Source organism: Panthera onca, chromosome A3 (assembly GCF_046562875.1).
Source record: "Panthera onca isolate mPanOnc1 chromosome A3, mPanOnc1 haplotype 2, whole genome shotgun sequence".
NCBI lineage: Eukaryota > Metazoa > Chordata > Mammalia > Carnivora > Felidae > Panthera > Panthera onca.
This window is the reverse complement of record NC_138341.1, coordinates 377,121-449,209: the sequence shown is the minus strand read 5'-3', so window position 1 is coordinate 449,209 and position 72,089 is coordinate 377,121.

Below are 72,089 nucleotides of genomic sequence, written 5' to 3'. Positions count from 1 at the left end.
GCAAGTGTTTTGTAAAGAACAAGAAAAGAAATAAGCAGAACACCATTAGAATCAAATTCTTAAAATATCTGATAAGCAGCTTTCACATAAACTCCATCTGGTGAATTTCGGCTGGAGGCTGCATGGACAGGTGCCGTTACATCCAGGAAAAGGCACCGAGGCACACTTGAGAGGAATAAAGGCCTGCTACAGGTATCTGCTTACACAGGTACATGTATTTAAAATACACACACACACGGCTAACGTTCATGCACAACACTGATTCACGCCTCCGCAAACAGCCGAATCGATACCTGCCAAAAATACCAGCTCGTCCTCTAAGACGCACAAGGCAGCAGGGACGCTAATCTATTACGACTTGGTTTTCTTTCGCAGAAGCCAAGATACAGATAATTAACCAGGAATAAAATGCACATATTGATGAAAAAATCATGTGTCCCCGTTAGGCTTAAGCTGACTTTTTAACGTACAATCATGTTCCGATTTAAATTGCATTCTAACGAGCTTCTCTGTGCTTGCTGGTAAAGCAGAGGAACGCAGATACCGAGTTTTCGCTTCTGTGTTCTTAGCCAGAGAGCCCACCCGGCAGCCGGTAACTGTGGTTTCTAATTTCAGATTTTTCTGTAAAGTAAAAGGTAGACATACGGTTGATGATATCTGCCGTCTCTCAGCTGTTTTATGATGATTTCTATGTCATTTTGGTCATAACATTTGTACAAAGGTTACTTAGGTGGCACAAACTATGTGCTTCCAAAGAATAAAGGCACGTTTCCCAAAATGCAAGGGAAACAATGAGAAATTCTTTTCGATGTGTGTTTGCGTTTCAAATCACGGAGGACCTGCATGTCGCTGATGGATTTTTTAAATTTCATGCTTTTATTAAAAGTCTAGTTAGTTAACATATATGGTAAAATTGGTTTCGGGAGTGGGATGTAGTGGTCCATCACTTAAGTACAACACCGAGTGCTCATCCCAACAGGGGCCCCCTTAGTCCCCATCCCCCATCTAGCCCATTCCCCCACCTCCCTCTGTCAACCCTCAGTTTGTTCTCTATAGTTAGGAGTCTCTTACGGTTTGCTTCCCTCTCTTTTTTCCCTTTCTCTTACGTTCGCCTGTTTTGTTTTTTAAAGTCCACATAAGAGTGGAGTCATATGATATCTGTCTTTCCCTGACTGACTTATTTCACTTAGCATAGTGCTCTCTAGTTGCATCCATGTCATTGCGAATGACAAGACGTCATCCTTTTTGATGGCTGAGTAACATTCCATTGTGTATATATACCACATCTTTACCCATTCATCAGTCGACGGACATTTAGACTCTCTCCATACTTTGGCCATAGCACTGCTGTAAACGTCTGCATGCACGTGCCCCTTCCAACTGGCATTTTTGTATCCTGTGGATGAATACCCAATGGCTCGATGCTGGGTCATAGGGTACTTCTACTTTTAAGGACGTTTTTAAAAATGCAGGCACAGGCCTTGTTGTCTCTCAGGATTGACTGTGTGTTGTATGGTCTTGAATATTCCAGGCTGGATTTGCTCACCGTCCTAATGGTCTCAGTGCACTGTGGGTCACATCACTGTTTCTGCTGAGTCACATCACCCAGGCTACTGAGGTTCTGGCTGGCTCTGTCTACTGACACAAGCACTATATTCCTCATCTGCTCTGGCCACTTGTTGGGATTTTCAGAGTAGTGAGTTTCTGTGGGGAGGGCTGGGACGCCCTAACTGGAAAACTGGTACCTAAGAGGGTTTCCAGCTGCCTGCTGCTTCCTGTCTGTTCTTGAACCAGGAAGCTGCTGCTTTGGGGTGGACCCCATGCCGTCCATGCTAACCCTCCCTGCCTTAGTCTGACCTCCCTTCTAAGTCAACACTATGTGACCACCGTGCTGTTATAGAAGTTCAACTTCACTTTAGCCAGGAGCTTCTGGGAGTGTGTGTCAACCTGTGTCTATATCAGCCCCAACATTTATCTAGATTTCCTGGGGCTTTATTCAGTTCTATCCGCTCTCCTGAGTTAGCCATATGAGATGATGTCGTTTTATTCTGTTAGACACACACACGCACGTGGACACACATACACGCACTCTGGGAAGTTATGATGAGTCAGCCAGCATGCACTTCACCAAAAGAAGGCATGTACCGTACCTGTCTGTGGATATCTGCTATGATCCCTATGTGCCTCTGGTTCCTTACAAAGACAGTGTGTGTAAGGTGGCATATAATCTCCTCACCTTAGCAAGGATCTTTCAAAAGGTATACAAATGGTCCATGAGCAGTAGGAGTGAGGTACATGAAAATAGGAGATAAAATAAATCAGTGAGAAAGTTATGAAATTAGGAAAAGAGAAGAGTTTTATGTAGCTAGCACCCTATTAACATAAACATACATTTTCTCTTCCATATTCAGGGAATTTTTTTGCCACTCTGAAGAGAACAGAGAATAAGTTAATACTCTTATGTTACTTACTTAGAACAAAACCAATAGCAAATGTGAAAAAGTTTTAACATGTTTTCTTCTCATTTTCTTTTTCAAAGAACCAAACCGAAGTTGCACTGATGTCAACATGCACCCCCTGCGACACGCCTGACCCCCCACGGATCATCACCGTGCCTTGAGGTTGGAAAGCATCGATCCCACCAAAGTCCTCTCTGCCCAGACCGTACACAGGACAAGAGACAGCGTGTGTGCTCAGGCTGACGTAAAGAGTGACACTCAGACCCCTCTTCAGCCCGCGATGGCCGCGAGTCTAAATCTCTGCACGTCGGTGCACATGACTCCTCTCCAACCTCTGTGCAGTGCTCATGGTGTGGGCCTTGGTGTCTTCACCTGTTTCCTTGCTGGTAGACATAGAGCTCATGCCCACTTTTCCCTTCACAAGCTATGCCTCCAGGCACATCTGTGGCCTGGCCTCTCTGTGTGTTGGGAGAGTCCCCTTGGGGGTGGGATTGTTGGGTCATGGGTTACATACATGCCACACTTTCCCAGACAGACACACTGCTTTCTAACGTCTGTGTGGCCATTGCTCTCCTGCCCCCCAAATAGGAGAGGTCCTGTGCTGGGGCTGTAGACTTGTCAGAGGTCAGGGTCACGTGGGGCTATTGCAGTTCATGCAGTGCCGTTGCCATAGGTCAGGGTTGTGGGGTTGCAGCCGTAGGGCTGCGTCAGGCCTCAGTGGTCTCTGTCATCTTGGATTAGTTTTCCTGTGACTCGCCACGCCATGTGCCTCTGGTTGCCCGTTCTCACGTGTGGCTGGTTGTTTTTCACCCAATTGCCGTCGTGATAAGGAGACTTGTCACCATTTCTCAGATGCCAGGGGTCCCGTTTTCCTGCCACGGGAAAGGGGATATGGAATCTCTGGATTTCTGTTCTCAATTTCTTCTGGACTGTGTCCAGACTATCATATTTAATCAGGATTTTGATACAGGACCACGTATTGACTTATGTATTAAGTTTAAATGAAGTACATTTTATCCAGCCTTTCTGAATGTTAGGAGGACCTTACCTCTAACCCAGTTCACAATTTTGTTTAAAAATAGGAACTTTAAGCCTGGAGTCAGCAGAATTTCCTATAGCTGTCCCAATGGTAGATATTTAGGCTGTGAGCCATCGGTCTCCGTCACAAAAGCAGCCACAGACAACACACATAGGCAAACGAGTCCCGGTCATCCTGTGACTGGACGTGGCCCGTGGCCATTGTGTGCTGCCACGGCCCACGTGTAACCTAACCAAAGCTCGCTGTCATATGACAAGGCTAAGAAATGCCGTGCCACTCTGCCACCTCTACAACTGGAGCAGAGTTAGTGCCGTCCTCTTGGTTATTTAAAAAAGATTTTGGATAGTATTCTCTCAATTTTCTCTCGAGCTTATGTGCAACCAAGCTGATTGACTTCTTCTTCTTCTATAATTCCACTTTCTTCCCGGTGTGCTGTGTGTGTGCGTGTGTGTGCGTGACTCGCCTGTGCCGGCTTCGTCGTGGTCCGAGGGCAGGAGACAGGAGCGTGTCTGCGCCTGCAGGGCTCCGGCTCGGGCTGGGTGGACGCTGTTGGAACTGTTCACGCATCTGTGCGCCACTCACAGCCTCCCAAGGCGGCAAGTTCATGAGCAAACCAGCCTCTTGGCTCCGGTCCAGCTCACCAGGATCGTTAAACCCTGCCTCGCTCTGGCGCATCCTGCCGGGTGGGAGCCGGTGGCCCGCTGAGCCGAAAGACTCGTGCGGATCGTGGCCTGTCCGCGTCGTGGCCCTCCGCACCTTGTGGACCTGTGGCCGAGGCCCTCTTAAGCCTGCATGCATTTTATTAAAAGAAACACACTTGGGAGCTCTGAGAAGCCATTTTTTTTCCCTAAAAGCTGGTTTACAGGGGAGGTATTCGTGACCTTCAGTGAGAGGTTTCCACTTAATTCCTCTTTGGAAAGCAGGACGCTGCTGAAAAGAGAACATGATATAAAACAGTAAAGATTTGGCTTTGAGTCCCAGCTGTGCCACCACATGCCTTGCAGCCTCAGGCAGGGGGCTGACCTTCTCTCAATCCCAGTCCCCAAAAACCTGCCTTCCCTGCCCTCCCCCCCACCGGGGCGCAGGCTCCCACCTGGGGAAGCGTGTGCACACCTCCCGGGGCCATTCACATGGGGGCCTCCGCCCAGGCCCCGGGAGGCCGCCCTGTGTGCCCTGCGGGCCTGGACCCTGGGAAGGGAGAGATCTGGAAAGCACCTGTCCCTCTCCCACCGGAGCCCTTCCCACCGGAACTGGCACAAAGGCCCGCCTTTTCCCACTTTTCCGGCATTCAGCCCAGGCCTCGCTGTCTCCAGGCCGCCTCGGTCCTGAGGCTCCGCACCAGCTCAGGGCCGTGCCCCGGCGCCCCGCACGCCCTCCTGCATCAGACCTTCCTCCTCACCGCCCTCCTGGCCTGTGATGCTGCCCCCAGGGCCCTGGTCACCCACTGTCACAGCTGCACCTCTCCTTGCGGCCTCAATTTTGATCAAGATACCCTTTTTCCTAAAGCAAGAATATGAGCCCGATAATTTAAGATGATTTTTTTGTTAAGAAATACTTAATAAAGAAGTTGATTATGCTTACAAAATACTGCAATTATGTTGAAATTTCCTCACCCAACATCCCTTCTCCACAGAAATTGGCCCCAACCAACCTTCCCAGTCCCCGCAAGAGGAGGTGTTTCCTTCAGGTGCTCCTGGTGACTGTCGTGTAGATTTTCCAAAAGAAACACAAAACTCTTTGGAAACTGGAAGCTTGTGCATCTGTTCCCAGCCCACGCCCACGGAACCCAAATACCCGTGCATCCCCTTGATTAAGCAGGCGCCGCAGAGGCAAAACAACTTGAATCGGGATCGTCTGACGCAGGAAGTCCCAGCTCCAGAGGCCCCTGTTTGGAGCCTGGTGACTGAGCGTCTGAGCAGAGGACCCACGCTCGGCGGAGCCCGCACCAGCGTGAGACCCAGCAGGAGCCCCTCCGAGCTCCTTCACGGAAACTCCGCGGGCTGCCCACCTCTCCCAGGCGCTGAGAGCTCGTGGAACCTTCCAGAGCCCAGCAGGGGGAACGCGGAAGCCCTTCCGGCAGTGGCTGCCTCCCGCCCTGGGGGCATTACGCTGTGACAGAGGCGTCCCTGCACTCTTCAACAAGTTGAGCGTGAGGACGCCAGCATGGCTCTTAATGGACACTTAAATCCTGAAAACTAAATTACCGCTGTACCATTTACTTTCTCAACTCCTTGAAAGTTTTTTTAGAATCTATTGACATTTCATATGTAAAGAAAAAATTGTCCGTTTTAGCATTTTTTATTATTTAATTTTGTTTATTTTTCTTCCGAGATTTTATTTCAATTCAAGTTAATTAAGTTGAATTTAGTTAGTAGTACTGGTTTCAGGAGTAGAATTCAGTGATTCATTGCTTACGTACAACACCCAGTGCTCATCCCAACAAGTGCCCTCCTCAGGGCCCGGTACCCATCTAGCCCCTCCCCCCACCCACCTTCCATCAACCCTGTTTGTTCTCTATAATTGAGAGTCTCTTATGGTTTGCTTCCCTCCCTGTTTTTTACTTATTTTATTTTTCTTTCCCTTCCCCTATATTCATCTGTTTTGTTCCTTAGATTCCACATGAGTGAAATCATATGGTATTTGTCTTTCTGTGAACTATTTCTCTTAGCATAAGACACTCTAGCTGCATCCATGTCATTGCAAATGGCAAGATTTCATCCTTTTTGATGGCTGAGTAGTATTCCATTGTGTATCTATCTATCTATCTATCTATCTATCTCAATTTCTTTACCCATTCATCAAAGGACCTCTGTGCTCTTTCCATAATTTGCTACATTTCTATACACGAATAATGTAGCAGCAGAAAGAGATTCCAAAGAATGGATCCCATTTACAATTGCATCAAAAACCGTAAGGCACTTAGGAATAAACCTAACCAAAGAAGTAAAAGATCTATACTGTGAAAACTACAGAGCACTTGTGAAAGAAATTGAAGAAGATGCAAAGATATGGAAAAACACTCCACACTCATGGATTGAAAGAACAAATATTGTTAAAATGTCTATACTACCCAAAGCATATACACATTCAATGCAGTCCTTATCAAAATAACACCAGCATTTTTCACAGAGCTATACCAAATCATTCTAAAATTTGTATGGAACCAGAAAAGACCCTGAATAGCCAAAGTAATGTTGAAAATAAAAAGCAAAGCAGGAGGCATCATAATTCCAGACTCGAAGCTGTACTACAAAGCTGTAATCATCAAGACAGTATGGTACTGGCACAAGAACAGGCACATAGATCAGTGGAACAGAACTGAGAACCCAGAAATGGACCCACAACTGTATGGTCAACTCATCTTCGACAAAGCAGGAAAGAATATCCAATGGAAAAATGACATTCTCTTCAACAAATGGTGTTGGGAAAACTGGATAGCAACATGCAGAAGAATGAAACTGGACCACTTTGTTACACCATACACAAAAATAAATCCAAAATGGATGAAAGACCTAAATGCGACACAGGAAGCCATCAAATCCTGGAGGAGAAAGCAAGCAAAAACTTCTTTGACCTTGGTCACAGCAACTTCTGACTAGACATGTCTCCAGAGGCAAGGGAAACAAAAGCAAAAATGGAGTATTGGGACCTCATCAAGATAAAAAGCTTCTGCACAACAAAAGAAACAATCAACAAAACTAAAAGGCAACCAATGGAATGGGAGTAGATATTTGCAAACAACATATCAGATAAAGGGTTAGTATATAAAATCTATAACCACTTATCAAACTCAACACCCAAAAATAAATAATCCAGTTAAGAAATGGGAAGAGACATGAATAGACATTTTTCCAAAGAAGACATACACATGGCCAGCAGACACATGAAAAGATGCTCAACATCACTCATCATCAGGGAAATACAAATCAAAATCACGATGATATACCACCTCATGCCTGTCAGAATGGCTAAAAAAATTTTTTTAAACCAAGTTTGGAATATGACATGTGGAGTATTCACAGAAGACAGAGGTGCACTGCACCCCAGCAGGGAGCTGTGACCAAGTGGGGAGATGTGTGTGGCTGGACAGCAGGAAACATCCCTCATGTGCATCAGTTCATCATTTTGTACACTTTAAATATGTGCAATTTTTATTTAAAACTATGTAAATACCAGCCAGAGACAGAGATAGCAGATTGCCCCTTACCCTTCTGCTCTGTCTGGCCTCCAGAAGATTAGATGTGACCACCACACTGCAGAGGGCAATCTCTTACTCAGTCCCCTGATGTGAATGCTACCTTCATCTGGAAACACCCCCCACCCCAGGATCTCAGAGTAAAGATGCGACAGACTTTCCCTCTGGCTTGTGGTACTGGGAGAACAAACAGCCATTCTGAAATACGCCCACAGCCCCCTGTCCTCCTCACAGTCCTGGCCTTCTGGGGGACTGCCTCCCCAGAGCCTGGGGAAAGGAAAATACCCAAGTCCAGTTGTCCCTTTGAGGGGAGGGGAGCAAGAAGCACGTGTTAGGGTCAGAACCCAGGACAGTCCGATTGCAGAACTGAGGTTGGTCACCGGATGAGGGAATGCATCTGTGCCCCCACAGCTCGTGGCATCAGCAGGGCCATAGTGTAACACCGGAAAGAGCTGCACGTCTGACACACCAGCCCCCAAACAACAGGGAAACCAAAACAAGGACTCCAGAGGGAATTTTAGCCTCTCACACCACAGCTACAGCAAACAATCAACACAGCCTGACTCCTAGCCAGATAAATATAAAATCTCACAGTACAGGCCTATTTACCTCAGTCACTTGAATCCAGTATATCATGTCTGACTGAATAGAAAATCGTAAGGTGTGTTACAAGGTGTGTGTTGCAAGGTATGTATGAAAACACAAAGCAAGCATTGGAACCAGGCTCAAACATGACACAGATTTCAGAATTATCAGACTATGAATTTAAAACAATTATAATTAATATGCCAATAACTAATGGAAAAGTAATAACATGGAAGAAAATACAGGTAATGTAAGCAGAGAAATGGAACCACTAAGAAAGAATTTTTTAAAAGGCTTGAAATAAAGACACTCTAACAGAAATGAAGAATGTATTTGATGTGCTCATCAGTAGACTGAACATGGCCAATCAAAGAATCAGTGAGCTTGAAGATACGTCAATAGAAGCTTTTTGACTAAAATGCAGAGAAAATAAAGAAAAAATAACAGAATACCCAAGAACTGTCAGACAATTACAAAAGAAAAGAAAGAGAGAAAGAAACAGAAAAAAAAAATATTTGAAGTAACAATGTCTGACTGAGAACTTTCCAAAATTAATGACAGACACCAAACCACAGATCTAGGAAGCTCAAAAATCACCAAATAGGATAAATACTATAAAACGTTCACCAAGTGTATCATATTCAAACCAAAAATAAAGAGAAAATCTTGAAAGCAGCTAGAGGGGAAAAATCTACTTCACTTAGAGAGGACAAAGATAAGAATTACATCAGACTTCTAATCACAAGCCACACTAGCAAGAAGAGAATGGGCTAAGTTTTTTAACGTGTTGCAAGAAAATACTGCCAGCCTAGAATTCTGTATCAAGCAAACCATCCTTCAAAAGTGAAGGAGAAACAAAGACTTCATCAAACAAACAGAAATGGATTTTGATCAGTAGATATGCCCTGTGAAAAGTGTTATAAGGAGTTCTGCAGAGAGAAGAGAAACTATATGAGCCTGAACTTGGATTTACATGAAGAAAGAGAGACCACGTTTGAAGGAATACACAAAAGCATTGCAGGGCAGCAAAGCCACTCTGCATGAGGCTGTGATGATTCATGGGGCTGTGTATTTTTCAAAAGACTTTACAACACAAAGAGTGAGCCCCAACATAAACTATGGACCTTAGTTATAAAAACGTATCAGTAATAACTCAACAGCTGTAACAAGTGTGCCCCATTAATGCGTGTGTTCATAGGGAAGAGTGCTGTAGGGAGCGGGGGTGGGGGCATATGGGAGCTCATTACTCTCAGCTCAGTTTTTCTGTAAACATAAAAGTACTTTGAATATAAAGTCTATTAACTTTTTTAAAAATAGCAACAAATAAGGGGCACTTCAATTGTCCCCCAGGCAAATTTACATCAGCTTTATCCCCAAGCAATTACCATCCCAGACAATACTAATAGGGCTGCATCTTCAGGAGAAATAGTTAATATTCTAGCATGATTTTTCCTATTAATACTCTTCGTACATATGTACGTTCCCGTGTCTTTGTTTGCCTGTAGACATGCATATGTGAGTGTTTGATTCAGGTTCAGGACCTTGGGGAAAAGTCATTTGTGTGATCGCTCAGAATGATCTTTCTGGAGGATAAAGAAAAACAGAGAAGGCTGATTTTTGTTATGACAGCATGAAAACCTTAATTTTTTCCTGTTGAATTACATTTGCATGTCCCTGCTGTAAGGGAGCTAGCCAAGGGGGTCTGGTTAAACATTTGGTAATTATTAGACTTTAGAAACTAAATTACAAATTTGGCCTCGTCACTTGTTGAGATGACAGATGGGGCTCAGATACGTGCGTCCTTGCTCTCCACATTGTGCTACTACTACTCTTTTTAATTTTATAAACTTCAAAAATTATTTTTAAGAGCATAAAGCAGAAATGCATTCACAAAAGGATCCAAGCTGCTTTATCTTCAACTTGGAGTCACGGACAATTAAGGATAAATAATGTCTCTGACAGGAATGAGGGAAATCTGGGCTAGGGTCTTTCCAGACTACAGGTTGAACTCCCAAAATGAAGGACAGAGCTTGAAGCACAATGCACCCTCTGGTCTTGCAAACAGCTGATGGGCATTTTGAGGACACGCCTGGAAGGACCCCACCCATAAGCAGAAGAATTAGCACACAGGCTCTAGTCCAGAGAAATGTCACTGGCTCATGTATCAGAGTTGAGCTTTTCCGATTAAGATGGGAGAAAGGCAGCGGTAGCCTCTGACCTTAGACCTACCCTCCTTTACTGCCATAGATTCAAGCTCTGTTCTCACGGACAATGACTTTCTGCCTGTGATCAGGAATGAGCCAGGCAGATGCAACCATTCTGAATTCTTCCTCCTTCCCTTCTTCCCTCCCTTTCCTCTTCTCTTCCTTCCTTCCCCCTTCCTTCCTCTCTTTCTTTCTTTCTTCTTTCTTTCTTTCTTTCTTTCTTTCTTTCTTTCTTTCCTTGTTTGTTTTGAATGTCTTTTATAATATTTCTCTATTATAACTAGAGATGCCCACAATGAAATGGATGCCTTGTTCTGTGATCTCTTGATCTGGACTGCATAATACTCTCCTAGTTAATGTGTATGATCAAGTCTCCAGTTCAGGGGGCCTGCAGTGGAGACACAGAAGGTGCATTTTGACAGGATCCCAGGTGATCCTCAAACAGGTGGGCGAAGGGTCCTACTTTGAGAAAACCTTCACTGGAAGCACCCAGACACTGTATCAAAGTTCCCAGCCACAGTATGAGGAAGATCATTCACTTCATCCCTTCTGATCATGAGATTCTAGGGCTCAGTGACCCAAACTTTTCTTCAGAAAGATTAATCTGCTATATATGCGCCAAGTAGTCAGGAACCAGAACTTCCGGCACACAGAAAAGCCACGTAGAAGGTTTGGAGCTCTTGCAAGTGCTAAGTATCCTGTCCCTGCCCTGGGTCCATGCCTCTCCACTGCACCTTCTCTGCTTCTGCACCAACCACACCAAAAGCTTCAGTTACTCAACACTACTATTAGGTCTTGTCCAGACCTCCCACAATCGCCAGACTATCACTCAGTACTCTTTGCTGCAATGACCTAGTAAAAGCGTAAAAAACAAAAACAAAAACAAAACACAAAAAACTTAAATAAAATTGACAAAATAAATAGTTAGCAATTATTTTTTCCCTAACCATGGGTCATAGACTAATAAGACAACAAATCATAGGATTGCAGCACTTAGGTTAAAACGCAGTAGGTGGGGAAAATGAACAGTTCGTTCTGGAGTGCGTAGATAGGAATGGTAAATGTATCCTCCTCAGATGGAACATCCATTAGAATTTATAAACATTAAGGAAGACGGAGTAGGATTCTACGCTGTCTGAAGAGAAGTGAAGAGCAGAGCCAGGGTCCCAGGCTGGGCTCCGCAGAGGAGGCGTGACCGGCGGCCTGCGCTTGTCCTCGACGCGCTCTGTTTCCTTTGGAGGCAAGCGCTCATTTCTTGTTATTTTCCATGAAAGTAGCACCGCTGGGAGCAGCCTTTCCTCCCCCACCATCTCTGCCCCCCTGCAAAAACAGGTCTTTCACCAGAGACAAAGACAATGAATTTGACGACACTGAATACTCAGTTACTTTGGGTTGTCCACATACACTTCCATGTTGCCACCATTCCCAGGAAAGCTCACGGAGCTGGCTTGCTTTGCACTTGGACATTTGAGACCATCACTTTGTGTGAGTCCCACAGTCAGCCCAGCCCAGGCTGCCTGTCTGACTGAGCTCATCACAGTTCTTCTGCAAAGACGCTGCCTCTAGGGTTCTGCCTGGTTCCCAGGAGCTCCTGCTGGACAGCTGTGTTGTTTGCACAGTCAGTTTTGTCCCAGGACACTGGCCAGAGTGCATCCTAGACAGCCCCACGAGGCTGAAAATCGGAGGGTTTCTGAGCATCAAGACCTTCAAACCATATTCTGATTCTAAGTCACTGGAAATGGCTCCATTTCCCCGCAAATACAGTGGGTGAACATGGAGGGAGGGTTTGTCACCTCTCAGAGCAAGACTGAGGGTCAACAGCTGCCATATCATCGCCTTGATTCCAGGGAGAATCACAGTAAGCTTGTGACAGCCGACACAGGGCAGTGAGACCAGCATTCAACAAGACCCGCAAAGAACAAAGGAACATATGTGCATAGAACAGAGACGGGAAAATGCTGGAAAAGGTAGGATTTGACCTTCCCGGCCAAAATGAGGTAAGGGCTATGGAAAGCCGCTGGGATCTTTCTGCCACTAAAACAAAAGAAAATACAACTTCTCCCCAACATCTCTCTCCTCCATTTCCCCAGTGACCGAGCTACGCGTGTAGGTGCTTCTCTGAACGGTTAGGGCAGTACTCACTCTGCAAATGTTCACAGAGGACCTGGTAACTGTCAGCCATCGACCAAAGCTGTTAACTTCCAAGATCTGACCTTCGGTTTGAGACAGTGACGGGCCAGAGCCAGGACACCTGGGGATGAGCCGTGAAGGCCCATGGCGCTTCACACTGTTGTAACGACACACTACAGGAGGTCTCGTCCCAGAGCTTTCCAAACTGACTTCTTTTTTGCAAATATACAGTGTGCTTTTCAACCTCTGTAATCAGGAGTTGCAAGGACTCAATTTCAAAAGTTGCTTCAGACTCATTTCTATGTGTTTTCTGGCATAGAAATTGTGGGAAAATGTACAACTATCTTTAGAATGCTGCATAAACCAGCATCATATTATGACAGTGGCCTCTACTACTGATACCTCTTGAGATGACTACACAAGATGATGCTATAGTGTCTGTAAAATTATTCTTGAGTGAAAATTGCCTTATCTTGCTGCTGTCAGATGATCTCCTCTTCTCAAACGGACCACACAAACGTCCTGTCTGAGGAGGGAGGCCTGAGAAGAAATCCCATAGCTCCACGCCCACGTCTGTGTATTTAGAGGACACCCCCTTAGCAAATTCTCCCTGAAAGCGCCTGGAGTCCAATACAAGCAGCTCAGCATCGCACAGAATCCGAGCCCGTTAGCAAGGTGCAAAGTGCCATCACACTTCAAATTAGGTTGACTTGGTTTTCAGTTGGTGATATTTTAAGTCATTTCATGGAATATGGGGCATTTTAAACTGAAAATAAATGGAAAGACCTAGCACTGAGAAAGGTAGCGAGATTAGAATTCTGGCTTCAGCATGAATAGAACAATAATGATAAAATCATGACTCGATTGCAGTGGCATCCTGTGCATTATTGCCATGGATCTCGATGAGAAGTCTACGTGGTGAACCTGTGTGCAAATGTTTAATAAGAGAAACTGACTTAGGAAGTTGAGACTCTCCCAGACTCACTTAGCAGTTCCATAAAGTGTCATCCTGACCAGACTTTTGTCCCTAAAGGTGAGGGTTTTCTCTGCAGGACGGTTGCTTTGGGAACAAAGGAAAACAATACTTCCGAGACTCAGGACAGACACACAGGTGTGAAGGAGGTTGAAAGAGGGAGATTCTCAGGGGAAACCTTAACTCGGATGTCACGGCCACCACGTGATGATGACAGCACCCACGGAGTTCCACAAGAAAGCAAACAGGTGTGGAAGTGTGAAGCTGCAGGCAGTTCCCCATCACACACGGAGTACCGAGCGTGAGGAAAGGGTGGTGGCCCATGTGCTTGTTGGATAAGCCTGCAAGTTTACTTGACGAGTTAGTACACTCGTCACTTGTCAGAGGGCCCTGCCCTTTAGGCAAAACACTGACATTACCGTTGTGTCTCATCACCTGTGCTGAAGTACCCTGAAAATCCAAAATTTTTTTGAATTTTTTTTGAATGTTTATTTATTTCTGATACAGAGAGAGACAGAGCATGGTGGGGGGAGGGGCAGAGAGAGAGGGAGACACAGAATCGGAAGCAGGCTTCAGGCTCTGAGCTGTCAGCACAGAGCCCGACATGGGGCTCGAACTCATGAAATGCGAGATCATGACCTGAGCTGAAGTCAGACGCTTAACTGACTGAACCACCCAGACACCCCACAAAAGTTTATTTATTTAAAAAAAATTTTTAATGTTTACTTATTATTGAGAGACAGAGAGACACAGCGCATGAGTAGAGGAGGGGTAGAGAGAGGGGGAGACACAGAATCCGAAGTAGGCTCCAGGCCCTGAGCTGTCAGCACAGAGCCCGACGTGGGGCTCGAACTCAGAACCAGTGAGATCACGACCTGAGCCGAAGTTGGTCTCTCAACCAACTGAGCCACCCAGGCACCCCCTGAAAATCCAATTTAATGTGCTCCGATGAGAGTGCAGGAAAGAGGGGTGAAGAGGAGGGGGAGAACACAGGAGGAGGAGGAGGGAGGGAGGGAGAGGGACGGGAGAGCCAAGCTGTTTGAGCACACTAGTGATGGGTAGTTCTCTCTTCCATTCCAATCAATCAGGTTTTTTTTCTTTTTCTTTCTTCTTTCATTTATATATGTAGAGAGAGGCACAAGTGAGCGAGGGGCAGAGAGGGAGAAACCCATGAGGGCCAGAGGGAGAGAGAGAGAAGCAGGCCTCGCCTGAAGTGGGGTTCGGTGGGACTCAGACTCATGAACTGAGAGACCAGGACCTGAGCCAAAGTCCAATGTTTAACTGACTGAACCACCCAGGTGCCCAATCAGTTTGTTTTCTGAAGTGAATACGAGGTAGGAAAAAAATGCGGTGAACTTGAAAGGCAAGAATAAAGCATATGAAACAAATTGTGGAGGATTACCAAAAACATTCCAAGAAGTAAGACTCGGCCACCTTGCAGGTCCCATAATTGGTGCCTAACATTGAGGAGAGAGGTACTGCACTGTCTGGGAGGTTGTAACATGAATGTTCTGAACCTCCAAGACTTTGCTATTCAGTGATGTCTGTTATAGACTTCTGTAGGCTGTCAGATGTCTTTCAGATTCTGTTTTTTGTTTAGTGGTTATTTTACTTTAACTAATGCTCGACGCACAAGCCTCATGTCAACCACTGCTCCCAGTTGATGAATCTCGTTCTGCCTTTTTAAGGGAGCAAAGACACCGACCATCGAAGCGGTGTCCACACGGCCCCTCAGGAGGCAGTTCCGTGGCTCACGTGTCAGCCGTGGAACGGAATCCGGAAGCTGCTGTTTCTTGAGCCGCGTTCATTAGCACGTTAGTTATGGTGCAGACAAGCACGGGGATATGTTGTTCACATGTTGGCGACTCAAGAAAACCACATGAGGTTACATGTTCAGTGTGGGCTGCAATGTGCTTGTCATCTAGCAAACATTTCTTAAGCCCTTTGGGAGGAAGCAACTTTGCGCTTTTCTGAAGAAGGACAAACTACTGGCCAATATGGTCTAACATGCTGGTGATACGCAGACATGGAGGCTGAATTCCTTTAAAGCTGATGTGAAAAACAGAATATCATCTGCATCCCAGACCGTGCGTGTGCTAAAATGTTGGGGAAAGACACACAGTAATTGGACAATAATTACTAAAAAGCCAGATCCAAATTATCTGTCATTATAATAAAATACAATTCAGAGAAGTGTCTGAAACCTCCCCAATGTGCAAATGGGTTTTGGAGGTGTGCAGTGTGATCTGAATGTCCTCATTCTCATCAGAACTGTCCCTGAGCTGAGTTCCCTCCTCTTCCGGGGTCCGGGTGGCCCCTGGTCTGGCAGCGGGGGTGGCGGGGGGGGGGGGTGGTCTCGCCAAGCTCCAGAGTTGGGCCATGTTCCCAGGGTCTCCTGTGTGCTGCCCCCGGCTCTTGCTGTTCTGACGTTCTGTCCTGTTATGCCATCAATTTTTCCTCACCGAAGATCTGTTCCAGAAAAACACACGGCACTGAAAGTAACAGTCAAGGTGTTTACATAAATAAATAAATACAACAAGTCCCACCAGGAAGGTTTCCTACTACCAGTTCAGTCACTAGAAGATATAATAAAAGAAAACAAAGCTTGTTTCTCAGCACATTTGCCTCTTTGTCAAACTGGACATTAACAAAGACATCCAAACATCTGGTTTTAACTTTTGTCATTTTTTTCCAACTCATCTTCTGCCGAAAGTATAGTAAACCAAATACTTTGAGAGAAAAAAAATAAGCCTGACCAATGGAAATTATTTGAAAACTAATTAGCTATTTAGAATGTTCTCGCTCCGGACACTTTGATTTCCTTATGGCATTTTGAATACACGTCCAAAGCACAGAGAAAGGATAATAAATTCTGTGATTTTGCTAATGAGGACCGGAGCAAAACAAGGGCGAGCATTTTGCAAGTGCCTGAATAATCAGAGTGGTTATCGAGTATCGAGATGGCCCTGTACCTGTGGTGTTTACTCCTGCAGAAACCTCAGAACAATGAATCACAACAAAGTGAGGAACCATGAGAGGTCAGCCAGACCCTTTTCTGTTTCTCTGAGGACTGTGCCCAACTCCTCCACCAACAACGAACACACACACGTGCATGTGCAGAGACGCACAGGTGCACAGACACCCTGAACACACAGAGATACCCACACACAGACACAAATCCACACTTGTAAACTCCTTTTTGCTCCTCGGGGCTGTGTACCAAGAATACTAGAGTAGAGCTGCAGTGTTTAAGGCCAGGCACAGACAGTAGACTGCAGACCCCTGGTGCCCTGGGGATGAGCACGCCTTCTGGGGTCTCACATGGACAACAGACCCTGAGTCATGACCGATCTGTCGGCTTTATTCCAAATGCAGGAGGGAGAATTTGCATTTTTTGCACACTAGCTATTGCTCCCAAAGGTGACCCGCCCTGCCTACATCTATGTACAAACCTCTGTGACCTCTAGGATTTGGGAAGGGCAAGTGTCAGAATGTTGCTGTGCCAACCGAGTTCAACCAGGAAACAGCGTCTTCACCAGCCTCTGAGGGCAGGGAGGAGGGTCTCCCAAGTACCCGTGGGCTGAGGGAGGGGTGTTCAGTGCAGATGCAAAATGTTCCATGACCTTAGGAACATGGTTGATCATCAGATTAGTTCCTTTTTTTTTTTTTTTTTAAGTTTTTTAATGTTTATTTATTTCCTTGAGAGAGAGACAGAATGAGCAGGGAAGGGTCAGAGAAAGAGGGAGACACAGAATCGGAGGCAGGCTCCAGGCTCTGAGCTGTCAGCACAGAGCCCCACGTGGGGCTCGAACTCATGAACTAGGAGACCATGACCTGAGTCGAAGTCAGAGGCTTAACCGATTGAGCCACCCAGGAGCCCCCAGACTGGTTCCTTCTACAAAGAAGGCCCCAATCCCATCACCAGGAACACTGGGAAAGTCTGGCCAGGGAGCGATGTGTGATGTGTTTGGATTCTTGAAAAATATCTGGAGAGCTGGACTCCTGAGTGGACTCCCTGCCCTTGTTCAGACGCGGGTGCTTGTCATCTATGGCGCATGCCCCATGTTTCATGCACCCTCAACAGATCAGAATCACTTCTTGGCTATTCAGTTTCAGGCTACGGACAAAGGAGGAATGATTTTTGGGGAACAGGGGGCTCTATGAATTTCTCCAGCCCTTTGAGATGCCCTGCCTGGTGAGAGCAGAAATCTCCCAACTCTGGAGCCCAGGAACGGTCTTCTGCAGTAGGGATACACTTCCGGTTTATCGGGCAGACGACTGTGACGTGGTCAGGGTTCACTTCCGCTTGATCAGGCGGGACGGTTATGAGGCGGGCACGGGTCACTGTGGCCCAAGTGGGTTTTTCCAATTTCAGGTTCTGCTCGAGTGAAGCGTGCTGCAAGGTGGCCCGGCAGTCCTGCGTGGCTGTGCCGTGGCAGGTCCCGGGGACGTTCCCGGGGACACTGGGATCGTCTCCTTTCCACGATGTTGAAAGTGTAGTAAGGACGTGTAAGAAGGCGCCGGCCTTGCTTCCACAGACGGTCAGTTCTTGAGTTCGAGCCCCGCTTGGGCCACTGCTCCGCGTTCCCAGGACCTGCAATTAGGACTGAACACGGGGGACGCGTTCGCGAGTGCTGGGGGCACGACTGCTCGCTCGCTCGCGGGGGTCTCCTCGCCAGGGGGCTTCCGCTGTCGCTTTGGAAGGAGGAGGCCGATTCGGGCCGCGGTGACGGGAGCGGAGCGCCCTCGGGAGTGGCCCGCGGCCGCGTCCCCAGCTACGAAGGGAAGTAGTAGCACTGCTGTCAGGGCGAGGGGCCGACGGGAGGGGACACGCAGGTCTTTGTGGGCACAGGACGGGGGCGAGGCCGTAGAGCCGCGGGCCCGTGACGACCCCCCCGCCGCCCGCTTTAAATGCCGCCGTGAGCCTATCAGGCCCACGGGCCCGGCTGCGGCGGGGTGACAAAGCGGCTGCGACCCTGCCACGAGACCCACAGAGGGCACAGAGGGGGCGGTGGCGGCTGGGGAGCGGAGCGCGGGTGCTCGGAGCCTCACCCAAGCGCCGGCCGGCACACGGGGGCCCGGCTCGGGCCGCTAGCGTGGTGCCCGACACCGTGGGGGCGGAGAGGGGTGGAGGAACAGCCTCTGCCCCTGACGCTTCCACCCGCGGAATGCCCCGCTGACAAGGTGTACTTCTGAGCCAGGTGACCCTCACGCTGTCTTCCTGGTTTCTGGGGACGGTCACAAGCGGGGATGTCGGAGTTTTCGTTCTGCAGACGAAGTAGCTCGGGGCAGGGGGTAAGGGAGCCCCCTAACCAGGGGCGGGGCTCTGCCGTCACCTCTGCCGCCCTCGGCCGGGCCCCTCCCGGGCCGCCCTGGCGAACGCGGGGTCGCAGGTAGGGCATGGCCCGATGCTCCGCGAAAGAGCCGCGAGCTCCTGATGACGTGCGGGCTCTGGGACACGCGCCGCTTCTTACCAGTTCCGAGCCTTTGCTTTGTAATGATGAGCCTTTGCTTTTGCCCGTAATATCTCCCCGGGGCTTTGTTCACACGCGTGAACACACGTGTGCAGACATGTGAGCACGCGCCGGCCGGCATGCAGGCACGTTCACACCCACACCCACATGCAGGCCCGCTTACACCCATGCTCACATGCAGGCACACTGACACACTCACACGCGGGCCCACTCACACCCGCGTGCATGCACACTCACACCCATGCACACATGCAGTCCCGCTCACACCCACGTGCACGCACACTCACACACCCACACGCATGCCCACTCACACCACATGCATGCGCACTTACACCCACACACACATGCAGGCCCACTCACGCCCAAATGCAGGCACACTCACACGCACACACACACGCGCTCCCCTCAGTAAACATCCGGCCGTTTTTCTCTTCTCTTGCACCCGTGGTGGTAAAACTAACATGATGATTAGTTATTTAGCAGAAAATGAATATGTAGCCGAGTTATCTACGGCTAGTCTCCACACGTTCACAGTTTGAACAGCTGCCGCTTGTCCCGTAGAAATCTTCTCTGAAACCTGTGCCAACGCACCTGGGTCTCAGGAAGTCTGCTGAGGGGATCAGCCTTGGCCTGACACCTTCTCCGACAGCCCTGCCGGGCGTCCCGATTGTCCTTCTCACGGACGGCATGCCAGCACACTGCAGTTGCGACCCAGTGACCGGGCTCCAGGGAGACAGACCTGGGAGTCTTCCCTACGCAGCTGTCAGGTTGGGCCGAGCCTGGATCCGAGTCCTCAGACGGACAGCAGGCCCCGTGGATCGGAGGGCCTGCCTCACGAAACTGCTTCAAGCCACACGCACGTGGGTGGCACACAGCACAGCTGGGCACCTACTCCCGTGGCCCCTCTGCAAGCAGATGCTTCACCGGGGGGTGGGGTCACCACGGAGTCGAGGGTGACGTACAGAGCCTGGGCCAAGCAAACGAGCTGGCAACCTGTTCATGTCACAGAGCAGCCATCCTGTGGACCCCCTGAGAGACTCTGGGCATTTGGTGCCCAGATGTTTGGCTATTTTTCTATTTCTAAGAACAAAAAAAACAAAAACAGGAGAAAGCATCTCTGAGTAATGTCCAGCCTTGTTAAAGAAACAGATGAGCAGTTTTCTTAGTAAGTCCTCATTAGAAAGCATTTTCAAAGCAGCCACATGCCCACAGCATGGAGCTAAGCACTGAACTGCGTTCTCCAGAGACCAGAGCTGGAGGGAACAGCAGTCCCGAACGCAGGGCCAAGTTCTCATTGAAACCAGGGCCTGAACTCATGAACAACATCGTGGCTTTGAGTGTGAAGCTTCCTGCCAAATCTTTGCTTATTTTGTGTCCTCAGACAAACTTACTGACAACTCAGTTTTTGGACCTCCTTACTTATGAAATGCCAGCTTGGGTGCAGGAAGGAATTGAGGCTCCCTGAGAAAGCACAGTGACCCTCCACCCAAGGAGGGTGGGGGCGCAATGAAAAGATGTAATTACTCTGTGGAAATGTCAAACGTTGTAAAGCAGAATTAGTGATGAGAAGAAGTGAGAAAACCCCCAAACTGCAGTGGAGTAGGTCCTCCCTCATCAAACACATACTCAGACGGGCCACCTTGGGAGTGTCAGTGACCCTGGGTATGCTTGTCACCTTTAGTCATTACCTCTTGTTAAAACTAGGCTCCCCACCCCATCAAAAAGATGCTTATCTGTGCTCTGCTTCCTATTAAAAATCTAAAGTCAACTTACAGAATTGCTGAATAGTTGGCAAATGCTAAAGTTGTGTCTCGGAAACCCTCTGGCCCTGGCCCTGTCCTCCGTCCCCTTTCTGAATGTAAGTCGGGGCCACCTGCCCTGCGGTGCTGCCTCAGTCCTGCAACACTAATTTATCGGGCATTTTCCATGAATTCATTACCCCAAGAAATATTTATTGAGTGAATATTCTGTACCAGGCACTTCTCCTTCAGAAATACCCCTAAGTGAACAAAGACACAAATTCCTGTTCTCCTTGAGAAGACAGACAAAAACATGCTAAATGAGTGAAAACGTGTGAATGCTAAATAGTGATAAAGTGATCATGCGGAATGTAAATCAGGAAGGGGAGAAGAAAACGTACAGGGGCGGCATTTCAGGCACATTTATTAGGATGGAAAGGCTGTGGGAACAGTCAGGGTCGGGGGTGCGACCTGAGAGATGTTGAGGGACAGGTGGAAGCTTGATGTCCAAGGTCAGTGTCAGCCTGTGTGTGGAGTTGATGGGCCGGGAGACCTCCATGCCTTGAGAGGTCGGCTACAGGCCTGACTTTGCAGCCCTCAGCGCTCAGGTAGACCTGGGAGGCTATGGGACACCACCCCAGGGGACCTGGAGGGCCATGGGACACCACCCCGGGGGATCCGGAAGACCATGGGACACCACCCAGGGGACCTGGAGGGCCATGGGACAACACCCCAGGGGACCTGGAAGGCCATGGGACACCACCCCGGGGGACCTGGAAGACCATGGGACACCACCCCGGGGGACCTGGAGGGCCATGGGACAACACCCCAGGGGACCTGGAAGGCCATGGGACACCACCCCGGGGGACCTGGAGGGCCATGGGACACCACCCCGGGGGACCTGGAAGACCATGGGACAACACCCCGGGGGACCTGGAAGACTATGGGACACCACCCCGGGGTTTGGAGAGAGAAGAGAGTCTTAGGTCCAGCCTGTGCCACAGCCACCCCAAGAGGCGGCACTAGGGAGGGTGAGGCTGGGAGGAAGCTGGAACTGCCAGTGAAGAGGGAGCAGGTCCAGGATGGCTGGTGCTGGAGGCAAGTGACAGAATCGCTCAAACAGGACAGACTGGCACATGGGGTCCAATGCGGTTGATGTGCACAGTGAAATAAAGATTAAAAATTCTCCATTGGATTTTCTACCACCAGGCCTTTTGTGGGAGTGAAGGGCAGTTTCAGGGAGTGTGGAGGCCTGAGTAGATGAGAAAATGGAGGAGAGGAAGGAAGAGGTGAGAGGCAGAGCAAATACATCATTCTTTAGAAGACTGGGGCGTGGTTGCAGAGGTGTGTGTCGTCAAGTTTTCATCTTAAAGACAAGGAAAATTATTTAAGTTTGTGGATGGAGATTATCCGATAATGAGAAAAGATAATTACGGAAAATAGAAGGGGTGCTGGGTGGAGGACTGTCCTGGGGTAGCTTGAAGGGATTGATTCGCTTGTGCGTGGTGAGAACTTCCCCACTGCAGCAAGGTGGGTAGAGCGCAAGGCTACAGGGGCAAGGGCTTTGTTTCTTCTGTGAAGGGGAAGCATGGAGAGGGGCATGAGCTTCTGCAGGGGTGGGGAGAGAGAGAAGGTCCTCTGGGAGGCCAGAGGCCACACCCATTCCCCACGGGGACGCTGCCGCAGGCCCCGGAGATGTTTGCCCAGAAACCTGAAGGCTGGTTGGGCCTGGGGTGGTTTTCTCCACCCGTGTTCAGGGTCCTGAGAACAGGATTGAAGACACAGGGAGGTTGGGCCAAGCAAATTTGTGTGCAGGGAAGAGGGCTGAGAGAGCCAAGGAGGACACAGATGACAGACGACATTTAAGCTGAGCGGTTTGGGGACAGAGGCTGAGACATGGGAGTAGAGAGAAGGTCAGTGGCTGAGGGTCTGAGTCAGGAGGAATGTGCTGCAGAGGGAGGCGCTTCTTCCTCTGTTTCTCTGTTCTGCCCCCTCCCCCTTGGAGCAGAACAGAAACCCCCTGCATTTTCTGTCACCCCCCCGAGATCCGCCTCAGACGCCCTTCCCGTGATCACTTTCGAATGTTCAGTTGCTGTGTCTGTATTGGATGTTATAATTCACTGTCACAGTCCATCATGGATAATATTCTTGTCCCTTGTTTTCCTGTATTAAACCCTCATGCACTGCATATTTAATCGATTTGAACATCTGCTACATTTCATTTATCTAAACCCTGATCATTGCTCTAGGGTTTCTTGAGACCCAGAAGTGAAATATCAGCATTTTAAATCCCACTAACCAAGATAAAGATTCCCTGCTCTGAGAAAGAGGGAGAAGGAGGCAGGAGAGGTGAGGGAGGAGGGTAGGAACAGAAGAGAAAAGAGAAAGACGCCAGAATGCTAATTTATCCAGCTATCACACAAACAAGTTTCATTCATCCAGTTAATTGGAAACACAACTGCTGTCAGGGATCAATTATCACTACATGTTCCTTTAGTTAATATATATTTATTTTTACAAAGCAATGTCTTGACTCAAGGAACACAAAATTTAACCAATTTAATGTTCCAGAGAAAATCTTATTATACCAACAATGGATGATATTCAGGCATAGAAAAGCTAATCATAAGACATGTCACTCAGGAAGTAGCCCCTGCATTGCCCATCTGATTTTTTTTCACTAAAAAACATATAAATTAAAGACCTACTACTTGTCAAATACTTGCCAGGTGAAAGGGATATAAGCCAGATGCTATTTGTGCCCTCAAAGAGTGCAATAAATTTCTAGTGTAAATATTTTACTAATGCCCAGCTATTATGAACTTAGCCCAAGGAAAGAATGTGTTTGTTACTCAGGTAAACAGTGGGGTCTTATTGCCAAATTCAAATAGAATATTCCACATTTCTGACTCGAGCTCAGGTAGGCTTCTCCACTCATGCTCCCTTCTCAGAATTTTCTAAGAGTGTCTCTCTCAATGGGGTGCATTGTAATTCAACTTCTCTGGCCATTCCTCCTCTGACCTCATGTTAACTTTCTTCTCTGTCTATACTTCCAGTATATTCAGAGAGATATTCAGCATATTCAGTATATCCAGTTATTCAGAGAGAATTGATCTATTGTTTTCTGTGCCTCACCTTCTATACTTACCCTGGATGACTCATCTTCTGATGATTACTATTATTAAATTTCCAGCTCATATACCTCTCCTAAACCCTGGTTCTGTGTGTGCACCAGTCAAGACCACACTCATGTCGTCAGCATTGTCACCATCACATCACCATCATCATCATCACCATCATTACCACTGTCACCATCATCACCATCACATCACCATTGCCATCATCATCATCACCATCACCATCATCACTATCACCATCAACAAAACCATCATTACCATCATCAGCACCATCACCACCATCATCGCCATCATCATCACCATCACCATCATCATCATCACCACTGTCAATCACATCATCGCCATCACCACCACCCTCACCATCATCATCATCAATACCATCATCATCACCATCACCAGCATCATCACATCACCACCAACACCAATGTCCATATCAGTATCACATCAACATCAACATCACATCAACTTTATCACTAACATTTGTAAAGTGGTTTTAAGTTTTTTAAGTCATGTTTGTAAACATTACCTCATTTTATGCCCCTAAAAATTCTGAGGGGTAAATACAATTTTCCTTTGACTCTTTGAATCAGTAAATGTTTAAATGCTCTAGGATGGAATGAGAGATATTAAATGACACCAGCCCTGTGGTACAGACAAGATCCAACAGATAGCTAGTTGGAGAGATAAGCACATACACAGATAATTATAATAGAATGAAATGAGTACAAAGAGATTTACAAAATGTAATGGGGCCACAGAGAAGGTGAGTCTGACACAGCTTGTTAGGAGGCTGTGAAATGAGTCCTCTGGAGCTAAGCTCCAAATATGAGTAGGAACTGCCCGAGTGTGCAGGGTACAGAGGAGGAAGTAAAAGGCATTCAGGCAGACAGCACAGCATGATCAAAGGCAAGGGAATGAAAGGCATCAAGAAGAAGAAGGCAATTATAAGTGGTTTGAAGTTCATGGGACATACATTTCAAGGTGTGGAATGGACGGGTAAGCATCAGGAACTTTAGGGAAGCCTGCATGACCCTGCCAAGGAGCTGAAGTTGCTCTCAGGTGAGGAGGGGGAACTGTCAAATAACTTTTGGCAAAGCCTTGCTAAGGTCTTAGTTGTGTTCTAGGCGACGTGTTTGGTGACTGAGCAGAGGCTGAGTTCTATAGACACAACCCCAAAATGTGGAACCCAGGTAGATGCTGTTGGAAAAGATGGTGGAACCTGACCTCTGGCATCCATATTGGAGCTAGCTGGGAAGGGGCATCACTGAGGCATATGCAGGAAGTTAAGGAACAGGGATCTGATGGCTGAAACTCAGATGATGCACTGATAGTAGACGAGAGGTAAAGGATGAAGACTTCATTCCCATGTGAGTGGGGGTGGGGTGGCACTGTGGCAGAATGTGATGGAGGAGTGGGGAGCAGTGCGGGGGAGGGGGGGGAACTGAGATTCACTTCCTGCAGGGTGCAGAGTGCCATGGGTGTCCTACAGAGGGCACACCTGAGCTGGGATGGCAACTCTCTGAGCTGGTGGCGACTGCAGCCTAAGGGTGCTGGGGAGAGAAGCGGTGGGACGAGGGGCGAGATCACAAAGTAGCAGTCAGGCCAGTCAGAGTCAGAGATTGAACCAGAAGTGGAGATCAGCATACACATTATCAGAAGAGTCATTCTGGTGAAAGAAATGGTCTGAGCAAAGGTGTCATGGTAAGAGAATCCAAGGAACGTTTGGGAAATAATAAGAAAATTCAGTTTGACTGGAGTAAAGCTGTATTAAAAAGTGTTCTAAGGTAAAACGTAAAATATAAAGGATAAGTGTAATGGGACTTGACTAGACTTTATGTCAATAGATATTAACTATCTGCTAAATGTCTAACAATGTGGAATAAATAATGTAATGAATAAATGAATGCTAGTTCCTTCCAACTAGGTTAGTCATTGTGCACACCACTAAATAGACAAATGACAGCATCGGCTCATGGGACAGTTTGGGCCCCAATGTAATCCATTGGAATGTTACTTAAATAGTAAAAAGAACCTGTTGTCTCTTTTCTAGCAAAATAAGTAACATTCCGAATAACTGTAGAGCCCCGAGGGCATTCTCTCTTAGGTTTTTGACTTCTGTCAGAGAGCTGTGTGTTGATTTTCCCTAATTAATGTTAGTCTCAGGCCACTGGGAATAGTATGTCCATCATCTCCCAAATGAATCTCTACCTCACCCAATTCCTGCCACTTGTGGCCACTCAGAATTGAAGGCAGCCACTGATCTGCTTGGCAGCTACCACTCAACCTCCTTCATTTACAAGCCCCCATACACGTCATTGTCATCACCATCATCATCACCACCACCATTGTTTCTTTGTCAGCTGGTAAAAAAGCCTTTGAGGTTGGACATCCAGAATTTCTTTTCTATGACAGACCAAGGTTAGCCACCAGCTGTATTCTCCTCTTGGTGTCTCCTCAGAGCCCAGTATGTGTGATGGGTCAGTGTAGACTTTTGAATAATTAGCTTGCACTAACTGTCAGGGTTCCCCATGAATCCAGAGACACTGATGCCACTTACAGGGGCAGATAATTTTCAGGACTGCACAAGCCCACCTCTGTTCTGTGTTAGGACTGGGAATCATCATGAATCATGATTTTTTTTTTAACGTTTATTTATTTTTGAGACAGAGAGAGACAGAGCATGAACAGGGGAGGGGCAGAGAGAGAGGGAGACACAGAATCTGAAACAGGCTCCAGGCTCTGAGCAGTCAGCACAGAGCCCGACGTGGGGCTCGAACTCACGGACTGTGAGATCATGACCTGAGCCGAAGTCAGACGCCCAACTGACCGAGCCACCCAGGCACCCCATGAATCATGATTTTAAAGGCATGTAACCCTCCACATTCCTCTTCACGATGGACATAACTTTCCGTATTTAAGCGGGAAGGACCTGATTCAAAGAGTGGGTAAGTCACTTGTACCACATTCACAGGTTTTGGGAGATGAGGCTGGGATTCAGGCACAGGCATCTGATTTCAAAGCCCATCCTCCTTCTGTGGCTTCTACTCCTGAGGGGACTCTGTCGATAAGAAATAATACAGAGGGGCACCTCGGTGGCTCAGTCAGTTAAGCGTCCGACTTCGGCTCAGGTCATGATCTCACAGTTCTTGGGTTTGAGCCCCACATAGGGTTCTGTGCTGACAGCTCGGAGCCTGGAGCTGCTTCGGATTCTGTGTCTCCCTCTCTCTCTGCCCTTCCCCCACTCACGCTCTCTCTCAAAAATGAACATTAAAAAAATTAAAAAAAAAAAGAAATATTACAGTGTGCACAGCAGTACAACAGCAGCACGAGAACTGTAAATGCTGTGCCTGAGAATAGGCCGGGCTTTACAGTTGCAAAGGTACTTGAGGTGAGCTCTGGAAGGAATGGTAGGAGGTGGGCAGCTGGTGTGGTGATAGAAGAATGCGCACGGAGTGGACAGAGGGCCTGGGACCGGAATGAGGGACGAGTCTCATAAACCTGTTAAGTCACGTGTATGACAGGTGGGCCAGTTTGGTGAGGCTGAAATGTGGCTGGAAAGGCGAGTAGGACCCAACGGTCCCACACCTTCGGTGCACCAAAGTCCCGACACTCCTGCTCTCCGTCTCTTCCGCTTGATTTTACCTCCTGACTGCTTTGCATTCTGCTAGTCTCTCTCTCCCCACACTGAAACTAAGCTACATGACAACAGATCTTTCTGTCCGCTTAGCACTTCGCATGATGCCTGACCACAGCAGAGACTCAATGAATGTTAGGTGAACGAGTGATTTTGAACTGTAGGAATGGAGATATCAAGGATATTTTAGGGTGGGAACAAAATACGAAGCTGTGTGCTCTGAGTTAGTGGACCCAGGGGGCGTGGCAGAAGCAGGAAGAGCACCCAGAGGTAGAAACACAAGCATCCAGAAAGGATCGGGGGTCACACATTTGAGGAACAGCCCTGACTTGGCCTGGAGCTCAGCCAGAATCACGTTCCCTGGTTTTGGTCTGTCCTCAGGCCGGCCAAGAGAGTACTGTGAGAACTTGCGGATGTGCTCACTGAACATTTTGATGAACTTTGGGTTTTGGTGGATAGCAAGAGAACAGAGACAGGCGTATTCTTCTGTTTTCTGTAAAGGCAGTTTCTGGGTCAAGGATATAGTGCTAGAAGGACAACTTGCAGGCAGGTAGTGAGGACTGAGCTCTGGGTGCTGAGATTCGCCCACGTGCACGGAGAATGTTAGGCTGCGAGTCTGGTCGTCCTCCATCCACCTTAACCAACCTGGTACTGTGACAAAGCCACTTAGCTGATCGTTAGCATCTGCCTTGCAGGATGTTTTTGAATATCGGATGCATTTTATTTTATTTTACTTCAAGTTTTTTAAAGTTTATTTATTTTTGAGAGAGAGAGGGAGAGGGAGAGAGAGAATCCCAACCGGGCTCCACGCTGTCAGCACAGAGCTTGATGCGGGGCTTGATCTCACAAACCTGGGATCATGACCTGAGCCGAAATCAAGAGTCAGACGCTTAACTGACTGAGCCACCCATGCACCCCTAACATCAGATGTATTTTAAAGGTAAATATCTGTTGTATAAATTGCCACTGCACCACTTCCAAACAGCAAAACCGCATGCATGTATATTTACACGAGTGGGCTGAGGTCTTACAAGGCAGGGGAGGACAGAGGCATGGCGACTATAGAGACAGATATACATAAATATGGGATACTCCCTCAAGGATCCCGAGAGCGTCTTCTCGAGAGAAGCACGGCACAGTGGTCGATACTTGCACTCTGAGACACACGCCAGTCACGTTTTGTCCAAACGGCAAAACACTCACTCATCGGGCTTCAGTTTTCTCAACCATGAACGGAGGTGATGACAGTACCTACCTCACCGTCTGGTTTTGTTTTGGATTAAACCAATGAGCATCCGTCAATGTGCTTAGGACACTCCCGGGACATGGAAGTGCCTGAACAAGCGAACTCTGGCCACCCCCACCTGCAGAGACTCACAGCCAACGTTGTGTCTCTTGTCTCCTGACCATTCACTGTGGGCACTTGGCAGACAGACTCCACAGGACGATCCAGAAACTGGTGGTTCCAGGGTATCCTAACACTCACTCTCTCGCCCCAGATTTCTACAGGCCGCCAGCATAAAGGGCAAAGAGCAGAGCATGAGGAACTCATTTCTTCTTGACCATTGGGACCCGGAACTGACACACATCACTCAGCTCACTTCCCTGGGGAGCCCTGTCTCACGGCCCCACCTCGACGCAAAGAGGGTCTGGGCAGTGTCCTGGTCTGGGCAGTCACAGAAGCACCATGGCTCTGCAGGTGTGCAGACAGCAGCGTGACTCTTTCTATTACGCCATTTTGGAAAAGATCAAGTGTTAGCTACATTTTCGTGCACTAGCGTGATCTCCCGAGTTACGATATTCAAAGAACACGCTGTGACTTAATTGATGAGATTATAGACTAATCATCCCCAAAGGAAAAGAAAATGCCATTTGTGGGATCATCCCACACTTTTCACCTCATGTGCAAAAGGTCCCACATTTTCATTACTGCATGAATATGTTTAGAACATGCCTCCAAAAATGTAACACACAGTCCCTCGTCCTAGGTATGCATTACACCTGTTTACGAGTACCTTGAAGGAGATGACATGTGAATCCAGAAGTTACACACATTTAGGCCAAATAAAGAGTCGTCTAAGTGTAAACTGGAGCCTGCAGGACCCCAGCCAGCTGGAACCAGGGGAAGGAATTACCGAGTGACAGGGTGGGTCCGTGGAAGGTCCGCCATCTGGTTTCCGAAAACTGCAGTTGAAGAAGTACCCGGCCTTACAGAGGTATTTCTGACGAATATTTAAGAATTTCATTCGACACTGGAACACTACTCAGCTATCAAAAAGAATGACATCTTGCCATTTGCAACAACGTGGATGGAACTGGAGGGTATTACGCTAAGTGAAATAAGCCAGTCAGAGAAAGACAGATATCATATGATTTCACTCATCTGTGCAATTTGAGAAACAAAACAGATGAATACAGGGGAAGGGAAGGAAAAATAAGATACAAACAGAGAGGGAGGCAAACCATAAGAGACTCTTAAGTACAGAGAACAATCCTAGTGGTGATGGAAGGAAGTGGATGGGGGATGGGCTAGATGGGTGATGGGCATTAAAGAGGACACTTGTCGGGACGAGCGCTGGGTGTCCTATGCAAGAGGTGAATCACTGGGTTCTACTCCTGAAGCCAAGACTACACTGTATGCTAACTAACTTGAATTTAAATAAATAAATTTAAAAGAATAATTTTACTCAACAAGAATTCAATATGGCAAGTGCAACATTTGAGTAACAGTTCCAGAAAGAGAACAGAGAAAGTGCAAAGAGAAAACTATTTCTACAAAATCAAAAGATTTCCTAGAAGAGAGGCCATCCACTCCCAGAGTTAGAGGTCTATCTGATGTTCTTAGAAAGGAGTAAAAAACCTCAGACTCAAACAAATAATCATGGAATTTTGGGATAAGAGTAAGTTTTTAAACTTCAAAAGGAAACAAGAGGACCATGTGATTCAAAGGGAGGGAGGAGAGCACTGAGATTCGCAGCAGCAGTGACAGAAGCCAAAGGAAATGGAGAAAAACTTCTTCCTGAGGGAAAATCCTTATCAACCTAGATTGACACCCTGTGCTGTGCCGTCACTTTGCCAGCTCGTCCCCGGGCCAGGCCCATCTTTCCGCTCCCCTGCAGGACGTGGGGCACTGGCTTCGAGCAGCTGGATGTCTGTTAGGTTCTTTCAGTGAGAGGTGCCAGAATGTTGGAATTGGGACGTGAGCGAAGGGGAGTCCTCTGCCTGTCCCTCACATGTGCTCTTGGACTCAGGAGCAGGTGCTGGGTGCCAGCTCCTCCCTTCTCCAGCACTGCCCACACAGCCCACCTGCTCAGGTGACATGAGTGGCCAGTCAGCAGCCCTCCTCAGATGCTCTACAGAATCCCTACCTGAACCTCTGGGTCCACTTGCCTGGACTGAATGCCTTCTGCTGAAACACCTGTTTCTGTTTCCCTGACAGGACTCCTACGTGCTTAGTAGCAGAGTTGCGATCAAACATAGGATTTGGGGATTGGTTTAACTGTCCTTGGAATCTGTCGTGCATCAGAGTGATTTTTAAAAACTCATGTTTTGTGGAGCACAGAGAATTTGGGGGGCAGTGAAACTACTCTGTGTGATGCTATAAAGACAGCTGCCTGTCATTACCTACCTGTCTAAACTCACAGAATGAACAGCAGCCGTGAGCGATAAGGTAAAGCATTGGCTGTGGGTGGTCATGCGGTGTCCACATGGGCTAACCAGTTGTAACAAGCATACCGTCTGGTGGGGAAGTTGAAAATGGCCAGGCTGTGCAGGTGCGGGGGCAGAGGCGATGTGGACAATCTCTGTGCCTTCCTCTTATTTTGATGTGAACCTAAAACTGCTTAAAAAAATAAAGGCTTTTAAATAAAAACTAAAGTCTGATAAAAACATGTCACTAACTGGGACTTCTGGCTTTTGTTTGTTTTGTTTTCCAGTAGGTGTTTTACCATTAACTCATTCCATTTCCTTAGTGGATATAAGTGTATTCAGTTTTGTATCTCTTCTTGAATCAACTTTGGTAAGATACGTTTCTCTAGAAAATTGTCTACCAGATCTACATGTCTATATTAAATCATTAATAAATGGATAATATAAATGAATAATTTACTGTTAACATTTAATATGAAAGTGCAGGTTATCCATTTTTTCTTGATTAACATTGCTAGAGGCTTGTGTAAGTCTTAAGTCTTCTCAAAGAATAAATTTTATATCATGCTGAAATAACTTGATGCTCTGGTTCCAGAAAGAAGGTCTTCTGTGTCTATTGGCTCTCGGTTATAACTGTCCTTTCTTCAAAGGATAATTTTCTCATACTAAACTTGTAGGTAAAAAAACTAAGGATCAGCAGAAATTACTCATTATGGGGAATATTACTCAAAAAAGGACAGAGAGAATCTACATTTTCATGTTAAATTTTTAATAGTAAATTATTCATGAGCAGTGAGTTTGTCTATTTCCAAACGAGTGCACTTGTTATTGATCAGAAAATATCATTGGCCAACCTTGCATATGGTTTACACGAATTTCAGAATTAGCTTTTCAGAGCGCCTGGGTGGCTCAGTCGGTTAAGCGTTCAACTCTTGATTTCAGCTGGGGCAGTGATCTTGTCATTTGTCAGTTCAAGCCCTGCGTCAGGCCCCACACTGTCACTCCGCACTCTCTCTCTCCCTCTCTCTCTGACCCTCCCCTGCTCTCACCCTCTCTTCCCTTTCTCAAAATAAATAAACTTTAAAATAAAAAAAAGAAACAGGTTTTCAAGTTCCACCAAAAATTCTATTGAAGATTTGATATTTTTAATTGAGGTAATTGGATATTTTAATTGAATTGATTTAGTAGATTAATTTGGGGATAGTTGACAACTTCGAAATGGTGAATTCTTCTACTCAGTATGATTATCTCTTTAGGTATTTTCAACTTTTATGTTCTTAGGCTCTATAGTTCTGCACAAATGTATTTGTGTAGTTCTGCACAATTCCGGGTAAGTTTATTTCCAGATACTTGGAGGCATGTTTCAGAAAGGGTTCTTTTGAGCCTTTACAATTGAAAATGAGTTGCCTGGTTAATCTTTGGCTTTACTGACTTGCATGCAAGCCTGGATAGAGCATATTGCCTGGTTAGGTGGTAATTACAAATATTCCTGCATTTCTTTTCATTTGGGCAAATTTTCCCACAGAGTAACCATATAAGCTCTTGCATAGAAGCCTTGCTGGAGAAGGAGATTAGAGGTCACTTTTCCGTATGTAAATTCTCACTACTCTCCACTTACAGTCTGGAACACTTACCTTCTGCTGTGCTACAGTCCAGCTTCAGAGCTTGGTCATGCAGGAGAATCACCTGGGGAGCTTTAAAGATCTCAGCGCTCAGGCCACACACCACGCCAATTAAGCAAACACTCCGGGGTGGGACTCCGCGTGGGCAGTTTGCAGCTGTCCCCAGGTGACGGTGGTGTGGCCGAGACTGAGAAGCACCATTGATGCTCAGTGTGGTCCTCGGGCCAGCAGCAATGGTGACCCCTGGGAGCTTATTAAACATGCATGGCCTCCAGTCTCAGCCCGGACCTATTACATCACAATCTGTGTCTAGCAAGAATGTGTATGCACATTAAAGTTTGGGAAACACTCCTCTAAAAACTGGATCTCCTGAGTACTGTATCTCCGGACTTCTGCTGAGCTGGGGAGACTGTGGCCAGGCTTCCGTGGGTGGAAAAGGGCTCTGGGATTCCAACTTTCTCACACAGCAGCAGGGCTCAGACTTGACTGTGCTCAGAAGCACATGCAAAGCCTCTGGGCTCTACGTGCACAGAGATTTCTGTTTCTGATTCGGGAGATTTGGATGGAGAATTTGGAGAATTTGCATTTCTAATGCATCTCAGGTGACATCCATGCAGCTCGTCGGGGACCACACTTCAGGATGCAGTGATACAGACTCAGACAATACCTGTGTTCTCAGCCTAACTTTGCCCTCACACTCGCACACCTATGACCCACCACTCCCAGGTCTTCCTCAAGACTTACCTGGGAAATGCTTTAACCACAGACTTCCCGAACGTGGCTTTTCCAGTATGTCCACTCTGTTACACCTGCCAGTCTGTGTCCTGTTTCCCAGCTTCCTGTTTACCCTTCATTTCCCATCTGCTTTTTTGTCTTGACTCTCATTTCTTTACCTAGTCACATCTGTCATTAGTTTTGTTGGTTTCCCAAATGTTTTCATGTATTTGATCTCTCGATTTCTAGTCTTGCCTTGTGTGTCCTACCTTATTGCAAGCTCGGGCTGTATTTTGCTCTTCTTTTTTCTAGTTTCTTAAGGCAAGAACTTAGATCAGTGCCAGGCATGGGGAGCCCTGTCCAGTTCTGCACAGGAGGGACCTTCTGCATCCTTTTTGTTCCATCCGTCTGCTCTCTGCCTGGAGCCTTCCCTTGAGGGCTTTTACCTCTGGGGCAGTGTTTTGTATGCACTTGGTGCTAAGCACTGGAGTTGCCCTAGGATGTATCCTCTCTGAAGTTATGACCCTATCTGTTTTTCAATTTGGGAGATTTCTAAAAAAAAAAAAAAAAAAAAAAATTGGTATGTTGATGGCTGTTTCTTGCCTCCCAGAATTTTCCTGAAATTAGTTTATTTTAGCTTCGATTGTTTTCTGACATCTGTTTGGGATCAGAGGTAAAGGAAGATAGATGTGCGTTCAGTAAGTCCTAAACTCTTTCTTTAAAGATTGTTATATACTTGACTGGTGAATGGGCTTATAGCCAACCCAGATTCTACCTCTGAGACATACAGGAAATACTCATGTTTCAGGAGACAACTGAAACACTACAGCATAAATACGTGTTATTTGCTCATTATTAGGGTCCTTCAAGAATTTCCCCAAGCTACAGGTACATAATGAAACAAGATTGTCATTCTCAACACACACACACGTATCCCAATAAACTCTGATGTGTCAATGTCTCAGTAATTGAAGTATCTAATCAAAGATGTATAGTGCAATTTTATGTAGCTTTCCTACCAAGGAAATCTTTTGAAGGAAAGCATGAGAAGAAAAAAATTAGCCAATCAAATAGTCAAAGTACACCACTGAGTTTGAGGAAAATGAATCAAAGAGGTACTTTCTTACCATCTGGCCACATGCAAATGGGCTCAAGCCTTATTTACATGATCATTTTTGAAATTTGGGGAGATATTCATAAGCTTTACTATAAAATTTAGTACATTAAATATGAATTTTATAAGACAGAAAAATATATGATGATCATGTCTATTCTGGTCATTTTACCTGAAGCATTCAGCTAGCCTAGATGCACCCTGAGGACAAACCACCTGAGTAATCACTACAGTTGCAGAGAGGACCAGAAGAACAGAGTACCAGCACCCTGGAGGCAGTGCGAGGGGATTGCATGCGTGAACCAGAGGAAATCTGCTCATTTCTGTGTGTCCCCAAGCTCGGGGACTTCACTTGGCTCCATAGCCTTTGTCAACTGCCCACCAAGTGAATTTGGTCACAAATTGTTAGGAAAATTCATAGTCATTGTAGGAAGAACAATACCAAGTGTTGTATGAGCTCATTCTTCACTAGGGAACAGTGTGTTGAAATCGTACATATAGAGAGCTTTGCTTATGGAGCCCAGTCGTTACAATCTCTAATACCCTAATACTCTAATGCTTGTAATTACTAATGCAGGGTAAACGTTATTACAATGGCCTAGTGTACTAAGAATAAACGTTTAGGGGCGCCTGGGTGGCTCAGTCGGTTGAGCGTCTGACTTCAGCTCAGGTCACGATCTCACGGACCGTGAGTTCGAGCCCCGCGTCGGGCTCTGGGCTGATGGCTCAGAGCCTGGAGCCTGCTTCCAGTTCTGTGTCTCCCTCTCTCTCTGCCCCTCCCCCGTTCATGCTCTGTCTCTCTCTGTCTCAAAAATAAATAAACGTTAAAAAAAAAAAAAAGAATAAACGTTTAAACTCTTGAAATTTCTTCTTGTAGAAAATAGAAATATGTGAGGTTTACAACACAACATGACTTAACCTCCTCTCTCCTGCCGTCTCTTCACCTCTACCAAAAAATAGTTGCCTACCAATGGAGGGCAAGCAGCTGAGTCACCGCCTCAGAACTGGAGAACCCAGAAGCCACCCTGTATACACCACCAGCAAAGGTGACTGTGGACAGCTGACTTCCCAGGGCCCGGCTCGGCCCCGGCGGCCCAAGGGGCACCGGGCACCGCCGCCTGCCTTCCCGACCGGAGCTCCGAGCTAATGCCAACTAATGAAGTGCTGAAATTCCTTCCTGCCGCAGTTTCCTATTCAAGACATCAGACCCCACATGAGGTCACTGCCTTCAGAGCTGCAGGCCGCGTCTGGCTTCCTAACTTCCTGCCTAATGGGGCCGGCTGCACAAATTGGACTTTCCGGGTTTTATTGTCCCCCAAGGGGATTACTGCTGGATTATGTTCATTTATTCTTTTTCACTCTTTATCTATTATTTACATGAGGAAATATTCCTGTTTTTCTTTCTGAAAATCTTCAGTTATTCCTGGCATTAGCAGAAGAATTTTTGTCAGTTTTATAAACGGCCTATTACTGTACGTTTCTCAGCCAGAGCTCCACGTGGACCCTACTGTAAGTTAGAATTTACGAGGTACGGTAATTGAGGCTGACAGTGGTGATACAGGATATTGCCTTTTTATTTCCCCGTTTAAAACTCTCTGCGTGGAGAACTGACCCTGGAGCCCTGAGAACAGGAGGGAGGTTGACCGCTCCTGCAGCCAAGCCCGCGGGGTCCCAGGTGCCCCAAGGTGACCTCCTTCCGAGGAGGGTTCCCCCCGCCGAGAGTGCGCATCCCGTTCCCGAGGAGGTGTCACCCCACCGCGTGTGCGCACCCCGGCCCCGAGGAGGGTCCCCCCGTGTCGCGTGTGCGCACCCCGTCCCTGAAAAGGGTCACCCCACCACGTGTGCGCACTCCGGCCCGGGGAGGGGACCCCCGGCCGCGTGTGTGCACCCCGCACGTGGCCTCCAGAAGTGTCCTCCAAGAGGCGAGGGGACGGCAGGAGGGCTGCTCTTGTGTTGACCCGGCCTCTTCATTCTGTGTGGTGACACAGAGGATGTGACCTGTCGCCTCGGTGGCACGCAGGTGTAATGCTTAAGTTAGTATTTCCAGGTTGGGGGGTCAGCTGAACAGGAGAGCCACGCGGCCGGGGTGCTGATACTCGGTGCTCTCCCGCGGGGCCCAGCTCCTAGAGCAGCGTCTCCGCTGGCGCCGTCTCTCCAAGTCCGGGGCTCCGACCTCGCGGCTGTGCTGTGACTCGTCCCCACTGCGTGTCCACCACCACTTCGCCATCTTCGTCTGCTGGACCCCTTCCTACCTGTCCAGATTCAGCTTTCGTGTCACGTGTACGTGTCCTCGCCCACCTCCTCGCGCCAGGCCTGGGGGGCCCTGCCCTGCGAATGCGCGTTCCTCGGTTGGGGGGCGGGGGCCTCCTCGCCACAGGTGGTTCGGGAGACACTTCAGCGCTGCCTCCAGCATCACGCACACACACTGGGCCAAAACAAGCAACCTCTCTGACTCCGTGTCCTCCCCCGGGACCCTCAAATGGGGACGAGTGTCCCCAGGACTGCGGGTGAGGAGCATGCGCTGTGACTCCGCTGTTCCTCACCGTGTCCGCCCGGCCCTCTGCCAGGAGGGGACCTTCTTGGAGCATGGGCCAGGCGTTATGCAAATTTGACTCTCCTGGGAACTGTTGGGCTCCTGAACATACACGAGAGAGAACAGGCAAATACTTCACAGGGAGTGTTGATTCTGGCCCCTGCTAAGCCCAGAGATACGATCTGCATCGCGTGGAAACCGTGTGGAGTGACACAGTGTCTGTACAGGCGTACCTTGTCACTCTCCAGGTTAGGTTCTGTGTGTAAATGACACTTGACCCCTAAATATCTTAGAGGAAAGCCCACTTATTTTTACTGATGGGCAGTCACTGCTTCTTTGAGGGGAGTCCCTACCCTGCTGGGTGGACACTCAGTGTCCCAGTGCCCGCCAACCACAGGCCACCTGCCATGTGTGGGACAGCAGACCCACTGCGGGAGGGACCCGCACCCAGCTCTGCTAGGTCCTGGGCAGCCACTTCCCCCTAACTTGTGGGCAGGAACAGAAGGCACTGACAAGGCCTGCAGGGAAACTCAGTTAAAACAACCCAGGTAGAAAAGGATGGCTTTTCCACGAAAGTTTCCTGGATTGATTAAGAAAACTCAGTCCAGGAAGTGGACACCAACCCCACCCCCCCCACCCCCCCCCCGACGAAGTGCCAGCTCCTCCATGCCCAGCAGAGCCAGCTGGGTCAAGTCACTTCCCCTCTTGGGGTTTTAGCTCTGATGGCCACGCCAGGAGGTGCTAGCAGGGCTCCCTGTGCGGCCGTGTGGGGCTAAATGCAGGCACGACTCACTCGGAACGGCACCTAGCAGCTCCCGACCTTATGCAATTGGTGCCTCTTACTAGTTTCTTGCATCTCCTCCCAAAACCTTAAAATAAAATACTTAATCTAAACGGTAGACATTTTTGTGGTGGGAGTTAGGGATCCAGTCACCTGCGGAAAAAGTTAAATTCCATTTCCAGAAGAACAGCGAACTTAATCGTGGAACAGTCTCACGGCGAAGGAATTGTCCAATGGTGAAAATTCCAGAAGCGCAGTGCCGACATTCTGGGCGAGCCGGGGAACCGGTCCTGCCTGTCCTGAGTCCCCTGCAGCACAAGGGGTCACCAGGCATGACCTGTCAGGAGCAGGTGGATACAGAGAACGACTCCGGGGTTTGGTGCTCACGGCCCACGCGTCCTCAGCCCTCATTAGACTCCGAGTCGGGACCCTACGCGACTCCTGGAAGCTTTCTCCTCGCTGGCGTGGACACGATTAGGATATTCCTGCCTGCTTCTGAAGGGGGTCGTGTGGCCCCACCGAAGTTGCTAGAGGAAGAAATCTGTGAAACCAAATGCAAATGCCAATCATTCCTGCTATTTTAAATCCTCGACTGGAACACAGGTGTCCTGCCTACCTCCTGTCTTTCATGAAACGATAAAGCAGTTGTTTTAAAAACATGGAAAGTCCAGGATTAATTACGATGTTTCTCGCCACCCTAAGGGGTAGGAATGTGTACAGAGGCTCCTACGTGAAGTGGCACATATGTGTGCGTGCATATGGTGGGACGTTGGCTTAAAAATAAAAATGTGCTTATGAAAGGTACGAAAGCCAGAACAGCTTTGCATCATATATAACGAAGTGCTATTTTCTCTACTTGAAGTAAATTTCAAAACTGCACTCTTCCTTAGATAGGCAGGTAGCTGCGTGGGCCCCACACTGGGTAGGGACTCACACACCTGAGCAAGTGTGATTTCCTAAGGCTGTGGCTTCTTCGTTCTAAGTGTCTAAATTGTGGTGGGAGGGACGGGTTCTCTTGTGAGCACACAGACGGCCACGGAAGAGAAGCGTGGTCACACTTTGCAGCTAGAACTAGTAACTGGCTTCAGCAAAGCCCTCTACGGTCCGTGCACTCTTTCAACACCTGCTTTTGAGCACCTACTGCTGTAGAGGCCCCCTGAGCGGTGCCAAGAATGCCCGGGGAGGGACAGAGTGGGCCCTCTTTTCAGGGCTCCGATACAAAAATCGCAGTAACCTGGGTCTTGAGTCAACCAGGGGCCAGACTCAGGCACCAGACGTAAAGTTAGATCATGTCCGTAATAACATTTACAGACAAGGGCAAAGAATGTGCTAAGTGCCAGCAAGGTGCTGCTCACCTTCTGTCTCATTCGAACCTAACACCAGCCCCGCAAACTGAATCTACTGCCTTTGCTCTATGCCCCCCTCTCCGAGCTGGGGGCCCTGTACCTTGCACACTTCTGTCTTTGCTGTACCCCACCCCCCCCACCGCAGCTGGGGGTTCTGTACCTTGCACACTTCTGTCTTTGCTGTACCCCCCCCCAACGCAGCTGGGGGCCCTGTACCTTGCACACTTCTGTCTTTGCTGTACCCCCCCCCCCCACTGCAGCTGGGGGCCCTGTACCTTGCACACTTCTGTCTTTGCTGTATCCCCCCCCCCCACTGCAGCTGGGGGCCCTGTACCTTGCATACTTCTGTCTTTGCTGTACCCCACCCCCCCCCCACCGCAGCTGGGGGTTCTGTACCTTGCACACTTCTGTCTTTGCTGTACCCCCCCCCCAACGCAGCTGGGGGCCCTGTACCTTGCACACTTCTGGAGTGGCAGGGCCACCACGAGAACCCGGGGCAGGTACTGCAGAATATCCTCTGGTGACTGTGAAGAAAACAAGTCAGGTGCATTGTTCACAGTTACTCGGGTTAAGTGTGGCTGAGTCTCTGGATCGAGCCTGTGATCTGAACACCGTCCCGCAGGCACCTCAGGCCAGGGCACCGTCTGGGAGTGGGTGGAAGCAAATGCAAGCCTTTCACAAACCTGCTGCCCGTGAAGGGGGCGTACGGCGATGCCCACATGCAGCGGGGTCCGCGGGTGACAGTGGGGGGCGACTGCAGGAGGCTGGGGGCCCTCGGGCTCTGGCGGCACACGCGCACTGAGTCTTGCAGCCGGGGCCCCTTAGGAGCAGAGTGACCTCGGGGCCGCCTGTGGTCCTAAAGCCAGCCGAGAAAACGGCTCCCTGGCCGGTAGTGTTCCTGGACACACAGTGGGGCATGGACGTCCTGCAGCGACCGTGCAGGTTCTTCCTTGGGGCTGAGACTCCCTGGCGCCCTGAGCACAGGAGCACTGAGCTCTCAGGAGAGGGCGCTCCCAAAGGGTGTGACCGGAGCGGGTGGAAGGGGGGTGGGCACAGGGTAAGTGGGGTGCGGGGCTGTGGGAGGGGGGAGGGGGGACGGGGGGATGAGGGGAAGACGGTGTGAGGGGGTAGAGCCGTGTGAGTGGGGCGGGTCTATGTGAGTGGGGGGTGGGGCGGTGTGAACAGGGCGGGGTGGTATGAGGTGGGTAAGGGGGCGAGGGGAGGCAGGGCCGTGTGAGCGGGGGGCGGGGTGGTGTGAGGGGGGAGTAGGGGGCAGTGTGAGCAGGGGCGGGCGGTGTCAGGGGGCGGGGTGGTGTGAACAGGGGGGCGGGGAGGCGGTATGAGCGGAGGGTGGGGCGGTGTGAGCAGGGGGGCAGGGAGGTGTGGGCAGGGGTGGAGTAGTGTGAACAGGGAGGCGGGGCGGGGTGAGTGGAGGTCGGCCACCGGGCAGAGCAGATACAACTTGTCTTGGACAGAGAATTTCCCTGACAGAAAAGTTTTTCATGCAAAGTTAGGCAAATGCGTGCAAATTAAAAAGAATCAAACAACCGATTTCATGCTCACGATAATTTATAAAACAGAATCTTGGACCTGAAGTGCATCGGGTGCAAACAGATCCTGGGTCTGACCTGGTGCCTGCTGCGGGGGCGGGGGCGCACAGCGTGCGGGCTTCCCACCTGCGGTCTTGAGGCCTGTTCGTTCGTAGGCTGCGGGTATGTTGCTAATTTTTGATACACCACGACTTTCCAGTAATGTGTACAGTGTCCAAGTGATGTGACCTGCCTTCCTGTCCAATGACGAATAGTAATGCTGTTTGAGATAAATGAAGAACAAATTGGGAATCGTATTTATCTACATTTGGTAAAGGTTGATATATGTTTTCATTTAATTGAAGCCCAGTCTTCTGTCCACAAAGACTTGCTCTCGAGACCAGTAGGATGATATGAAGAGGGAGATGAGCTTCGGCACAGAGTGGATCCAAAGTCAGTCCCACATCCTAGAATCCCTACAACCCCATGGCGGGAACAGCTGCGTAGCTAGGATTTCATGTAATTTAAATGAGGAAATAACTTTGTATCGCTTTTGCATTTTAATTGCATCGTTTATAAACAAACTGCCATGACCTTTTCTTCGAGACCATAAACTGGGGAGATTTTTCATTATTGCCTTTACAACCTTTCAAAGTGGTCTGAGCACATTTTGGGTAACAATTTTGGGCACTGAGATTTTAGTTTGTAAAAAATTATTCATTAAAATGTTAGCATCAGAACACCTTTTTATCCTCATAAAACTAAAAAAAAAATCATTGCATTCCATTAAACATTAAAGAAAATGCATGAAGTCATTTGAAAGAGAACTGTGATTTTCCAGTTCACTGCCTGTCCCTAAAGGAACATATCTTTACGAGCACCTGGAAAATACTTGATGGTGTGTCGTTTCTGCCAAAACAGCTTCTACAATTCCAGCATCAAGGGATTCACTTTCCTCCACAATAAATGCTGGCTTATTAATGCTCAAACTAATTCAAGGGAAGAGATTCTGAGACACAAAATGAAGGGGATTTAATAAATAACAGCATGAAAATATACATAGGTAGCCAGGCATCTGTAGAATTGATATACTTAATCTGGTATTTCACTCGGTGTTAATAAATTATGATATGTATAGGTGTGAATGTTGCTTCATAGACACATTATTAATCATGGTTTAACTATTATTAACCGTTGTTAAAATTCCTTCTAAAGTCAACCTATAAGAATATTTCAATAAGCCAAAATTAAATAAACGAGTAGCTCAAGGAACTGGCACCATTACCCTTTGGGAAATTAAAAAACCAGAAACACCACATCAGATAATTATGAAGAGATCAACCAACCTAGCTTGTCAAGCATATTTATCTCAATTTGAAACACCTACAAACATAAGTAACCAAAATCCGTCTTTAGCATGAACACTATAATTAAAGACGTAGGATCTTCAGTCCCCTGGGTGGAGAGGGACGTGGGCAGAAGCATGTTGGAGGAACTGGGTCAGGGGTCAGACGCTTTTCACAAAGACCCAAATGAAAGAAGTCAGGTAGAGAATGTGGGCTTACACAACTTCTTTTAAAAACAGGCAAAACTAAAATATTTGTTTTTAGAAATGCAGCCTTTATAGCTATAATAAGAAATGAAAGGAACATTTTTTTTAAATGGAAACAAAAAATATTCAGGTTATAAGACTTAGAAAAAATAATCCTCAGCACGTGTTCCCTGGACCCCATTTTCAGAGTAACTGTGCATAGCTGTTAAAAATGCAGACGCTTGGGGAGCCTGGGTGGCTCAGTCGGTTGAGCATTTGACTTTTGATTTCGGCTCAGGTCATGATCCCTGGGATCAAGACCCTTGTCGGCCTCCATGCTGAGCGTGGAGCCTCCTTAAGATTCTTCCTCTCCTTCTGCCCCCTCCCCACTCGTGCTCACTCTAAAAAAAAATGGTTTAAAAAAATGCAGACCCTTGGTTCAACCAAGACTCTGAATCACAAACTCATGGGTGGGGCCCGTGTTCCTTGGTTATTTCTTAGACTCATCAAAATTATGTGTTCTGAGAGTCCTCCTTTATTTGTACCTTAGAAGAATTGCAAAAGACTGTGATTTTCTTTCAGCAATAACCTAATTTTAGATAAGAGGAAATATGGAAAAGAAAATATATCAAACCTGCTAACAAGTTTGAAGAATGCAGAAGGGAGGGTGGTCCACGAGGAGCAGTGCTCATTGAGCCTGTGGTGAGCGGTGAGTAGGGCAAGAGCACATGGGAGCACGTTTAGGGACCCAACGTCCTCCTCCTGCTGCAGGAGCGTCATCCCGGAGCCAAGACAGACTGCAAGCCAGAAATTCATTGCTAGCAATGTCATGAGATTTGTTTTGTGACAAATAGATTCGTGATTTTTAATGCCAACCATGGCTGCTAGTAAATGGAAAATTTTCTTCAGTTTGGCACTCATTGATACTTAAGAAGCTAAAGTTAGTAAATCACAAGTTGGACATTCCTTAATTAGTGGGTAACAATTCCTTAGTGAGTCAAGAGGCTTCTTTTCTTTCTGAGAAAGCCCTCATTCCCCAAGATCCTGACTCATCACATCTGATCCTGGATGCCTGCCTGCAGAGACCTGCCCGCCCCTGTTTTGGGTACCTGACCAGTCCTCCTGAGCCCGCCCATCACTGGCTTTGAGACCACCAGCCCCACAGTATACGGGAGACACGACTTACAGTGACATACTTGAATCTCTAGTTCTTATTATCTAAAACCAGTGATTTTTAACTTCAAGTACATAAAATTAAACTGACACCCACCGTCTCCTCAAAGCTTCCCTTCCCTAATGGCCTCTAATTTTGCATAGTAACATCGTTAAATGTTGCCCTACAAATTTACACCATGTACTTATTCTCTAAGATTTAACTCGAGCTTTTAAATTTATGTCCAAAATTCTGCCTTGACAAATGCCAAAATTGGCACAGCGGTGCATTTCTTCTCATTTTTCATCTCATTTTTCCCTTCACAGTTTACATAAATGGGGCAGGTGTAATCTATTTGACTAGTCGGTCTCTTCGAGAGCCTTGAAGGTGCAGCCGCGGCTCCTCCCGTGGGACCAGGTTTCCCTTTGCCTGGTGGCCAAACGGATGCGCGACTTCTCCTCTTCACCCAGCAAGCCTGCTGCCTTCCCGGGCACTTTCGTCCTGTCCGGCCCGCCCAGTGGTGAGCGATGCACACAGGACCCCTCACGTCCGCAGCTCCTGCTTCATGTGGGTCCTTCTCTTGGAACCTCCACACCCCGGTTCTGCAGAAATATCCTCGAAGAAGCAGTTTCAAGAACAACACCAAGCAAGATGTTTCTTCTGATGTAAATTCGTATCTGTCTTTAGTTTTCATAGCTTTCCTTTGGTTTTTATTTTGTCCTTTCCTGTTTCAGAGACGTCATGCCTCGAGCCCTGCAGATCCCAGGCCGTGGGCAAGGACTCCAGCCACGGCCCCTCCTCAGGCTGCTTGCCTTCTGGATTGGAGTGGAATGTACCTCCTCCAGGATTTCAGACACATTATTTGTAAGGATATCAAACAGGTGTAAGCATTGTTCTTTTTAGATCACTTTCACGGCATTACTTATGAACTCCCAGTTTGGGACCCTGACCATCTGGCAATCATACAAAGACTGCATTTCGTAGGAGGGGATACTGGCAGACCCGTCAACTTTCTTGGTGGTTTTGTTTCCTGGTCGCTGCCTGTCCTAAACCCGCTGGAATCCTCGCTTTCTGCTGTCAGGACACCCACCCAAGATATGAGAAGTCACCAGAGGAGGAAGGGGGCATTCCCACTCAGTAGTGCTAAAGAGCACTGGCTCCAGATTTCTAGGATAAATTGACTCTGTTCACAAATGCACCCCCTTCCAGGGCACATCCAGTCACTTCCCAGACTGCAAAGAAAAGTTACTGTAATCCGAGTACGTTTTCACCCAGCTTAAACGGAATTGCCCCACAGCTTTTCAGGATGCTCTCTGACCTGTCATTGAACTCCTACAGGATGACTCAGGCATCGCTCAGAAATGGGACACCAGCAGGCTGCAGAGGTCCAATGGTTAATTTAATTCATATTTACTATATATGTTAAACATAGATTAAACTTTTTCTTTTAACTTTTAATTGTTCCATGTTTTCTAAACTGAAAATAATCCAATTAAAAATTTTTTGAAAGATATCCCCCAGAAATACACACGAGGCATATGATATTCGAAATTATTCCGCAGAGATAGCATTCCGAAGGTAGAAACGTGTGGTACGTGGCAACAATTTGCAGTTTGCAATCCATTTTGGTGAAAGCAATCTCCAAAATGAATTCCTTTACACACATTGTTCAAGGGTATTCACGCAGCCCCTCTTCTCTACCACGTCTAGTCTCCTTCCTGCTCCTCCTGTCAAGTTCCTCTTATTATCTGCAGCAGCGACCACAGACGAGCCAAATGCGAGTTCAGGAGCCCCCAGCCTCAAACACAGGGACCTCACGGGTGGGGATGTCATGCATGCTTCGGATGGATGCGTTGTCTTGCTCGGGGAAAGGATCTTTCTCAGGAAAATGGGTGTCTGGACAACCATCCACACAAGGGGTATCGGAGAGAGCTTCCTGGCACTCACTTCCCACGCTCACAGTCGACTCGATGTCTCCCGGCTCGAACTGTGTTAGTAAATGCACCAACTATCCCTTTGCATCCAGCTGCTCTCCATGTGTTTTTCATCTTTTCATTGCTTTTTCTTTTTTTAAGTTTATTTATTTATTTATTTAAAAAATTTTTTTAACGTTTATTTTTTATTGAGAGACAGAGAGAGACAGGGCATGAGCAGGGGAGGGGCAGAAAGAGAAGGAGACACAGAATCGGAAGCAGGTTCCAGGCTCCGAGCCATCAGCACAGAGCCCGACGCGGGGCTCCAACTCACCAGCTGTGAGATCATGACCCGAGCTGAAGTCGGACGCTCAACCGACTGGGCCCCCCAGTGCCCTAAGTTTATTTATTTATTTTGAGAGAGAGAGAAAGAGAAAGAGAGAGAGCATGAGCAGGGGAGGGGTAGAGAGAGAAGGAGAGAGAATCCCAAGCAGGTTCCACACTGTCAGTGCAGAGCCTGACGTGGGGCTGGATCTCACAAGCCCCGAGATCATGACCTGAGCCAAAACCAAGAGCTGGATGCTTAACTGACTGAGCCCCCAGGCGCCCCCCATCGCTTATTCTTAATACAAAATACAGTTCACACATGAGTAATCCGTGGAAACCCGGTCATGAGACGAGGGGGGAGGACCAGCCCAGAGTTGCACGGCCTGCAGCACAGAAGAGCAGGCGGCCACCAGGGCACCGCATTGGGCACCAGGAAGCCCCTCGCTGCAGCGGCAAGGGGTTGGCGCTCCCGGTGAGGTCCCCGCCGACCATATAAAAATGCGATCTTGGAAAAGATGTGGTTTTGTTGGTGCTCATTGAGTATATTGTACTTTTTGCAATTTGGAGCCCAGCATCTCTGGGATCTCGATTATTTTAAGTCAATGCAACACAAACCTCTTATAATTAAAAAATACAATTTTGGCAGATTGGAAAACTGAAGAATCATGATGCAGTGCACTAAAGCAGCACTGGGGACAGGCACGTGACAGACAGGATAGGACGGGAGCCCTTCTAACTCCTGTCTTCCCGGTAGGACCGTGCTAAAACAATTCTCACCAATTAAGCCCTTAATGAGCAAGATGTTATTTCTAAACTGCTTAGTTTTTAGGAGATCTTTCAAATGTACATATGCAACCATGACTGCTCGTCTTAGTTTATGAAAACCTGGTTTTCCTAAGTCTCTCGGGAATAACTGAATAGTTCTTATTGTATTTAAAAACTCTTATCTCTTAGGTGGAATTAATTAGAATTCCATAGAAAATTTTGGTGTCCGGTGTATCCTACTTTTAGTTCTAACTGTAAATTAGGACAAGATCATAATACTTTCTTTATTTCTTTAAAACCCTAATTTCCTTTTAAAAAAGGACAGTAGGACATATGTCACAGTATTATTGTGAGGATTAATAAGATACATACAAAGCACTCAGAGACGCACGGACACCATGATCGTTGTTTGAATGGCGCCTCCTCTGAGTCTGTGGTCCCTGTGACACGGGCACTTGAACCCACTCTGGTGTTGCCAGAGGACGGCCCTGCATGGGAGAGGTCCTTGGTCAAGGAATGAATGAATGAATGAATGAATGGTACATATTTGTTTGTGCTGAACACGTAATGTCTGAAACGCTTTTACGTGATTTATTATACCTGCTGGTATTATCATCCCTAATTTACAGACAAAACCAGAATAAGATTGCAGACCTGACTTTTCTAGGGTCACAGGCTCTGGACAGCAGCCGTGGGGCTTTCCACAGGCACCGCGTGGGTCCCTCACTTAGCCCGCATCAGGGCGTGCGACTTCTTGTCGCCACCTTAATCCACAGGGTCAGCTAAGTAATTCAGCAAAGTCGACCTTAAATTAACTGGAGCGTTAGGAGGTCTAAGGCGGCTGTGAGATTGTTGACATATTTACTAAACCACGTAACTGGAAGTCTGTATACCCAACAAGCAATTCTGCCAAGCGCTGAGGCCTCTGAAATGTACCCTCCTAATGTATTCTGCAAGGGTTCCAGGATTGAAAACATTCTGCTACAGCCAAGAGCCCAAAATCACAGATGGGAAGGTTGCATTTTGAAGTTCGGTTCGCGCTTTATTTACGTGGCACACCCAGCCTGTGTCTTGATGTTCTGGGCCTTCGATGACCTCACTGAGAAACCCTAAACGGGCCAGCACTTTCCTTTAGCACTGTGGCTGCCTGTTGCCTCTCGGCAAGCTTCTCATTTAGTCCGCAATCTGTGGGGAGCACAATGACACCAGCTGCCCTCGCCTCAACTTGCTTGTATCGTGGGTGGGAAGTTAAGGACAAAGCACAAACCGATGGAGGCCTTGTGTGGAAAGATGTGACCTTTCGGGGTTACAGCCTCACAGGAAGGAGCAGAGGGGCCCCGTGGACCCGGAGACCTTGCTCGCGGCTCCTCCTGCTGCATCTGTACCACGGGCTCCAGAAAGAGGTGCAAGAAGAAAACACTAAGTGTTTAAAATAAATTCTTAATTTCATCATTTAACGTTTTTTTTTCTTTGTGTTGTTTTATAATGAAAATTATATTGGAAACCACCCCAAAATAAACACATCTACAAGTAATCGGAGTGTGCAGTCAAAAAAATGTTTGGCCGCCACTGATCTGTTGGGTGAGAATTAATAATAAATACGTACCCTAACCGGTGTTAGCATCCAGTCCACACGCTGTGGCCGTGGCCACGTGGGCGGACGAGGGCGTTCTTCACCAGGAGCAGGCACACAGCCGCTCACGCTACGCTCCATCTGGAGAAATGCCATTTTTACTCTAAAAGCAAACCGGAAAGTCGTTTCGCTCAGGAGTGCTCTTTGGTTGTGTCTGTCTGTGGTGTTCCTCTCAGGGTGCTGCTGGACGGGGTCCCCGCCTGCAGAGCACGCCCGGGGGGCGTTCCCTTGCTCACTTGCAGCCTCACGCTCCTCAGCCGGCCACACCCCAGCTCCCCACTCCCACTTTCCAGCTTGTGGCTTTTTCATCCCAAAACGTGGATGGCTTAGTCTCTGTAGCAGGTTTCTCAGGGCTCCTTCTCCTCATAGGCATTTAGTGCCCAGACGACACACGTAGCGGTGACTTCCTCCTTTCTCTCCGCACCTGAGTGCCTTCTGTCCTGGAGGTTCCTCAAGGGCTCCTCAGCAGGGTTCACAAACCCTCGGGGAGCCTCCGGGTTCTGCAGTCCTGGGCCTTTCTGCACCTCCAATCAGCACTTGGAGTGTTAGTTTTACTGCATTTATATGAAATTATGTTTACATATCTGGCTATATAAAATCACATTAGTCTTAATATTTTCAATACTAATTTATAATATAAACCTCGTGAAAGTGCAAAAGTCACGTGTAAATACAGATGTAAAGAGATATAAAAACGTGAAAATGTTAAAAAGGAGTTACCTTTGGTTAATGAAATTTATTTGTCCTTCTTTGGTATTTTGTTTATTTTCTACACATTTGAAAATGAAATACATTAACTTATAATCAATGACTGTAACAGTGAAAATAACTTGTAAAATGAAAACGAAATACATTGCACAGGGCATTCTTCCAGGTGGTCATTGAAAATCAAAAATCATTATGAGTGACTAATCTCAAGTATCTGGAAAAGAAATACTAGCAGAGGAAATTAGGACAAATTCTCACTTATTCGGAATGATTTGATAGATCCGTTTAATTCACAAATTTGAAGGTACAAATCCTAGAATCAGATTTGGTGGCCCTGACTTCCCACACGAGGAGACTGAGGCCAAGGCATCTGTCAACCGCACACGGGGTCCAGTCAGTGCTGCCTGGAACCAGCTGTCCCTGCACTGATGCTCTGGTGACCACACATCCAGGGGTGCCCGTCGTCTAACGGCACGCTCCTTCTCCCTGGATTTCTTCCACAGCCACCCACGCTGGGCTCCTCTGGGCACACACGGAGGACTGTCCCGGGGCAGATCCTGAGGCTCATCTGAGCTCAACGGGAGAGCACCAGGCAGACCAAGAAGGAGCAGACCGACGCCATGGGCCTTCCCTCGCCACCCTGGTTGGGCGCTCTCTCTAGAAGCTGAGTGTCTGTCAACCACAACCGTTCACCTGCCATGCCCACCTTCTCGGCACCCTCCGTGCCCGCATCAAATCTTCCTCGCCGAGCCTAGCTCAGCTTCCACCACTCCCCACACCGCCTGATCACTGATGTTTGCTATCGCTCGTACATGCCACATCCAACCTACTTCGTAAAGATGGCCAATGTGCGTTGGTGTGCTTTCTCGTGTCCTTGGCTGAGATACGATAACCACTCATGCCCCCTCCTGTGGAACGTCACCATGTACACCTCGTGACGTGCCCCTGGCCACCCCCTGCCCGCAGCAATTGCACCTTTGTGGACATCTGACCCAGAAAGAGTGGATCCCATTCTCTACCCCAGCATTTATGAGCGTAACAAACAACTTATGCGCAAACAGGGGCAGTCCAGCCAGAAGGCCATGTAAATCTGGCCTTTTATGAATATCTGTTGAATGATCTCCATACCATGTAGCTGCATCTAGAAAGGAAAAACAGAGAAAAATGAGCCTATGCAATCTGCAATCTTGCCCTGCAATCAGATGAGGCAAACATAGGAAGAAGAAGAAAGAAAGAAGAAAGAAAGAAAGAAAGAAAGAAAGAAAGAAAGAAAGAAAGAAAGAGGGAGAGAGGGAGAGAGAAGGAGGGAAAGGAAAGAAAAAACTCCCTGCTTGGTTCTGTCTAGCCAAGAGGTGAATATGCAAACACTACTGTGGTGAGTAAAGTGGTTTGTCAGGAACAGGGTAGGGGGGACAGTGACCACCTGGGGAGCCCGTAAAACCTACATTCATTCAATTTAATAACTTCCGGAACAGTCCATACACTATTGCCACCCACATGCCACAGATGGGCAAACAGCATGTGCCCTCTGGCTGTGGAAACAAAGTCCAGGGGTCTTGCCTTCCTCACGGTGTTCCCAGCCCCCGAACTGAGCCTGCTACACGGTTGGCACTCTACGTACGTGACGTCTTTGGCTGAGAGGGAGGGATTATCAATGTAGCAGAACTATGTTTGTATCCAGAAGAATGTACAGGTAAGAAGAAAATTGCCTTTGCTATAGAGGTATGATGGGAAAGCTGTTAAGAGTAAAGAAATACAAACTTAAGGTCTAACTTCACCAGGTTAAGTTATAAACTGTACAGTGCACACATTTTAAAGACAAAGTTTAAAGATAAGTTTGGACATTTGTATATGCCCAGGTAACCCCATCTCAAAGAGACATGGGATATATCCCTCACCCCAAAAAGTTCCTGTTCTTTTTTCCACTCAATCTCACCACGGAAACAGTGCTACTTTGGTTTCTAACACTGAAATCTACGGGTCCATTCTTGAATTTTATATAAACACAATTATACAACATAAGGTCTTTTTGTCTGGTTTCTTTTATTTAACACAGTGTCTGTAAAAGTCACCCACGAATGCTGCCTATGCCAGTACTTTGCTCCCTTTACTTACGGGGAAGTGTGTTTCACTTACTTGCTTGTTGATGGAATTTTCATGTGTTTTGGGCTATTATGAGTACATTTGCTATGGATATTCTTTTACAAGTCGTTTGGAGGCCATGAATCTTCATTTCTCTTTAGTCAATATCTGTGAAAGGAGTCAGCCATAATGTAGGTGCATGCTGACTTCTATGAACTTACTAAATCCGGGGCATCCGGGTGGCTCAGTCAGTTCAACGACCGACTTCGGCTCAGGCCATGATCTCACAGTCCATGGGTTCGAGCCCCGCATCGGGCTCTGTGCTGACAGCTCGGAGCCTGGAGCTGCTTCGGAGTCTGTGTCTCCCTCTCTCTCTGCCCCTCCCCTGCTCACGCTCTGTCTCTCTCTCTCAAAAATAAATAAAGACATTAAAAAGAAAAAAGAACTTACTAGACCCTTTTGCAAAGTGGTTGGACCGTTTCAGCCTTCCACCAGAGACGTGTGGCTGTCCCATTTCTTGGCGCCCGTGCCACACTAGCTGTCGTCAGCTTTTTTAGCTCACCCACCCCAGGTGCAGTGTCTTCTCTGTGGCTTGTCAGTGTTTCCCCGATCTTCTGTTGGCCCAGGAGAGTCACACAATGGGGAAAAGGGGTCCTCTGCCCAGAGGGAAGTCCCCCAAGTCCTCGTGAAGAAAGATATTCATGAATCTGAGCAGGAGGGGGCCGGTGTCAGGAGCCATGGTGGGGTGACAGCATGGCCGTTATCTCGGCTGAGAGATTGGAAGGAAGCAGGACAGAGGTGGGTCCCAACCTAGAACCTTCTTCTTTCTGCAGAATAGCTCTTCAGTCAATACTGAAGAACGACTAAGCACTGAATTTCTGATAAGTGGAAATTGTCTACAATGAAAGCTGCTGAGATTGACTTATTTTGGCATTTTACTTTCCAAATTCCTTATCCAGGAATCTTCTTTTTTTAATCAAGAAAAGATTTTTAAGTTGACCTATTTGTTTTGAGAGCGAGTTCACACAAACTGGAGAGAGGCAGAGAGAGGGAGAGAGAGGGAGAATCCCACGCAGGCTCCACACTGTCAGCGCAGGCCCCGACACAGGGCTCAGACCCACGAACGGCGAGATTGTGACTTGAGCGGAAAGAGTTGACGCTCAACTGGCTGAGCCACCCAGGTGCCTCTTATCCAGGAATCTTCCGTCACTTATCTCCTCAGTAAAGTAGAATGACAGCCTACAAAAAGAACATCTTTTTAAAATTCATTACCATTTGCATTTGCGATACATGTAGAATGTATGTAAATTTGTGGACGGTTGATATGTCAATAAGGGACATGCCAATGCCCAGGTGACAGTCTTACTGCCGACAAGTAGCAGATCCTGATTTTATGTGAAATTTGTCAGCGCCCTCAAGGAGGTACTTCAGACACTGGGCACCGGCCACAGAACGTGGAAGCCGGAGACCGAGGCCAACGCGGTGCTGGTGGCCCCATCGCTCAAGACAGTATCACCCCCTCTGCTGGTTCCGGTGGAGGCAGTATGACCGTGTGGACAAAAGGATGACGGTGCCCAGCGTTATGTCCTAGGCGTACGGTGGGGCTCGGAGACCTAAAGACAGTGGCGTCAACAAAATCCCCTGAGGCTTCCGGAGGGCCCCGTCTCTGCTCCCACCTGATTGCAGCAATCAGGAAAGAGAATTGTAGAGAAGGAAAGCAAACAGGGAAGAGCCTGATGCAAGAAAAAGACAAGCAACTTAAGTCTCTGCAGATGAGAGTCCAGGTGAGTGTCTCAGGCAAGTGCCCCAGGTGAGTGTCCCAGGCGAGTGTCCCAGGTGAGTGTCCAGGTGAGTGTCTCAGATGAATGTCAGGTGAGCATCCCAGGCAAGTGTCCCAGGTGAGTGTGTCAGTGAGGGTCCCGGTGAGTGTCCCCAGGTGAGCCATCCATCTTGCAGAACATCACAGTCACATTCTCCAGTCGGTTCAGTCACTAACTGTGGATAAAGGCCTAGCAGTCAGCCTACGAATAGCATGTTTTAGATTAATGGCAAATTTCTAACCTAATAAATAAATACTGGTTAACTACTGTGCATTTGATTTTCAAGAAAGCCCTTCGTCAGCTGCAGTTATGTCAGCACTTTGTCTGTCTCCTGCGCCTGCACGTGGGGCCACCAAAGCCTTCATCAGCTTTGGTGCCAGATAGAGACTCAGCTCCCAGGGGTCAGCTCCCTCTCACCTACGAGAGAGAAGGACAGCGAGGGAGGCCGGACACACACTAACAGCTGCTGCCCCTGCTTCTGCTCTTGTGCATGTGGCTTTACCCGTCACGTTTCGTATTCTGTCGTAGTCCCATTTTACAAAGTACAGATTTATTTTTTAACAGTTTTCAGCAAGTGACCCTAGTTGTTAAGCCGACAAAAAAATTCATCTGCTACTTTCACATTTTTATAATGTTTACTGTATTTTTGAGAGAAAGAGTGTGTGCAGAGTAGGGGCAAAGAGAGAGGAGGACAGAGGATCCAAAGCAGAGATACAAAGCAGAGAGGACAGAAGAGAGCCCGAGGCAGGGCTTGAACTCACGAACCCGTGAGATCATGACCTGAGAGTCACCCTAAGAGTCGGATGCTCAACCTACTGAGCCGCCCAGACACCCCTACTGTCACATTTTTTATCTCTTTATTTATTTTTAAGTCTTTCTTTAAAGTTTATTTATTTATTTTGGGAGAGAAAGAGAGAGAGAGAGAGAGAGAGAGAGAGAGAGAACGAGTGGGGGAAGGGCAGAGAGAGGGGGAGACAGGATCCAAGGCAGGTTCAGTGCTGTTAGCAGAGAGCCTGACGTGGGGCTCGAACCCACAGACTGCGAGATCATGACCTGAGCCCAAGTTGGACACTTAACTGACTGAGTCATCCAGGTGTCCCGTACATTTTTTCTCTCTTTAGACTCCAACGTCATCTTTTCAGCCTTGGCTGTAAAATGAAACCAATGAAAAATGTGGGAGTATCACAGATGCTGACTATAAACCATTGCACTTAAATTATATCAGTATTTTATTCATTGTCTTCCGGTGTTTACAGAGACTATGCTACGTACAGTGAAGTCAGAGAGAAATTGCCTTTTTCTACCTGTTTTCACAGCCCTGTTTCATGTTTTCCACGGAGAAGCAGCCTGTGTTCTGGCCACTGCAGGAGGCAGCATGCCAAGTTCTGGAGACTCCTGATAAGTAAGTCACGGTTATGGCCCCTTGGGAGCATAATAACCATAAAACTAACTATAGATGAATTTACTAGATTTGCATCTTTTTTATTATGCACTTATGTGGACTGCATACTTACTAAGCCCTCAGATGTTAGATTAATTAGGTTACGTTGGGATAAGACCAACAATTGCCAACTCCAAGGACGTCGTTCTCTGACAGGAATTTGCTCGAGCGGGCTGGGCCTGTCATCAGGAAGCCCATTTTTGGTAAAGACCGAGTTGTGCGATGGCTAGTGGAGTCCCATCAGCTGGAATATGAAATGAAATGACTTGAAACTCATTCCATCGTCTGTGAGATACAGTCTTGGATGTAACTCACACTGGGGAAAGGACATAAACCTTTTATTAACTCAGTGTAACACAAACTCGGCTTGTTACTGGTTTTGCAATATAATGAGAATTCATACTCGGTACAATAAGCCTATTTTACAGCTATAAGAAGATTCCTGGTGGGAAGACAGTTCTTAATTAGATAAAATAGAAAACAGACCCTCTACCGCCCTCCCTGCATTCTCCTTGGCATCAGCTTTGCGCTCACAGGTGCCGTGCAGAGCAGGGGTGTTATCTGCAGAAGGCAGGGTGAGGGTGAGGCGGGTCAAGTGTGGCATGAACTTGGGGCACCAAGCGCTGGCCATGCTCTTATGGCATCAAAATTGAATCGTTTTTCAAGCTCTATAAAAACCACTCATTTATGTGCATTTTCCTCCAAAGAATGTTTCCCCCCCTTGGGTAGTCATGGATTTTGTCCAAGGCAAAATTATGTTTAAAAATTTATGTCCACCAATAAACCAAACTTACTCGGGAAATGCACATCAACCAGAGTGGTAATATTCTGCTGGAGACAAGACAGCGTAGGCCTCTTGTAAACGAGCCAGACAGGTCTGCCGCGTTCACTTCCCCGCTTCTCTAGTCCTTGCCTCTTTGTCTCAACAGCCCATCCCCTGAAAAAATCAGGACTATCTCTCAACAAGACTTGCCTTGAGTCAGAGGCAGGATATCCGGAGGCCAGAATGACCTTCATGTGACACGCTCTGAGGGTCCCCACACACTGTCCCGGGCAACAGACCTGGCAACTTCTCATTCTTAAAGGCCTCCAGCCCACTTCCTTGGGTAGATGAACTTTAGCAAAGGAGCGGGACCTCGAACACTTGCTTCTGAAGAGATTTGGGTATTTGTACACAGAGGTTAGGAAACGTGGGACAGGGGTTATGGGACCGTAAGCATTTAGGGAACTATGGTGCACTGAGTGAACCCAAATGTGCGATGAAAATACTGAAAATGAAAGCACCAGGAAGCAGTGTGGACGTCAGGTGGCTGCGGACACATTTTCCTTTCAGAGCGTGGATCTCGCCATTCCTGTGTCCACGCTGGTTAAGTGAGGATCACTGAGATTGATAACTCACCATCTCAGGATAAGTGATAGAAGCAGAAGGTGAATCATCCCCAGAGGACTCCAAAGCTGGTGCTATCCCCCAGAAGGCTAGTGCGGTCTCAGAGCAGGAGAGCGGAGGGTGCTCTCGGGTCGGGAAAGGCCCACTCTCCATCTCGATTCTGCTATACCTCCCGGGGGCTGTTGTTGCATCATCTTCAGGGTGGGGGGGGGGACACCTCCTTTGCGGTGGGAAGCAGAGCTGAAATGCACGTGTGGGTGTGCCAGGAAGCTCCTGGGGGAACACGGGCCCCCACCCAGCCACGGCTGCCTCCCCTCTGCTGCCACTCCAGGACAGGGTCCCTGGCCAGGAGTGAAGGTGTGGAGGCCCCTGGAGGGGCTTTGCCCTGGAAATGCTGGAACGAGGCCAGTGCAGAGGAAACGTGAGGTTCTCCAGCCCATGTGCACATCCACAAGGGAGGGTTTGGGGTCCCGCTGGTCTGGGTTCAAACCCTGGCCCTGCTATGGATGAAACAGGTGATCCAGACTGAGCCACTAGAACTCTGCAGACCTCCGCAGTCCTCCTCAGTCAGAAAAGCATCCTGTACATCCTAGGCACTTACAGAGCCCAATCAGAGTTGTTCTAAACAAGAACACAGCAGTTTGCACAGAGCTGGTGAGCCTAGAATGTTAAACATACGCTAATTGTTATTTTTTTTAATCTTTATTTTTGAGAGAGAGAGAGAGAGACAGAGTGTGAGTGGGGGAGGGGCACAGAGAAAGGGAGACACAGAATCAGAAGCAGGCTCCAGGCTCTGAGCTGTCAGCACAGAGCCCGACGTGGGGAACTCATGGGACTGTGAGATCATGACCTGAGCCGAAGTCGGATGCTCAACCGATTGAGCCACCCACCCAGGCTCCCCAACAGACGCTAATTGTTATTATTCATTTAAAAATATTTCTTATCACTGAGCTTAACTTAGAGAGGAGGACAGCAGGTGCCTCCTGTCCCTGACAATGGGGAGCCCAAAGGCCCAGAGAGGGGAGGGTGGGAGCGGCTGTGAGGCTCCTGCTGGGGGGGGGGGGCACCTCCCGCTTGCACTCACCACTTGCACAGGTGCATGGGGGGCGTCTAAGTCTATTTTGCAGACATGATCTGTTACCACAGAACTATTCTTGTTACTTTTACGACACTGACGTTCTCCTGAGTATTTCCTAGAAGAATTTCACTAAACCATCAGGAAGACTAGCGGGAAATGCCCGCCCACTCTCTGAGCAACAGGAAATGAGTTATCATAGTGGTTTTTAAGTTGGCCATAAGTGTGAGGTCTGTTTTGAAAAGATGCACAACTAAAGACAAAACGATTCACTTGAAATTGTAAAATAATGTACATGGTTTCCTAATTACCTTCGCCGTTGCCTCAATCAATTTGTCTTATGTGTGCACTTTGAGAAAAGTCGCTTGAGCAAGGACAAACGAGGAGTTTTGAACACACGGTATGAATTAGAAGCCTGAAAAGAGGCTGTACGGAACTGACCCAGGTTAGGCACCGACGGTTCCTCCAAGGCCCCGGAACTGATTTGGCACAGGAGGAATTTTCACACACACACTCTACAGTGTGGGGCACGACCACATGGCCGATGAGTGCCCGAGAGCAGTGCCTCCCAGCCTGAGTGTGCCCTGGATGGTCAGCTGTCCCAGCACACCATGGCCTCCGACTGAGCACACCCAGCCTGTCCCACCGTGTCCCCGGGAGCACTGTCCCACTGCATCCCTGGGGGAGCACAGTCCCACTGATCTAGATTGCAGGTGATGGAGACTCTGTAAGACCCTTTTCTAAGACAGTGAGTGGTATTTTCTGCTTCACAATCAGCCGCCAGTCCAGTAACAGCTTTCCCTGTGGCCTCCCCTCTAATTCAGTCCCGTTGGGTCTGCGGGAGGGGCAAACAACGTCGCTGCTCACGGAGCACCCATGGGGTTTTGCTCTGAGCCTGGCCCTCTGGTGGCGACACCGTTCCCTAATGGGATCACCATAGCCCCCAGTAGGATCTTGGGATGAACTGCCTGGGCTCTAGTAGGGAACTAGAAGTCTCCTAGAGGACCTCCAGTCCCATGATATTTAATGAGTTGCTCGCCCCCATTTCTTCCAGCCACCACCAGAACCCCATGCTTCTCTGTCTCATTAAGAATCTGATTAACAAAAACATTATATAATTTCCAGGTCAATTCAAAAACATACTGTCTTATTCCAAAAAGCCTCTATGTATTTGTCCCGATCATCAGAAAATTTCCCTAGATCTCCTTCTATCCGTCTTAAATCTTATAATGAGAAGGGCATTTGTATTCTGACCATAGCAGTGCCCCCTGGTATTCCAGGTTCCTGTAGGGGAAACATGCCTGCCATATTTCCAAGGGGCCTGGATTAGGTGGGCAGCAGGGAGCAGAAGTGCGTGTTTTAAAACCTGGATATATGGGTTGAGGACTCGAGGAGGAGGCTGACGTGGAAGGCTTCCCTTCCTCCCTCTCTAGGTCTGCTGTGGGCACAGGGAAGGGGCCTCTAATGGGTTCCCCTCCTGATCGCTGGACCTTGGAAGGGGCTGCAATCAACCAGGCTGCCCTTGCATTGCACGCACGTGTCCCGAGTTTCTCTTAAAGCCCAAAAACATTGAATGTAGGGGACTTCCCCCACTTCCCCTCACGTTTACAGAGTAAGTCCACTTGTAGGATGGTATTATAATCGATACTTCCCTCTGGCGGCCAGGTTTCCTCCTCCAATTTGTATTGGGGCCAAGTCTCGGTGCAAAAGAAAATGAGTTGTTTTTTCTTCAGGGTTTGTGGATCAAAATCCTGCCAATTTTTCAGAATGCATCCGAAAGGAGTATTGGCTCTGGTTGGGGAACTGCCCGTCTGTAGGATAAAGAGGAGAAGGTGTCCCTTATCTCCATGTTCAAGAGCCGGCCAGGAGAAGCCTCATCCTGGCCCCGAGTTCTGGCTGGCTACGTGACTGGCAGCCAAAAGCCCAGTCAGTCTCGAGGTTCTGGGCGTCGTCGCTATTACTAGGTCTGACCCTACCTCCTAGAGCTGACCTCGTCTCCTCCGATTTCTCATACATCTCTGTTTCCCGCTTCCGGGACTTTGGGGGTATCGACTGCGACCAAGCAAAACTTCCCTGGTTGTAGAAGGATACGCCGATTTGATTTTGGCCCAACAGTAATTAGCATAACGATAATAATGAAATTGCTTCTCTTTATAAATACATTTTAAAAGGCTGGTAAAAACCATTATTTGTAAGGATAAATTCAGCCTCTGGGGAGGCTAATGGGCCAAAATCTAGGTCCATTCCCTGCCTTTCTCGGCAATGCCCACATAGATATGTTCCGGCCACGTGGGCGTCCACTGTGTCTCCGCCGTAAAGTGTCTCCTGACGTTGCCCCAGGACCTCACACGGATGTGACTACGGAGTAAAGAGTAGACAATGGGGTGCCGGCCCACAGGCAAGGCAGGAGACAGTATTAAAAATGGAAACCAAGCTCATATCCATCCACGGGATGTCTAAGTAAACTCACGCACTCACATGAGGGAATGACGCGTCCACGGGGCCGCTGACAAGAATGAGCCGAAGGCCGTGGTCTCAGGTGGGCAACGTCTGTTACAGGTCTGAAGTGGAAAACAGCAAACGCTTACAGGTCAATGTTCAGAGCATCATCTCTTTTTGAACCAGAAGTACATGTGGAGGGAGGCCAGAGCGCAAGTACAGATCTGAACACAGCACAGACAGGTTGGGAAGGTGCACGCCGACCACTAACCGCACTTATCACGGGAATCTAACTGGAGAAGGACACGGATGCCTGTGCCAAGTCTCTCATGGGGACACAGCACACAGCGTGGCTTCTCGGTGCTTCTCGGCTATGGCACATCCTGCCCCTGCACGGTGTTCAGCAGCATCCCGACCTCCACCCACTGACCAGTCGACCCCCTTCCACAGTGAGGACAAACAAAACCACGTCCAGACATTGGCCAATGTCCCGGGGGCAAAACGGCCTCCAGCTGAGCCCCACACATGCACATGTATCTGTGGGATCTTCTGTAATTTAAAAATAAAATGTAAGGTGGGCACCTGGGAGGCTCCGTCGGTTGAGCGTCTGACTTCAGCTCAGGTCATGATCTCACAGTTTGTGGATTTGAGCCCCGCGTCGGGCTCTGTGCTGACAGCTCAGAGCCTGGAGCTGCTTCGGATCCTGTGTCTCCCTCTCTCTCTGCCCCTCCTCTGCTCGTGCTCTGTCTCTCTCTGTCTCTCATAAACAAATGTTAAAAATAAAATGTAAGGTAGTGTGATAAATTCTAAATGTACAGAGGCACAAGGGGGAGGACATCAAACCCACCAACTTCCCTCCTTCTCTGTCTCTGTTTCTTCATCCCCCAAAACTGGGTAATGTGAAGTAATTCACAGAAATGGTAAGAAAATCGCTTGGCACGTAGCAGCCTCCTAAGGACCGCCAGTTCCTTTCTGCCCCTTGAATCTTGGGTCTGCCCACCCCCTGGTGCTCTCACTCCTCCTGGCTCCTGCTGGCACCAGGCACACAGTAGGTGTGCCGTGCATGTGCCGGTGGGGTCAGTGGGTGGAGTCGGGACAGCAGGAGGAAAGCCGGTGAGCTCATCACAAGCAGCAGAGCAGAGTGGTTTCTGGGGGATCACAACCTTGTGACTATAAGTAGAACGAATAGAGTGAACATTGAGGAGAAACTATGGTTGTTTTATTTACGGAAAAAGTGTCCCACAAAAATAGATGGGATGTTTAAAATTAGCACTAAGTAACAAGAATTTGCTAATTACCAGCATGAAATATTAAGTGGTCTGAAAGAACAACGAGGAGGGAATTACAAAGCAGAAATCACATCAACATCCAGAGGAGACACGTTAATAGACTTGCACTTTCCTATAAAGATGAATTACTAATTAAGGGTAGGTTGTAGGAGAGGCAGACGGGGTTCTGCGCTGGTGGCCAAGGCACAGCTTATGTAATCAGAAGTTCGTTGAGAAACTAGCTGCGTGATCAGGTTAGGACACACATTCCTACGCCTTCTCCCTACAAAAGAAAGTAATTTGGTCTGAATCTCTCAGGTGCAGGGGAAAGACTCTCATCTGTTTACAACGTGAAATGGTGTGAGCCAGAGGCGGAAACGTAAGATGAGAACCCAAACGTAAAACTGTCGGCGACGGCACGCGAACACCCCTGCTTTACGGAGCTCCGGCAAACCTTCCGAAAGCAAGTCAGGAGTTGTGTCAGTTTATACGAAGAGCACGGCACACGTTGCCCCGCGACTTCCCCCACCGAAACAGACTCTGGGAAAGAGGTAGAAAAGCCGCAGGCTCCCCTTCCACACAGGCCCACGTGCCATTGCTTCCGTGTGGTGCGTAGCCCGGTGCGGGGCCAGCTGCCCAGGCTGAGAGCAGTCAGGAGCCCTCTGTAGCCGATCTGAAATAATCACACCAAGGAAAGGCAGGCTGCTATGTCCTTCCTACGTGTGCGCCGGGACTGCAGAGAATGTTAAGAATAAAACACTCTTCTCCAAAAACGCTTTTTGTTGCTAAGTTCTAAATAATTGCTGAGGTTACCGTTGAGTTTAATAATAAATGTAAACTTCAGATTAGCATATTATTATGTTCTCTTTCATAAATTGTTCTCACACGAACATTAATTCTGAGAACTCGCAGAATTGGCTCCTGTGCACGCAAACCCAGGGACACGTGTTCCTGCCTTTCCCGAGGCACGCTCGTCAGGACTGGATATTCCCCGCCTGGAATCCAGTGGGGCATCCCTGCGTTTAAGCAGCAGAGTCAGAGTAGGGATGGTGACCGTGGCTGTAGACACAAAAATAATAGAGAGCTGGGGTCTCTCTGTCTGACGATTGGAGGTTTTGTGTTTCAAATGGGAAACAGTGAAAAAACTGAACTTAAAAACGCGTGTGAGCTGCGAGGTGTAGTGTCTGTCTGGGAAGTGCGGGCTCTGACCAAGCAATGAAGCCCTTTCCTGATTTGAACAGTATCTTGAAAACTGACATTTTTTCTTTGCTGAGTATGAGATGCTGCTTTAAAACAAAAGAACAATTCAGAAAATAATCATTACCAGTGATGACTGCATGAATATTAACTGAGCGTGGTTGTGTGACAAGAGAGGCAGGCCACCAAAGGGTCCCGAGCCTCGGCGCCCAGCGCACTGGGGTCAGCACCTCGGGACGCAGAGGACAGTCTCACAGGTGCACCCAAGCAGCCGGGGGTCAGGTGTCCATGGAACCTCGAGAGTGAACGGAGGGCGAGAGCAGAAGAGAAAACACGGAAACACAAAACGGGGAGCTGGATATTCCCCTACACTCTCAAAGGACACGTGTCTCCGTGTGCCTGTTACCTTAAAGCAAAATTAAATTGTAAGTAAGCATCCTAGTAAGAGGCCACGAAAGGATCAATTGCAAAGTTGTCTATGGAGAAAAAAGTGGTGAGCATTACATTAAATAATTCTTTAATAATTACATAATTCTTTCTAGAATTTCTACTTTTTAATTTACTATTGGTACATGATAATACTACAATTACAAATTTATATGTAACACAATCAATAGTTGTTTCTGTGACCCCTATTTTAAAGATTTTGTTATAAAAAATTAAAATATATACAAAAGTACAGATGAGGCGAGATCATGTCCGCAATCAGTAGCACTGTTCTCCCCCAAAAGGCACATTGAAGTCCTAACCTCCTGTGAATGTGACGTCGTCTGGAGAGGGGGGTCTTTGTGGATGTGATCCAGTTAAGACGCGGTCCTACTTGAGTGAGCGCTAACCCTGTGACCGGTGCCCTCATAAGAAGAGGGAAGTTTGGCCACAGAAGACACAGGGGAAACAACCCCTGAGGAGGGAGCAGAGGCCCTCGGGATGGGTGTGCGAGCCGAGGAGAACACCGGTGCTGGAGACCGACCCGAGCCTCTCCCCCCAGAGCCCCCGAAGGAACCAACCTCTGACCCCTGGCTTTCTGACGCCAGCTTCCAGAGCTGTGGGAGGACACGTTTCTGTTGTTTTAAGACACCTACTTGGTGATTTCTTACCGCAGTCCTGGGAAACCGATACAATAACTGACATTTGTCTACAAAGTGCCGGGGAAGGAGGGTTACAGATAAGATGGGGTGAGTTATGAATTAGTAACTCCTGATACGCTGCGTGATACGCTCTCAGGAAAGCAATATATGATTCGCCACTTGGTTGTTTTTTTGTTTTCAAAACAAGCAAAATAAGCACTTTTTTCTCCTTGCTTTTTTCCTTAACATGCACTGGAGATATTTCTCATTCGTTTTTAACTGCACCTTACTTAGTCCCCTGTGGTGAAACACCAGGCCTCCTTTCTTCGGTCAGGCTCGTGATGGTCACTGGGCTGTGTTTCCAGTGTGTCTGCTTCCTTGGGCTGCCTTGTGAAGAGTGTGGACTGTGTCCCCCAGGATCTTGCTTGAGGGGCCAGATCCCTGGAAGTAGAACGGCTTTGTCTGGTAATAAACGATTTGGTGTTTTGCTGGACGCGGCAGACTTCCTGCAGCCTTCCACCATCAGTGCGAAGGGCGCCTTCTCGGATCACCAGCAGCGCATTAATCTTTTCGGGTGAATGATTGTATTCTAGTTTAGTTTTAATTTGTGCTCTCCTCCAATGAATGAGGTTTAACATTGAGAAGCCACGTAATTTCCTCCTCTGAGAACAGTCTGTTCATACACCTAAGTGTGTTTTCCTAGGTCATTGCTCTTTATGTCCTGTGTTTTTAGCAGTCCTTATATTTGGGGAGTATCAATGCTTTCTGTGTAATGTAAGTCGTAAATATTTCCCCAGTTTGTCATTACAGCATGTTTTTACCCGGCAAGCAGCTTTCATGGAATCACATTTCCCTACTGCTTCTGTATTTGGCACATAAATTATAAAGTAAGTCACCGTGCTTTCTCGTAGCGTTGTAGGAGTCTATCCCCTAAATCTGGTCCATTGGAACTGATCTTGGTACACGGTGGGAGAAAGGGTCCAGGCTTATCTTTTTATGCAAACATGTCCCTATTCTCAACTGGAGGTGGACTACAGCTGCCATCCCCTGCAGACGTCCTGCAGCCTCGGTCCTCGGGGGCACCGGGCCAGCACCCCTTGCCAGCTGGCTGGAAACGCAGATGCTCAGTGCCACCCAGACACTCGGAAGATTCTGCGGTTAGAACAGCAGATTCAGGCTTGAGAAGGACCGATGTTAAAAACATAGTTTACCTTTCTTTCTGAGTTTTTTTCCTGAAAGAATAGACAGATTTAAAAACATTAATTTCCGTTAACCCGGCCATACGGGTACCCCACACTCACACACTTGAAATTTTGGGGGCCCTACCACGGCTTTACGGGGGGATTTTAGTGTGTGTGGGGAAGTTAGAGTGGCAACGGATGAGCCACTCAACACAAGGATGACAAAATCCTCAGTGAGCGTGAAACCACGTGCGCTGCTCTGACCGCCACACCCCTACAAGTCCAGATCACCCTGTCCTAATTATTTAGCTTTGTTTCAGTTTCTGTGTTTAACTTTTCAAAGGCGCTATACGGTAACCAGGATCATGTGACAATGGGTCCGACCCTCACACACACCCTCCTCCACTGATGCAAATATGACATTGTCTAATATATAAAATGATCTCTGTGCCCTCCTTTCAAACTCTGAGGTCATCATTACAAATGATGACAATTCATGTTTCCACAAGCAGTTCTCTTTAATTTGTTTCCTTACAAATTATGCCAGAATTTCTAGGAGTAGCAACTGGAAAACGTAGTGTGAACACATTTGATTCCACACTGTAAAGCTCACCCGTTTTCCAGAGGGGCTGTGCCAGCCGAGAGCCTGAGACAGCTGCACACGGCCACCTGCAGCTGACGCCCCGCTCAGCCCGGCCGGTGACTGCCCATCCTGGTGTGAGGGGACACCCGTCACCTTGTCCGAATCACCCTGATGAACACGCTCATCTGTGAAGCGGCCAGTCTGGCCTCTGCCCGTTCTTGTCTTTCACTCATTTGGTTGTTGTCCTTTAGTTGGTTTGTGGAGCCCTTTACACATTTTAGATACTAATTCTTCACACGTTAGATATTCTCATGGTTTGCAGGTGTGTTTTTATCGTCTTTATGTGTTTTATGAGGATTGGTAGCTTTTAACTTTGATGGAGTTGAATTTATCAACTTTCTGTATAGTTTCCAGTGTTTTTGTCATGCCAGAGACCTCCTTCTCTAACCTGGGTCATAAAACACTCCCCTGTACACATTTATTTATTTAAAGTTTATTTATTTGAGAGAGACAGACACAGTGTGAGTCGGGGAGGGGCAGAGAGAGGGGAGAGAGAATCCCAAGCAGGCTCCACACTGTCAGCACAAGCCCGACGCGGGCTCGAACTCACAAGCCGCAAGATCATGACCTGAGCTGAATCCAAAAGTCAGACGCTTAACAGGCTGAGCCACGCAGGTGCCCCTGCTTTTATTTTTAAAATGTCAGTGGTTACATTTACATTTAAATCGCTATCTGGATTTGTTTCGTTGAATGGTGCCGAATCTAGATTTATATTTTACTTCTCCAAACAGATTTTCGGTGCCTACCCCTGAAATAACACACTTAACCCCCCTCTGTTTCCCCGGTGACTCTCATCATGACTCTCACAACCAGCCCCCGTGCAGGTGTGGTCGGCCTGCTATGCAGTGGCCTGAGCTCCTGTGGTTGTAAAGCTTGGTGGGATTTTTCACGTTCACTAGCTCAGAGCACATTGACAAGCGCTCTGATGATGCGAACTGCACCTTTCGTGACCATAATGTAGTGCTTCATTTATTTAGGCCTAATTAAAGTTATTTTCAGTGAGGTTTTAAGTTTTTCTCCATAATTAAAATGAAAAAAATAATTTTTCATGTTGCTGTTGTAAATGATACAACTTTTACTGTTTTATAACTGTTCCTCATTACAGTAAGATTAATTTTCAACTATTGGTCACATATCTAGCTCCCCTGCTATCACCCCTTCTCCATTCTCACCTTTGGGCATTTCTGCAATTACCCAGGTCAACAGCACAGAAATTCCAAGGGTCGTGAAGGTCTTTCCAGACTGTTCTCCAAAAGCTCACATAGATTTTCACTCCTACCACCAACGACATGACCATACGTGGGATATTATCATTTATAAAGCATGAATTTAATTAACGAAAGAGGCACTAATTCTCCTGTGTGTGTTTCTGTGGTTGGGACGCTGGCTGCCTGGACTGCACCCGCCCTGCCAACATGACCTCTTGCCCGAGGGCAAGGCCAGGCGTTCTGGCTCCGTCCCAACCTCCGCTTCCCTCTTTCCTCCGTGTTTTACCACAAAAGCAGAAGAAACCAGACTGTACCCTCCGCGCTCTGGCTGGAGACCTCAGCCTGCTTTCCCAGAGTGTGGAACACGCTTCCGCAGCCTTCTCTGCCCTCTGGTGCGGCCGCGTCCTCCCCCCTCCTCCCTGAGACCCTCGGAGTCCTTGCTCGTCCGTGCGCCCACTGACCATCTCTTTGGAATGTTCTGGGCTTTCTCTGCCATGTGCCCCAGACGCTTGAAGCCACTACCCGCTGCCCACCCGCAGCCTCGTCCACACTCGCAGGCCTGTGACCGCAGTAGCACTCCTCCCTGCTGCTGGACCTGGGATGGTTCGCTAAGGTAACAGGTCCACAGACCCGGGACTGAGAACAGGAGGGGACTGTTGTCCAAGGAGCTGGAAGCAGGAGTGTGGAGGCAAGGCGCCACAGGGTCTAGGGAAGCACCTTCCTTGCCCAGCGGCTTCAAGGTGGTGCTGTCCTTGGCTCACAGCCGCCCCAACTTTGCTTTCGTGGCCACAGTCCTTCTCCCTGGTCTCCGCCTTCCTATAGGACACCAGTCATACTGGATTAGGACCCACCTGATGGCCTTGTTGTCACTTTAGTCTCATGAGCAAAGACCCTCCTTGTTTCCAGGTTGGGTCCCAGTCCCAGCCCCCAGTCTCATGAGTGAGATATTTCTCAGGTGGTAAGAGGACATCTTTCCACCTGTTCTGCTCACTGGCATGGCTTCCAGCAACTACCCGTTCATATGATTTACTCGTTTCCCTCTGGTAGTTTAAGCCTGGTTTATGTCAGAAAGTCTTGGGGCGCCTGGGTGGCTCAGTCGGTTAAGCATCCAACTTCGGCTCAGGTCATGATCTCATGGTTTGTGAGTTTGAGCCCCGCATCGGGCTCTGTGCTGATGGCTCGGAGCCTGGAGCCTGCTTCTGATTCTGTGTCTCCCTCTCTCTCTGCCCCTCCCCCACTTGCACTCTGTCTCTCTCTGTCTTTCAAAAAAATAAATGTTTTTTTTAAAAAAAGTCTTCAGCTGTGAGTTTGAGGAAAGAGTTCGCTGCTTCTGAAAGCAGCGAGGTTATTATTTGGGGCTGGTTAACTCACAGCCTCCGCCTCACGGTCGGGCTCTGAGGTCCTGCACATCTCTGTCCTCTGCCATCACACTCACTTCTTGGAGGTCAGCTCCTGTCAGGTTCCAGAGCAGTTAGTTACAGGATGTCCAGGCCCCAGGGGTCGGCCAGAAGCATTAGCACGATGGAGGGATTAGCTCCCAGGGCTGGGGAGAAGTGCCGACTGAGCCTGTGGTCTGTGCAACCGTCCCCAAGAAATGCCTCAGCTGAGGACCCTTAGGAGGCTTCACAGAGCAGGTGCGTGAGGCGGTGCCTAAGCACGTGGCCAGCCGGGACCCCTGACTGCAGCTCCCCCAGACACCACACCCCACGGCAAGTGCCTGTGGCTGGCCTGGAGCAGGTGTCTGTGTGCAGACGCTGCCTGAACCAGCCGCCGTGGCCTTGGCCGCTCTCATTGCACAAACGGTTCTGAACGGTGGGTGTGCTTGAGAAAATTGACGTAGAATTAAATTTTAATGTAGTCTAATTTATTGACTTTTCTTATCAGATTATTTCAAGTGTTACTGTTATATGTGTTTAGATTAAAAATGGTTTCATTCGTTCTATTTAATACTTCCATTTCCTTGAACTACTTGGGAATAATTTCAGCCTCAAGGAAAAGAAAACCCACCTGACAGTATGTTAAATACAGAGGGATTCTGGTTTCTTCCGGGAACAATCACCATATTATTTCAGTTGTGCCGTCTCAGGCAGGTGTTTCTGTCCCTTCTATGACCAGAGCCCTCCCCTCTGCCCCCCAGTGTTGGGGGCTTTAAGAGTAAAACAAGGGGCGCCTGGGTGGCGCAGTCGGTTGAGCGTCCGACTTCAGCTCAGGTCACGATCTCGCGGTCCGTGAGTTCGAGCCCCGCGTCGGGCTCTGGGGTGATGGCTCAGAGCCTGGAGCCTGCTTCCGATTCTGTGTCTCCCTCTCTCTCTGCCCCTCCCCTGTTCATGCTCTGTCTCTCTCTGTCTCAAAAATAAATAAAACGTTAAAAAAAAAATTAAAAAAAAAAAAAAGAGTAAAACAAGAGGGTTTTGGACCCAGAGGACATTAAGCTCAGTGAAATGAGTCAGAGAAAGACAAACACCTAATGATCTCACTTATATGTGGAATCTAAAATAGAAAGTAGGAGCAGACTTGTGGATACAGAGAGCAAACTCTAAGTGCCACAGGGGAGGGCGTGGGGGAAGAAACACACACTCAAAGGTACAAACTCCCAGCTGTGAAAGAAATAGGTCATAGGGAAGAAAAGGAACAAAAAAGAATAAAACAAGAAGTTGCTGTTTTTCATGAATCGAAGCCCACATAATCCACGAAAAATTCTATTATCTTTTTATTTAATGAGAACTCCTGTTAGATATTCATAGCAGCTTACCTGACAAGTTTAGTTTTCCATGCAGTAAGGGTGTTTTTTTTTCTGTTTTCTTAGGGTTTTATTAACAGGTTGGGGTCACATCCTGGGCTGGCTGGGGACTCAAAGCACCCACACCTGTGGGTCCAGCGGAGCCCCGTCACCCTCGTCGCTGTAGCTCAGACACAGGTGGGTGAGATGAAGTTTTGAGAGTGTAATAAACGGAGGGAGGTGTTTTGGCCAGAAAAGGGGAAACAAGGTGTGACGCCTTCTCCTTCCTCCTGTTTCGACTGGAGAAACCAGGTAAAGACACCAAAGTGCCGGCTCAGTTATGAGGAGCTGTTTTTCCTAGAACCCATCACCCCGGCCACCGGCACCACGTAAGACAAGCCGTGGGACACGCAATGAGGCGACCCCGCCTGGGACACAATGTTCCCGGCCGCTCACCTCACGTGCCGCAAGATAAATTGAGGAAGTGATTCTTCTCCCACGACGACAGCCCGGCCTCTGGTCGAGCGCATTTTCGTTTCCTGTTTACTCCGTGGCCTTCGTCACCTGCATCTGTCCCCGGCCGGTGCGGCAGAGTCTGCTTAGAGCTGCTCCGGGGAGGCTTGATGGGAAACATTTTACTCTATTAAGGGATCCTGTCCTTTCACTCCAGGCTATTTTCCTTTCACTGATCAACCGTGTCCAATTAACCCAGCTCGTGCTTCCTTCCTGCGTCCCCTGGTGGCTGTGCCCATGGCCCATGCACCTGTGCACTGGAGGTGGCCGGGGCGGCCTCGCTTCTGACCCGCCGTGTGGTTCCCTTCCCGGCCCGTGCGGCTTCCTTGCTCCTCTCCTCACCAGCGCCAGACACGCTGCTTTCCTCTGTCTTCGCGGAGTGGAATTAAAATCCAAACAAAGATCTAGTGATGATTAGGGGCCACTTGTCACCGAGAGGGTGTCCTGAATGCAGCGGGTGCGTCTCTGCACCGCGGCCCGCGCGGTGACGCGTCAGCAAGGGGCGCAGGAGAGGCTCCACCTGTGGTGCCGAAGCTGCCTGAGGACCTTCAGATTTCTGCAGGGCGGTGTGGGTGGACCCCAATGGCGGAGCCACCACGCCAGGACCGTGTGGCCCCCGCGGCACGCCAGAAGCCACCTCTCGCCGCGGGTTGGCAGGGTTTGCAAGCAGCCGGAGGAGGAGGTTACAAAACCCTGAACCGAGCCGGAGTCTGCAGGGCCTGCCCAGGCAGGACACGTGGGAGGGAGGCAGGCTCATGGTCAGGGAGCTTTGACCTCACTGTGCTGTGCTCGTGTGCGGTAGTCAGCCGGGGATGCCAACCTTGTCGTTCTGGCCTCCGGCTCATGGGATGCGGCTCAGAATATATCTGTTACTTTTCATCATTGGGTCTTCCTTCACGTGAGCACGTATGGGAGGCGCTTGTCCAGATGCCGCTGGGTCCCAGGCTCCCAAAGGGCCACCAAACCTCTCTCCACCCTCAACATTGTCTTCTCAGCTCTGCCTCTCGTGCACGACAGGCCCCTCCCCCCAGAACTGTCATCCCACTCAGCAGGGGTCGGGCTGAGGAGGGAGAGTTTTCTCCGGGGGGGGGGGGGGTAAAGCACCCACTGAGGGGTCAGGTAGGTGGTGACGCGGCCCTTTCTCCAGCCTTCCTTCTGAGTTCTCCAGAACTCAAGACCAAAGGCTATTGTCCAAATAAAATGTAGCCCTGAAAAGTTCTCTAGCAGTCGGCAGGTAAACTGCATCAATTTACAAGTGAAGAAACAGTTTGGAAAGAGTAGATATACGTGTGGTAGACCCCCTCCAGGTAGGGTGCAGTTACAGGTATGACGGGTGAGGACGCGGGTGCAGGTGTGGACGTGGGTGTAGGCCTTGACGCGGGTGTAGGTGTGGATGCGGATGTAGGTGTGGATGCGGGTGTAGGTGTGGACGCGGGTGTAGGTGTGGATGCGGATGTAGGTGTGGATGCGGGTGTAGGTGTGGATGCAGGTGTAGGTGTGGATGCAGGTGTAGGTGTGTACGCAGGTGCAGGTGTGGATGCGGGTGTAGGTGTGGACGTTGGTGCAGGTGTGGACGCGGGTGCAGGTGTGGACGCGGGTGCAGGTGTGGACGTGGGTGCAGGCGTGGATGCGGGTGTAGGTGTGGACGTGGATGGAAGTGTGGATGTGGGTGTCAGTGTGGAGGCGGGTATAGGTGTGGACGCGGGTGTAGGTGTGGATGCGGGTGTAGGTGTGGACGAGGGTGTAGGTGTGGATGCGGGTGCAGGTGTGGACGAGGGTGCAGATGTGGACGCGGATGTAGGTGTGGACATGGATGTAAGTGTGGATGTGGGTGTAGGTGTGGACACAGGTGTAGGTGTAGACACGGGTGTGGGGGTGGACGCGGGTGCAGATGTGGACATGGGTGCAGGTGTGGACACGGGTGTAGGTGTGGACACGGTTGCAGGTGTAGACACGGGTGTGGGGGTGGATGCGGGTGTAGGTGTGGACGAGGGTGTAGGTGTGGATGCGGGTGCAGGTGTGGACGAGGGTGCAGATGTGGACGCGGATGTAGGTGTGGACATGGATGTAAGTGTGGATGTGGGTGCAGGTGTGGACGCAGGTGTAGGTGTGGACGCGGGTGTGGGGGTGGACACGGGTGTAGGTGTGGATGTGGGTGCAGGTGTGGACGCAGGTGTAAGTGTGGATGCAGGTGTAGGTGTGGACGTGGACGGAAGTGTGGATGTGGGTGTCAGTGTGGAGGCGGGTATAGGTGTGGACGCGGGTGTAGGTGTGGATGTGGGTATAGGTGTGGACGCGGGTGTAGGTGTGGACGCAGGTGCAGGTGTGGACGCGGTTGCAGGTGTGGACACGGGTGCAGGTGTGGACGCGGTTGCAGGTGTGGACGCGGGTGCAGGTGTGGACGCGGGTGTAGGTGTGGATGCGGATCTAGGTGTGGACGCGGGTGCAGGTGTGGACGCAGATGTAGGTGTGGACGCGGGTGCAGGTGTGGACGCGGATCTAGGTGTGGACGCGGGTGCAGGTGTGGACGCGGATCTAGGTGTGGACGCGGGTGCAGGTGTGGACGCGGGTGCAGGTGTGGACGCGGGTGTAGGTGTGTACACAGGTGTAGGTGTAGACGCGGGTGTGGGGGTGGACGCGGGTGCACGTGTGGACGTGGGTGTAGGTGTGGACGCGGGTGCAGGTGTGGACGCGGGTGCAGCTGTGGACGCGGGTGCAGGTGTGGACGTGGGTGTAGGTGTGGACGCGGGTGCAGGTGTGGACGCGGGTGTAGGTGTGGACGCGGGTGCAGGTGTGGACGCGGGTGCAGCTGTGGACGCGGGTGCAGGTGTGGACGTGGGTGTAGGTGTGGACGCGGGTGCAGGTGTGGACGCGGGTGCAGGTGTGGATGCGGGTGCAGGTGTGGACGCGGATCTAGGTGAGGACGCGGGTGCAGGTGTGGACGCGGATCTAGGTGTGGACGCGGGTGCAGGTGTGGACGCGGATCTAGGTGTCGACACGGGTGCAAGTGTGGACGCGGGTGTAGGTGTGGACACGGGTGCAGGTGTGGACACGGATGTAGGTGTGGACGCGGGTGCAGGTGTGGACGCGGATCTAGGTGTGGACGCGGGTGCAGGTGTGGACGCGGGTGCAGGTGTGGACGCGGGTGCAGGTGTGGACGCGG